The following is a 71842-nucleotide window of genomic DNA, read 5'->3' as shown; positions in this document are numbered from 1 at the left end:
GTCCCAGCTGCCACTCGCTGCCCCCCAGCAGCCATTTTCTTCAGCCTCAGCAACCATTCTGTGCCCCGGCAGTCATTTTCTTGAGTACTAGTGGTTATTCCTTGCCCTAGCAGCTATTTTCTTGAACCCGAACAGCTATTCCGTGCCCTGGCAGCCATTTTCTTCAGTCTTGGCCTGTACATGCTGGCTTAAAAGAAACAGAAATTTAAATAAAAAGGTGCCAGCAATGCACGATTAGGGTCCTGATCGACTGAGAACACACACTCACCTCGTAATTACCTTTGAAAAAGAGCGCAGGTTACAATTTCAGTGTTGGCAGCCGACAATGAAAGATAATTGCTTTACTGCATGGAATCTGCAGTGCTTTCTGGTTTGTATCGACATAACGATTTGTTCTCGTCCTGACCTGAATTATTTAATGTTAAAGAACTGAAAATACAAGAACCTTTTTCACTTTGCTCCCCCGCCCCCCCTCCCCCCCCCACCACACCAACCCCCATCAGATGCTGGCACATTGCAGCACTCATTACATTTAGTCTTAAGAAAAGCATGCTTGAAAGCAACTACTTGCGACATTCAAACCTGTATTGTGAAATGTAAAACATCTCCTTGGAAACAAAACATTCCCCAGGACGGATGTATAAACGATAATTGATTCTGAAACTGTTTTAACGCATAATGGTATTTTTAGTGCAACATCATAGAATCATGCAACACACAAGACCATTCAGCCCATCGTGCCTGTGCCAGCTCTTTGAAAGAGCTCCCCAATTAAACCCCACTCCCCCCTGCTCTTTCCCCATAGCCCTGCAATTTTTCCCCTTCAAGTATTTATCCAATTCCCTTTGGAAAGTTAATTAAATCTGATTCCACCAACCTTTCGAGCAGTGCATTCCAGATCACAACTCGCTCTGTAAAAAATTCTCCTCTTCTCCCCTCTGGTTCTTTTGCCAATCACCTTAAATCTGTCTTCTCTGGTTACCGACCCTCTGGCCAGTGGAAACAGCTTCTCCCTATCTACTCTATCAAAACCCCTCATAATCTTGAACACCTCTATTAAATCTCCCTTTAACTTTCATTGCTCTAAAGGAGAACAATCCCGGCTTCTCCAGTCTCTCCACATAACTGAAGTCCCTCATCCCTGGTACCATTCTGGTAAATCTCCTCTGCACTCTCTCCAAGGCCTTGACATCCTTCCTAAAGTGTGGTGCCCAGAATTGGACACAATACTCCAGCTGAGGCCTAACCAGTGTTTTATAAAGGTTCAGTGTAACGTTCTTGCTTTTGCACTCTATTCATCTATTTCTAAAGTCAAATGTTCCGTATGTATCTTTAACAGCCTTATCTACTTGTCCTGCCACCTTTAAAGACCCGTGTTTTTGGTAAACAGGCAATAAGTGCAGGTGTCTATAATGGCCCATTTACCAAAAGCTCTGCCGACCTTATCCTAACTCCCAAGTCCCGTTCATCCATCACTCCTGTGCTCGCTGACCTCCATTAGCTCCTGGTCTGGAAACACCTTAATCTTAAAATTTTCACCCTTGTTTTCAAATCCCTTCATGGCCTCACCTCCGCCTATCTCTGTAACCTCCTCCAGCTCTAAATCCCCCCCAAGAACTCTGCGTTCCTCCAATTCTGGCCTCTTGTGCATCCCCAACTTTCATCACTCCACCATTGGCGGCCGTGCCTTCAGCTGCCTGGACCCTAAGCTCTGGAATTCCCACCCTAAACCTCTCTGCCTCTTGACCTCTCTCTTTTCCTTTAAGATGCACCTTAAAACCTACCTCTTTGGCAAGCTTTTGCTCACCTCTCCTAATGTCTCCTTCTTTGGCTTGATGTCAGTTTTGTCTGATTGCGCTTCTGTGGTTCACCTTGTGACATTTTACTAGGTTAAAAGGCGCTATATAAATGCAAATTGTTGTTGTTGGAGTTTGGGGAGAGTTTTCCCAGAGAGTAGGGTTGAGACAGCTGAAGGCTTCGCCAATGATGGTGGAGTGAAGAGAAGATAGAATTCTCAGTGGGCCAAAGTCAGAGGATGAAAGGACTGAAATGTAGTTTAGGGGAGACTGCAGAAGTAGGGAGGGGCATGTCCAGGGAGAGATCTGTAAAGGAGCACAAGGATTTTAAATTCACTGGGAGACAGGAGTCGATGGTGGTCGGTGAGGACAAGGGTGATAGGTGAGTGGAATTTAGTGTGGAGCAGAATGATACAGGAGATCTGCTCAATAAATCCCTCATTGGCCACCTGTCCTAATATCGCTTTTTGGGGCTCGGTATTAAATTTTGTTTGATAGTGCTCCTGTGAAGCCTTCATAGCGAGAGGATTTGAGTACAGGAGCAAGGATGTCTTGCTGCAGTTGTACAGGGCCTTGGTGAGACCACATCTTGAGTATTGTGTGCAGTTTTGGTCGCCTTATCTGAGGAAGGATGTTCTTGCCATGGAAGGAGTTCAGCGAAGATTCACCAGACTGATACCTGGGATGGCAGGAATGATGTATGAAGAGAGATTGGATCGATTAGGCTTATATTCGCTAGAGTTTAGAAGAATGAGAGGGGATCTCATTGAAACTTATAAAATTCTAACAGGGCTAGACAGACTAGATGCAGGAAGGCTGTTCCCGATGGCGGGGGAGTCCAGAACCAGGGGTCACAGTCTATGGATAAGGGGTAAGCCATTTAGGACTGAGATGAGGAGGAATTTCTTCACCCAGAGAGTGGTGAACCTGTGGAATTCTCTACCACAGAAGGCAGTGGAGGCCAATTCATTAAATATATTCAAGAAGGAGTTAGATATATTTCTTACGGCTAAGGGGATCAAGGGATATGGGGAGAAAGCAGGGACAGGGTACTGAATTTGGATGATCAGCCATAATCGCATTGAATGGCGGAGCAGGCTCGAGGGGCCGAATGGCCTACTCCTGCTCCTATCTTCTATGTTTCTATGTTAGTACGTTAAAGGCACTATGTAAATGCAAGTTGTTGTTGTATCGGAAGCAGCCTTTCTGCGAGCAATCGCCATGAGTTTTTTGCGAGTAAGCTGGATTAAACCACAGACTCTTTCACATAACAACATTGCTTCTTTCTTGCTTTCAACCTCTCACCCCCCACCAACGCACACACACACAAAATGAAACACAGCGCAACCCTGGATTTGAATCCTGGGAAAAATTAAAAATTGATTTGAAATCAGAATAGCATCATTAACCTAACTCGGTGCCTCAGACTGCAAATTCAAACAATTCATCGTCATAATTTTAAAGAAGTAACAATATGCCAAACTGATGTTTCCACGTGATTTTTTAAATATATTAATTATTAAGATGTAGGCTTCAGGCAGGCAAATGTTCAGAAAGTACTAATTTGCTTGATTAGCATATAAAGTAGTTATTTCAAATGGGAATACTATATGAAACATTGACTGATCTTCTGGCTTCATTTTCTTTGCCAGAAGACAGAAACGAGCTGACAGCTCGAAGTAACAATTCTATTTTGTGTTCTTAGCTAAGGAAAACACCTGAACAGCCAAGGTGAATTTGATCTCTTTTAATATACTCCAAGCTGAGTTACTGACAAACCTTCTCCTTCAATGTTTTCCTCTCTCCTTCCCCTGATCTGACACTCTCACTGGAGTGTCTATAAAGAACAAAATTTTACTTAGCGCCTTGCACTGCCTCAGGACGTCCCAAAGCGTTTTACAGCTAATTGAGTAAGTTTGAAGAGCAGTCGCTGTTGTAATGTAGAGAATGTGGCAGCAAGTTCCCACAACCAGCAATGTGATAATGACCAAATTATCTACTGGTTGAGTAATAAATATCGGTCAAGACACCAGGGGGATCTCCCCTGCTCCTCTTCGAAATAGCACCATGTTAAGGTGTTGCTAGAAGTAGCAAGGGGAGGAATGCCCAATTTTAAAATTCTCATCTTTGTGTTCAAATCTCTCTGTGGCCTCAACCCTCCCTATCTCTGAAACCTCCTCCAGCCCTGCCACCCTCCGAGATCTCTGCGCTCCTTTGACTGGCCTCTTGTGCGTCCCACCACCCCCACCGGGGAAACTGGTAAATGTTTCTGTATAGTTTTTCAAACTCATTTTCAGTTATTTCAAATCGGGTTACTCACAGGTGGCAGACTGGACTCTCCTACTAAAAATGCTTAGTTTTGATGATAATGTGGCGGAGCCACCAGGGGGACTGATCTAATGTACATAATTATCTTTAACAAATTATTAACTACAGAATGAATCTGTATCTTTGTTCATATCATTGCATGTACATAGCGCGGTCCCTTTAAGAATGAGACCAAACGCGATGACGTCATCACGTTGATCACGTGATCCTCCAGTGGCGGGAAAACGTGATGACGTGATGACGTCAGGCTGGGGAGCCGCCCTAGCCAGTCCTCGTGGAGCCAGCGAAGAGTACAGACCTGTAATGTAGTTCTCCTGTGTTTTCGTTTTAAACTCTGTTTATTAGTATTAAACATCGTTTGTTTGATAGACTGACTCGACCTCAGTCCTTTAGTTAGGAATCTAGCCATTCCTACAGTGGTGACCCCGAATTTTCGTGAACAATTTTCGCGGAAGAAGCGAAGCGCGACGTAACATGGAAGCGAACTCAGTGACTTTGAAGCTCCCACAGTTTTGGGAACAACAGGCGGCCTCCTGGTTTGTCCAAGCAGAAGCACAATTTGATCTCCGAAACATAGTTGCGGATCAGACCCGTTATCTTTACGTGGTCTCCGCACTCGACAGCTCCACGGCCTCATGGATAATCAGCCTGCTCGAAAACCCCCCAGTTGACAGCAAGTATAATGCTCTTAAAGCGCGGTTAATACAGGTCTTCGGGCTCATGAAGGCGGAGCGTGCCCGCCGGCTACTCGCTTTGCCCAGGCTTGGCGATTCCAAGCCATCTGAGTTAATGAGCCAGATGCTCACTTTCCTTGGCTCAGAACCACAATGTTTCCTCTTTCGGGAGTTATTCCTGAGTCAACTACCCGAGCAGGTTTAGGCTGCCCTTGCCAGATCGGAAGCCACAGATTGCGCAGCACTTGCTGCAGAAGCAGATACGATTTATGCGGTCACGCAGCAATCCTGCGCCGCCACGAGGCACCCCTCCCCCACAAATGCCGCCCTGATGCCTCCATCCCCCGGCTTGTGTTTTTACCACGCCCGTTTCAGCGCGAAAGCCAGAGGCTGCCGCCCTCCCTGCAGTTTCGCGCCTAAAAAAAACCCGACATCAACACCAGCAGCAACTCCAGAAAAGGAGGACCGAGTCTGTGGGACGTTCCGCGGCCGCGATGGCGATTGGAAATTCCGGGAAGCTCCTCTACATTACAGATTCCCTCTCAGGCCGGCGCTTTTTATGCGACACCGGGGCGCAGTGTAGCATCCTTCCTGCCTCAGCACTCGATATTCAGTCTGGGATGCACGGCCTCTCCCTCGTGGCAGCTAATGGCGGGGCCATTCGTTCCTTTGGCAAACGGCGGGTCCAGGTGTGCTTCGGCGGGCAACGGTTTCAGTGGGAATTTATTACAGCCAAGGTTTCGCAAGCCATGCTCGGCGCGGATTTCTTATGCGCCAACAGCTTCTTGGTGGATGTAAGAAATTGTCGATTGGTCAACGTGGCCACCTTCCACTCCATCCCTTGCTTCCGCAGTTCCGCAACGTCGCACACTGTCTCCTGCGCGTTGTCCTCGCCGGACGAGTTCACTCGCCTATTAGGTGAATTCCCGGAGCTGACCAAGCCCACTTTCTCCTCCTCAGCCACTAAGCATGGTGTCAAACACCACATTACTATGACTGGCTCTCCGGTTTACGCGCGAGCTCGGCGCCTGGAACCCGGCAAGCTCGCGGCTGCGAAGGCAGAGTTTGCCACGATGGAACGGCTGAGGATTATTCGCCGGTCGAATAGTCCCTGGTCCTCGCCTCTCCACATCGTCCCGAAGCCCGGCGGTGGATGGCGGCCATGCGGGAACTACCGACGCCTTAATGAAGCCACTACTCCCGATTGGTACCCGATCCCGCATATACAGGATTTCTCTGCCCATTTGGCAGGAAACTCAATCTTCTCCAAGGTCGACCTCGTCCGTGGCTACCACCAAGTTCCCGTACACCCGCAGGACACCCAGAAAATGGCTGTTATCACTCCCTTTGGACTGTTCGAGTTTCTACGGATGCCATTTGGGCTCAAGAACGCCACACAGGCTTTTCAACGACTAATGGACTCGGCCCTGCGGGATCTTCCCTTTTTATTTGTCTACCTTGACGACATCCTGATAGCCAGCTCTACCAAAGAGGAACACGTCTGCCATCTCCGCACCCTCTTTCGGCGCCTCAGCCAACATGGCCTCATAATCAACCCGGCCAAGTGTCAGTTCGGCCTACAACAGATTGACTTCTTGGGCCACCGTATTACTTCAGAGGGTGCAATTCCGCTGCAGTTAAAGGTCGAAGCAATTACGGCATTCCCAAGGCCGCAGTCCACAAAGGCTCTTCAAGAATTCCTGGGCATGGTGAATTTCTACCACCGCTTTGTGCCCAAGGCAGCCCGACTCATGCAGCCCCTCTACGAGGCCCTCAAAGGCAAGGCCGGAAAGGATACAGTAGCCTGGACGGTCGAAATGGACAACGCTTTCGACAACACAAAAAACGATCTAGCCAATGCAACGATGTTGGCGCACCCTCTGCCAGGTGCCACCATCGCCCTTACCACCGATGCTTCCGACTATGCCATAGGTGCTGTGCAGGAACAGTGGGTCAATGGGACGTGGCAACCACTGGCATTTTTCAGCCGCCAACTCCAGCGTAACGAACGCAAATACAGCACTTTCGACCGGGAGTTGCTGGCGCTGTTCCTGGCTACCCGCCATTTCCGTTTTTTGTTAGAAGGACGTCCCTTCACTGCGTTTGTCGATCACAAACCACTGACCTTCGCCATGGCCAAGACCGCCGAACCGTGGTCGGCTCGACAGCAGCGACAGCTAACTTTAATTTCAGAATTCACGACAGACGTTCAACACGTAGCTGGCAAGGACAACTTGGTAGCTGATTGCCTTTCTCGTGCGACCGTACGGGCAGTCCAGCTGGACATCAATTATGCCCTCATGGCTACCGATCAGGCATCCGACCCTGAAACACAGGCGTATCGCACCGACACCTCTACCCTCCAACCGACCGATGTGCAATTCCACGCTGCAGGCACCTCGTTACTCTGCGGTGTCTCCATGGGAGATCCCCGCCCGATCGTTCCAGTCACCTGGCGCCGCAAAGTTTTCGACGCCATACATGGGCTTTCGCATCCTGGCGTGAAGGCATCTCAAAAATTAATGTCGGCTAAGTTCGTCTGGAGAGGAATGCGTAAGGATATCCGCGACTGGGCTAACACCTGCGTCGTCTGTCAAACGTCTAAGGTGCAACGTCACGTTAAGGCCCCATTGGCCACGTTCGCAGTACCAGAACGTCGATTCGACCATGTCAATGTGGACCTCGTCGGGCCGCTTCCACCATCGCAGGGGTTCACACACATTCTCACCATGGTCGATCGTACTACTAGATGGCCAGAGGCAGTTCCTCTGGCGTCTACTACGTCCGCTGATGTCGCCACAGCATTCCGCTCCTCGTGGGTCGCACGTTTCGGCGTTCCGGCGGACATTTCTTCAGACCGCGGTCCACAGTTCTCTTCCGAGCTCTGGAACGCTGTGGCCCAGGGTCTCGGCACCAAGCTTCACCGCACCACGGCCTATCACCCGCAAGCAAACGGTTTGTGCGAACGTTTCCACAGATCGTTAAAGGCATCGCTGAGGGCCAGCCCCCAAGGTGCCGGATGGGTGGGTAAGCTTCCGTGGGTCATGTTGGGTCTCCGCACGGCACCCAAAGAGGACCTGCAATTGTCCGCCGCAGAGCTCGTGTACGGCCAGCCACTCCGCGTACCGGGAGATTTCCTGCCGCTTCCAACTGAGCCGTGGTCCGCAGCCGAACAACTCAGCAGCCACCGGGAAACATTCAGGGCTTTTGCGCCTATCCCAACTTCGCATCACGGCCTTCCATCTTCACACGTACCAGCGGAGCTAAAGAATGCTGAATTTGTATTCATTCGTCATGATGCCCATAGGGATCCGCTCAAGGCCCCTTACACAGGCCCTTTTCGCGTACTGGAGACAGGTGACAAGAGTTTCTCTGTAGATATCGGTGGTAAACCCGACCACATATCCATTGACCGTCTCAAACCGGCACACCTGGACATCAACCAGCCAGTAGAGACTGCACAGCCACCACGATGTGGTCGACCTCCCACTGCATCCACGCCAGACCGAAGGCTTCCATCCGCCAGCCCACCCGCTGTTCAACAACGTCCACTCCAAGAATACAGAAGTCGCTCTGACAGGCTTGTCAGACCTCCTAGTCGATTGACTTTTACTGTTAAAGACAATTCTGGGGGGGCGCATGTGGCGGAGCCACCAGGGGGACTTTGATCTAATGTACATAATTATCTTTAACAAATTATTAGCTACAGAATGAATCTGTACCTTTGTTCATATCATTGCATGTACATAGCGCGGTCCCTTTAAGAATGAGACCAAATGCGATGACGTCATCACGTTGATCACGTGATCCTCCAGCGGCGGGAAAACGTGATGACGTCATGGCGTCAGGCTGGGGAGCCGCCCTAGCCAGTCCTCGTGGAGCCAGCGAAGAGTACAGACCTGTAATGTAGTTCTCCTGTGTTTTCGTTTTAAACTCTGTTTATTAGTATTAAACATCATTTGTTTGATTGACTGACTCGACCTCAGTCCTTTAGTTAGGAATCTAGCCATTCCTACAATAAACCCATTTTCAGCTGTGTTAGTAAAACTGCACCAGTTAAATGTATCAAGAAATATTTTTTGATGTGAGGGGGAAAAAAATCAACAATTACGTTCCAAACGCTGCCTAATTGCACTGGCTGATGGACGATTTTACATTTGCGATTATGCAAATGAGTTCGAACAGAAACTTGAACCATCACTTCACTTCGGAAAGCTAACGCAATTTGTGCCTTGGATTGCCGATTGCGCCCAAAGCGGAAGCTCTACCACATTTATAACATAGTGAATACATAAAAAGTTCTGAAAAATGGCTAAGCTTACCCATAATGCCAACCCATTGTATGCTTTAAATGTCTCCAATACGAGTCCCCCACACAGGCCTGGCCCTCTCTTTAGGCCCTGAGTTCCGTTGTATTCTGTAGTTTGCAGTGTGTGTCTGGGCCTCGTTTGACTCAAGTGAATCAATCAGGTCATGTTCTCCCACGATGCCCCAGTGGCGTTATGCATGCTGCTCTCTGGTGGACTCCAGCTCCCAGAGTGCAACTTAAGGCTGTCAGCTTCTCCAAAGTCAAATATTAGTCAGAGAGGGCGGGGCTTACAAACAGGGAGTCAACAACAACTTGTATTTATATAGCGCCTTGAACATAGTAAAACATCCCAAGGCCTTTCGCAGGAGTTTTATAAGACAAAAAATGTTCCGAGGATGCTAGTCTTCCTGTCAATTTTGATACTTTCATAGAATCTTACAGCACAGGTGGAGGCCATTCGGCCCATCGTGCCTGTGCTACTCTTTGAAAGAGCGATCCAATTAGTCCCACTCTTTCCCCATAGCCCTGCAAATTTTTCCTTTTCAAGTATTTATCCAATTTCCTTTTGAAGGTTACTATTGAATCTGCTCCCACCACCCTTTCAGGCAGTGCATTCCAGATCACAACAACTTGCTGCGTAAAAAAAAATTCTCTTCATCGCCTCCTCTGGTTATTTTGCCAATTACCTTAAAAGAGATCCCATTTTTCTGACAGACAAACAAATAATCTTTCTTACAGAAACATTTATGATCGGATATCAGATGTAGGAAATAACCACTCAGAATAGTTGCAGTTTTCTGTCTCGACAGTACTGTGGAATAGATAAACCCTACTCCACCCAAAGATCAACACTTTCAATTTAAAAATGCTGCTCTCAGTTCCCCTGCCTCTTTGGTGCTCAACCCTGATTAACAATGCTCTCCTCCTAAGGGTACAAGATCCGGATGAGGGAGGCCACTCATCCTATCTTAGTTCATCCATCCACAAGGATCCTATTTTTTATCATTATTCATTCTCAGGATGTGGGCATCACTGGCAAGGCCGGCACTTATTGCCCTTCCCCTAGTTACCCTCAGAAGGTGGTGGTGAGCCTTCTTCTTGAACCACTGCAGCAGCAGCTTGCTCCAACTGGGCATGTTGGACAACTTTAGAGTGCAGTTAAGAGTCTGTTGGTGTGAGACTTGAGTCACATATGGGTCCAGGCTGGGTTAGGATGGCAGGTTTTCTCCAAATAACATTCGTGAACCAGTTGGGTTTTTATGGCAATCCAACAGCTCCATGGTCACTTTTTTTAAAACTAAGTCCAGCCTTTGATTACCAGATTTTTTTTAAACTGAATTCGAAATTTTCAAATTGTCATGGTGGGATTGGAATTCAGGTTCTGTAGATTATTAGTCCAGAACATAACCTCCCCCTCGCTGTGTCTCACTCTCACTCCCCCTCGCTGTGTCTCACTCTCTCACTCCCCCTCGCTGTGTCTCACTCCCTCACTCTCCCTCGCTGTGTTTCACTCTCTCACTCTCCCTCGCTGTGTCTCACTCTCACTCTCCCTCGCTGTGTCTCACTCTCACTCCCCCTCGCTGTGTCTCACTCTCTCACCCCACCTCTCTGTGTCTCACTCTCTCACTCCCCTCGCTGTGTCTCACTCTCTCACTCTCCCTCGCTGTGTCTCACTCTCTCCCTCTCCCTCGCTGTGTCTCACTCTCTCACTCCCCCTCGCTGTGTCTCACTCTCTCACTCTCCCTCGCTGTGTCTCATTCTCTCACTCCCCCTCGCTGTGTCTCACTCTCTCACTCCCCCTCGCTGTGTCTCACTCTCTCACTCTCCCTCGCTGTGTCTCACTCTCTCACTCCCCCTCGCTGTGTCTCACTCCCTCACTCTCCCTCGCTGTGTCTCATTCTCTCACTCCCCCTCGCTGTGTCTCACTCTCTCACTCTCCCTCGCTGTGTCTCACTCTCTCACTCTCCCTCGCTGTGTCTCACTCTCTCACTCTCCCTCGATGTGTCTCATTCTCTCACTCCCCCTCGCTGTGTCTCACTCTCTCACTCCCCCTCGCTGTGTCTCACTCTCTCACTCTCCCTCGCTGTGTCTCAATCTCTCACTCTCCCTCGCTGTGTCTCACTCTCTCACGCCCCCTCGCTGTGTCTCACTCTCTCACTCCACCTCGCTGTGTCTCACTCTCACTCCCCCTCGCTGTGTTTCACTCTCTCACTCCCCCTCGCTGTGTCTCACTCTCTCACTCCCCCTCGCTGTGTCTCACTCTCTCACTCCCTCGCTGTGTCTCACTCTCTCACTCTCCCTCGCTGTGTCTCACTCACTCACTCTCCCTCGCTGTGTCTCACTCTCTCTCTCTCCCTCGCTGTGTCTCACTCTCTCACCCCCCCTCGCTGTGTCTCACTCTCTCACTCCCCCTCGCTGTGTCTCACTCTCTCACTCCTCCTCGCTGTGTCTCACACTCTCACTCTCCCTCGCTGTGTCTCACTCTCTCACTCTCCCTCGCTGTGTCTCACTCTCTCACTCTCCCTCGCTGTGTCTCACTCCCTCACTCCCCCTCGCTGTGTCTCACTCTCTCACTCTCCCTCGCTGTGTCTCACTCTCTCACTCCACCTCGCTGTGTCTCACTCTCTCAGTCCCCCTCGCTGTGTCTCACTCTCTCACTCTCCCTCGCTGTGTCTCATTCTCTCACTCCCCCTCGCTGTGTCTCACTCTCTCACTCCCCCTCGCTGTGTGTCACTCTCTCACTCTCCCTCGCTGTGTCTCACTCTCTCACTCCCCCTTGCTGTGTCTCACTCTCTCACTCTCCCTCACTGTGTCTCACTATCACTCCCCCTCGCTGTGTCTCACTCTCTCACTCCCCCTCGCTGTGTGTCACTCGTTCACTCTCCCTCGCTGTGTCTCACTCTCTCACTCCCCCTCGCTGTGTCTCACTCTCTCACTCCCCCTCACTGTGTCTCACTCTCTCACTCCCCCTCGCTGTGTCTCACTCTCTCACTCTCCCTCACTGTGTCTCACTCTCTCACTCTCCCTCGCTGTGTCTCACTCTCTCGCACTCCCTCGCTGTGTCTCACTCTCACTCCCCCTCGCTGTGTCTCACTCTCTCACTCTCCCCCGCTGTGTCTCACTCTCTCACTCTCCCTCGCTGTGTCTCACTCTCTCACTCTCCCTCGCTGTGTCTCACTCTCACTCCCCCTCGCTGTGTCTCACTCTCTCACTCCCCCTCGCTGTGTCTCACTCTCTCACTCCACTCGCTGTGTCTCACTCTCTCACTCCCCTCGCTGTGTCTCACTCTTTCACTCCCCCTCGCTGTGTCTCACCCTCTCACTCCCCCTCGCTGTGTCTCACTCTCTCACTCCCTCGCTGTGTCTCACTCTCTCAGTCTCCCTCGCTGTGTCTCACTCTCTCACTCTGCCTCGCTGTGTCTCACTCTCTCACTCCCCCTCGCTGTGTCTCACTCCCTCACTCCCGCTCACTGTGTCTCACTCCCTCACTCCCTCGCTGTGTCTCACTCTCTCACTCCCCCTCGCTGTGTCTCACTCCCTCACTCCCCCTCGCTGTGTCTCACTCTCTCACTCCCTCGCTGTGTCTCACTCTCTCACTCCCCCTCGCTGTGTCTCACTCTCTCACTCTCCCTCGCTGTGTCTCACTCTCTCACTCTCCCTCGCTGTGTCTCACTCTCTCACTCTCCCTCGCTGTGTCTCATTCTCTCATTCCCCCTCGCTGTGTCTCACTCTCTCACTCCCCCTCGCTGTGTCTCACTCTCTCACTCTCCCTCGCTGTGTCTCACTCTCTCACTCTCCCTCGCTGTGTCTCACTCTCTCACGCCCCCTCGCTGTGTCTCACTCTCTCACTCCACCTCGCTGTGTCTCACTCTCACTCCCCCTCGCTGTGTCTCACTCTCTCACTCCCCCTCGCTGTGTCTCACTCTCTCACTCCCCCTCGCTGTGTCTCACTCTCTCACTCCCTCGCTGTGTCTCACTCTCTCACTCTCCCTCGCTGTGTCTCACTCACTCACTCTCCCTCGCTGTGTCTCACTCTCTCTCTCTCCCTCGCTGTGTCTCACTCTCACACCCCCCCTCGCTGTGTCTCACTCTCTCACTCCCCCTCGCTGTGTCTCACTCTCTCACTCCTCCTCGCTGTGTCTCACACTCTCACTCTCCCTCGCTGTGTCTCACTCTTTCACTCTCCCTCGCTGTGTCTCACTCTCTCACTCTCCCTCGCTGTGTCTCACTCCCTCACTCCCCCTCGCTGTGTCTCACTCTCTCACTCTCCCTCGCTGTGTCTCACTCTCTCACTCCACCTCGCTGTGTCTCACCCTCTCAGTCCCCCTCGCTGTGTCTCACTCTCTCACTCTCCATCGCTGTGTCTCATTCTCTCACTCTCCCTCGCTGTGTCTCACTCTCTCACTCCCCCTCGCTGTGTGTCACTCTCTCACTCTCCCTCGCTGTGTCTCACTCTCTCACTCCCCCTTGCTGTGTCTCACTCTCTCACTCTCCCTCACTGTGTCTCACTATCACTCCCCCTCGCTGTGTCTCACTCTCTCACTCCCCCTCGCTGTGTCTCACTCTCTCACTCTCCCTCGCTGTGTCTCACTCTCTCACTCCCCCTCGCTGTGTCTCACTCTCTCACTCCCCCTCACTGTGTCTCACTCTCTCACTCCCCCTCGCTGTGTCTCACTCTCTCACTCTCCCTCACTGTGTCTCACTCTCTCACTCTCCCTCGCTGTGTCTCACTCTCTCGCACTCCCTCGCTGTGTCTCACTCTCACTCCCCCTCGCTGTGTCTCACTCTCTCACTCTCCCCCGCTGTGTCTCACTCTCTCACTCTCCCTCGCTGTGTCTCACTCTCTCACTCCCCCTCGCTGTGTCTCACTCTCTCACTCCCCCTCGCTGTGTCTCACTCTCTCACTCCCCTCGCTGTGTCTCACTCTCTCACTCCCCTCGCTGTGTCTCACTCTCTCACTCCCCCTCGCTGTGTCTCACCCTCTCACTCCCCCTCGCTGTGTCTCACTCTCTCACTCCCTCGCTGTGTCTCACTCTCTCAGTCTCCCTCGCTGTGTTTCACTCTCTCACTCCCCCTCGCTGTGTCTCACTCTCTCACTCCCCCTCGCTGTGTCTCACTCTCTCACTCCCCCTCGCTGTGCCTCACTCTCTCACTCCCCCTCGCTGTGTCTCACTCTCTCACTCTCCCTCGCTGTGTCTCACTCTCTCACTCCCCCTCGCTGTGTGTCACTCCCTCACTCCCCCTCGCTGTGTCTCACTCTCTCACTCTCCCTCGCTGTGTCTCACTCTCTCACTCCCCCTCGCTGTGTCCCACTCTCTCACTCCCTCGCTGTGTCTCACTCTCTCACTCTCCCTCGCTGTGTCTCACTCTCTCACTCCCCCTCGCTGTGTCTCACTCTCTCACTCTCCCTCGCTGTGTCTCACTCTCTCACTCCCCCTCGCTGTGTCTCACTCCCTCACTCCCCCTCGCTGTGTCTCACTCCCTCACTCCCTCGCTGTGTCTCACTCTCTCACTCCCCCTCGCTGTGTCTCACTCCCTCACTCCCCCTCGCTGTGTCTCACTCTCTCACTCCCTCGCTGTGTCTCACTCTCTCACTCCCCCTCGCTGTGTCTCACTCTCTCACTCCCCCTCGCTGTGTCTCACTCTCTCACTCGCCCTCGCTGTGTCTCATTCTCTCACTCCCTCGCTGTGTCTCACTCTCTCACTCCCCCTCGCTGTGTCCCACTCTCTCACTCCCCCTCGCTGTGTCTCACTCTCTCACTCCCCCTCGCTGTGTCTCACTCTCTCACTACTCCTCGCTGTGTCTCACTCTCTCACTCCCCCTCGCTGAGTCTCACTCTCACTCCCCCTCGCTGTGTCTCACTCTCTCACTCACCCTCGCTGTGTCTCACTCTCTCACTCCCCCTCGCTGTGTCTCACTCTCTCACTCTCCCTCGCTGTGTCTCACTCTCTCACTCCCCCTCGCTGTGTCTCACTCTCTCACTCTCCCTCGCTGTGTCTCACTCTCACACTCCCCCTCGCTCTGTCTCACTCCCTCACTCTCCCTCGCTGTGTCTCACTCTCTCAATCCCCCTCGCTGTGTCTCACTCTCTCACTCCCCCTCGCTGTGTCTCACTCTCTCACTCTCCCTCGCTGTGTCTCATTCTCTCACTCCCCCTCGCTGTGTCTCACTCTCTCACTCCCCCTCGCTGTGTCTCACTCTCTCACTCTCCCTCGCTGTGTCTCACTCTCTCACTCCCCCTCGCTGTGTCTCACTCCCTCACTCTCCCTCGCTGTGTCTCATTCTCTCACTCCCCCTCGCTGTGTCTCACTCTCTCACTCTCCCTCGCTGTGTCTCACTCTCTCACTCCCCCTCGCTGTGTCTCACTCTCTCACACCCCCTCGCTGTGTCTCACTCTCTCACTCTCCCTCGCTGTGTCTCACTCTCTCACTCTCCCTCGCTGTGTCTCACTCTCTCACTCTCCCTCGCTGTGTCTCACTTTCTCACTCTCCCTCGCTGTGTCTCACTCTCTCACTCCCCCTCGCTGTGTCTCACTCTCTCACTCTCCCTCGCTGTGTCTCACTCTCTCACTCCCCCTCGCTGTGTCTCACTCTCTCACTCCCCCTCGCTGTGTCTCACTCTCTCACTCCCCCTCGCTGTGTCTCACTCTCTCACTCCCCCTCGCTGTGTCTCACTCTCTCACTCCCCCTCGCTGTGTCTCACTCTCTCACTCCCCCTCGCTGTGTCTCACTCTTTCACTCCCCCTCGCTGTGTCTCATTCTCTCACTCTCCCTCGCTGTGTCTCACTCTCTCACTCCCTCGCTGTGTCTCACTCTCTCAATCCCCCTCGCTGTGTCCCACTCTCTCACTCCCCCTCGCTGTGTCTCACTCTCTCACTCCCCCTCGCTGTGTCTCACTCTCTCACTCTCCCTCGCTGTGTCTCACTCTCTCACTCTCCCTCGCTGTGTCTCCCTCTCTCGCTCTCCCTCTCTGTGTCTCACTCTCACTCCCCCTCACTGTGTCTCACTCTCTCACTCTCCCTCGCTGTGTCTCACTCTCTCACTCTCTCTCGCTGTGTCTCACTCTCTCACTCCCCCTCGCTGTGTCTCACTCCCTCACTCCCCCTCGCTGTGTCTCACTCTCTCACTCCCTCGCTGTGTCTCACTCACTCCCCCTCGCTGTGTCTCACTCTCTCACTCCCCCTCGCTGTGTCTCACTCTCTCACTCCCCCTCGCTGTGTCTCACTCTCTCACTCCCCCTCGCTGTGTCTCACTCTCTCACTCCCCCTCGCTGTGTCTCACTCTCTCACTCCCCCTCGCTGTGTCTCACTCTCACTCTCACTCACTGTGTCTCACTCTCACTCCCCCTCGCTGTGTCTCACTCTCTCACTCCCCCTCGCTGTGTCTCACACTCTCACTCCCCCTCGCTGTGTCTCATTCTCACTACCCCTCGCTGTGTCTCACTCTCTCACTCCCCCTCGCTGTGTCTCACTCTCTCACTCCCCCTCGCTGTGTCTCACTCTCTCACTCCCCCTCGCTGTGTCTCACTCTCTCACTCCCCCTCGCTGTGTCTCACTCTCTCACTCCCCCTCGCTGTGTCTCACTCTCTCACTCCCCCTCGCTGTGTCTCACTCTCTCACTCTCCCTCGCTGTGTCTCACTCTCTCACACCCCCTCGCTGTGTCTCACTCTCTCACTCCCCCTCGCTGTGTCTCACCCTCTCACTCCCCCTCGCTGTGTCTCACTCTCTCACTCTCCCTCGCTGTGTCTCACTCTCTCACTCCCCCTCGCTGTGTCTCACTCCCTCACTCTCCCTCGCTGTGTCTCATTCTCTCACTCCCCCTCGCTGTGTCTCACTCTCTCACTCTCCCTCGCTGTGTCTCACTCTCTCACTCCCCCTCGCTGTGTCTCACTCTCTCACTCCCCCTCGCTGTGTCTCACTCTCTCACTCTCCCTCGCTGTGTCTCACTCTCTCACTCCCCCTCGCTGTGTGTCACTCCCTCACTCCCCCTCGCTGTGTCTCACTCTCTCACTCTCCCTCGCTGTGTCTCACTCTCTCACTCCCCCTCGCTGTGTCCCACTCTCTCACTCCCTCGCTGTGTCTCACTCTCTCACTCTCCCTCGCTGTGTCTCACTCTCTCACTCCCCCTCGCTGTGTCTCACTCTCTCACTCTCCCTCGCTGTGTCTCACTCTCTCACTCCCCCTCGCTGTGTCTCACTCCCTCACTCCCCCTCGCTGTGTCTCACTCCCTCACTCCCTCGCTGTGTCTCACTCTCTCACTCCCCCTCGCTGTGTCTCACTCTCTCACTCTCCCTCGCTGTGTCTCATTCTCTCACTCTCCCTCGCTGTGTCTCACTCTCTCACTCCCCCTTGCTGTGTGTCACTCTCTCACTCTCCCTCGCTGTGTCTCACTCTCTCACTCCCCCTTGCTGTGTCTCACTCTCTCACTCTCCCTCACTGTGTCTCACTATCACTCCCCCTCGCTGTGTCTCACTCTCTCACTCCCCCTCGCTGTGTCTCCCTCTCTCACTCACCCTCGCTGTGTCTCACTCTCTCACTCCCCCTCGCTGTGTCTCACTCTCTCACTCCCCCTCACTGTGTCTCACTCTCTCACTCCCCCTCGCTGTGTCTCACTCTCTCACTCTCCCTCACTGTGTCTCACTCTCTCACTCTCCCTCGCTGTGTCTCACTCTCTCGCACTCCCTCGCTGTGTCTCACTCTCACTCCCCCTCGCTGTGTCTCACTCTCTCACTCTCCCCCGCTGTGTCTCACTCTCTCACTCTCCCTCGCTGTGTCTCACTCTCTCACTCCCCCTCGCTGTGTCTCACTCTCTCACTCCCCCTCGCTGTGTCTCACTCTCTCACTCCCCTCGCTGTGTCTCACTCTCTCACTCCCCTCGCTGTGTCTCACTCTCTCACTCCCCCTCGCTGTGTCTCACCCTCTCACTCGCCCTCGCTGTGTCTCACTCTCTCACTCCCTCGCTGTGTCTCACTCTCTCAGTCTCCCTCGCTGTGTCTCACTCTCTCACTCCCCCTCGCTGTGTCTCACTCTCTCACTCCCCCTCGCTGTGTCTCACTCTCTCACTCCCCCTCGCTGTGCCTCACTCTCTCACTCCCCCTCGCTGTGTCTCACTCTCTCACTCCCCCTCGCTGTGTCTCACTCTCTCACTCCCCCTCGCTGTGTGTCACTCCCTCACTCCCCCTCGCTGTGTCTCACTCTCTCACTCTCCCTCGCTGTGTCTCACTCTCTCACTCCCCCTCGCTGTGTCCCACTCTCTCACTCCCTCGCTGTGTCTCACTCTCTCACTCTCCCTCGCTGTGTCTCACTCTCTCACTCCCCCTCGCTGTGTCTCACTCTCTCACTCTCCCTCGCTGTGTCTCACTCTCTCACTCCCCCTCGCTGTGTCTCACTCCCTCACTCCCCCTCGCTGTGTCTCACTCCCTCACTCCCTCGCTGTGTCTCACTCTCTCACTCCCCCTCGCTGTGTCTCACTCCCTCACTCCCCCTCGCTGTGTCTCACTCTCTCACTCCCTCGCTGTGTCTCACTCTCTCACTCCCCCTCGCTGTGTCTCACTCTCTCACTCCCCCTCGCTGTGTCTCACTCTCTCACTCGCCCTCGCTGTGTCTCATTCTCTCACTCCCTCGCTGTGTCTCACTCTCTCACTCCCCCTCGCTGTGTCCCACTCTCTCACTCCCCCTCGCTGTGTCTCACTCTCTCACTCCCCCTCGCTGTGTCTCACTCTCTCACTACTCCTCGCTGTGTCTCACTCTCTCACTCCCCCTCGCTGAGTCTCACTCTCACTCCCCCTCGCTGTGTCTCACTCTCTCACTCACCCTCGCTGTGTCTCACTCTCTCACTCCCCCTCGCTGTGTCTCACTCTCTCACTCTCCCTCGCTGTGTCTCACTCTCTCACTCCCCCTCGCTGTGTCTCACTCTCTCACTCTCCCTCGCTGTGTCTCACTCTCACACTCCCCCTCGCTCTGTCTCACTCCCTCACTCTCCCTCGCTGTGTCTCACTCTCTCAATCCCCCTCGCTGTGTCTCACTCTCTCACTCCCCCTCGCTGTGTCTCACTCTCTCACTCTCCCTCGCTGTGTCTCATTCTCTCACTCCCCCTCGCTGTGTCTCACTCTCTCACTCCCCCTCGCTGTGTCTCACTCTCTCACTCTCCCTCGCTGTGTCTCACTCTCTCACTCCCCCTCGCTGTGTCTCACTCCCTCACTCTCCCTCGCTGTGTCTCATTCTCTCACTCCCCCTCGCTGTGTCTCACTCTCTCACTCTCCCTCGCTGTGTCTCACTCTCTCACTCCCCCTCGCTGTGTCTCACTCTCTCACACCCCCTCGCTGTGTCTCACTCTCTCACTCTCCCTCGCTGTGTCTCACTCTCTCACTCTCCCTCGCTGTGTCTCACTCTCTCACTCTCCCTCGCTGTGTCTCACTCTCTCACTCTCCCTCGCTGTGTCTCACTCTCTCACTCCCCCTCGCTGTGTCTCACTCTCTCACTCTCCCTCGCTGTGTCTCACTCTCTCACTCCCCCTCGCTGTGTCTCACTCTCTCACTCCCCCTCGCTGTGTCTCACTCTCTCACTCCCCCTCGCTGTGTCTCACTCTCTCACTCCCCCTCGCTGTGTCTCACTCTCTCACTCCCCCTCGCTGTGTCTCACTCTCTCACTCCCCCTCGCTGTGTCTCACTCTTTCACTCCCCCTCGCTGTGTCTCATTCTCTCATTCTCCCTCGCTGTGTCTCACTCTCTCACTCCCTCGCTGTGTCTCACTCTCTCAATCCCCCTCGCTGTGTCCCACTCTCTCACTCCCCCTCGCTGTGTCTCACTCTCTCACTCCCCCTCGCTGTGTCTCACTCTCTCACTCTCCCTCGCTGTGTCTCACTCTCTCACTCTCCCTCGCTGTGTCTCCCTCTCTCGCTCTCCCTCTCTGTGTCTCACTCTCACTCCCCCTCACTGTGTCTCACTCTCTCACTCTCCCTCGCTGTGTCTCACTCTCTCACTCTCTCTCGCTGTGTCTCACTCTCTCACTCCCCCTCGCTGTGTCTCACTCCCTCACTCCCCCTCGCTGTGTCTCACTCTCTCACTCCCTCGCTGTGTCTCACTCACTCCCCCTCGCTGTGTCTCACTCTCTCACTCCCCCTCGCTGTGTCTCACTCTCTCACTCCCCCTCGCTGTGTCTCACTCTCTCACTCCCCCTCGCTGTGTCTCACTCTCTCACTCCCCCTCGCTGTGTCTCACTCTCTCACTCCCCCTCGCTGTGTCTCACTCTCACTCTCACTCACTGTGTCTCACTCTCACTCCCCCTCGCTGTGTCTCACTCTCTCACTCCCCCTCGCTGTGTCTCACTCTCTCACTCCCCCTCGCTGTGTCTCACTCTCACTACCCCTCGCTGTGTCTCACTCTCTCACTCCCCTCGCTGTGTCTCACTCTCTCACTCCCCCTCGCTGTGTCTCACTCTCTCACTCCCCCTCGCTGTGTCTCACTCTCTCACTCCCCCTCGCTGTGTCTCACTCTCTCACTCCCCCTCGCTGTGTCTCACTCTCTCACTCCCCCTCGCTGTGTCTCACTCTCTCACTCTCCCTCGCTGTGTCTCACTCTCTCACACCCCCTCGCTGTGTCTCACTCTCTCACTCCCCCTCGCTGTGTCTCACCCTCTCACTCCCCCTCGCTGTGTCTCACTCTCTCACTCTCCCTCGCTGTGTCTCACTCTCTCACTCCCCCTCGCTGTGTCTCACTCCCTCACTCTCCCTCGCTGTGTCTCATTCTCTCACTCCCCCTCGCTGTGTCTCACTCTCTCACTCTCCCTCGCTGTGTCTCACTCTCTCACTCCCCCTCGCTGTGTCTCACTCTCTCACTCCCCCTCACTGTGTCTCACTCTCTCACTCTCCCTCGCTGTGTCTCACTCTCTCACTCCCCCTCGCTGTGTGTCACTCCCTCACTCCCCCTCGCTGTGTCTCACTCTCTCACTCTCCCTCGCTGTGTCTCACTCTCTCACTCCCCCTCGCTGTGTCCCACTCTCTCACTCCCTCGCTGTGTCTCACTCTCTCACTCTCCCTCGCTGTGTCTCACTCTCTCACTCCCCCTCGCTGTGTCTCACTCTCTCACTCTCCCTCGCTGTGTCTCACTCTCTCACTCCCCCTCGCTGTGTCTCACTCCCTCACTCCCCCTCGCTGTGTCTCACTCCCTCACTCCCTCGCTGTGTCTCACTCTCTCACTCCCCCTCGCTGTGTCTCACTCCCTCACTCCCCCTCGCTGTGTCTCACTCTCTCACTCCCTCGCTGTGTCTCACTCTCTCACTCCCCCTCGCTGTGTCTCACTCTCTCACTCCCCCTCGCTGTGTCTCACTCTCTCACTCGCCCTCGCTGTGTCTCATTCTCTCACTCCCTCGCTGTGTCTCACTCTCTCACTCCCCCTCGCTGTGTCCCACTCTCTCACTCCCCCTCGCTGTGTCTCACTCTCTCACTCCCCCTCGCTGTGTCCTCACTCTCTCACTACTCCTCGCTGTGTCTCACTCTCTCACTCCCCCTCGCTGAGTCTCACTCTCACTCCCCTCGCTGTGTCTCACTCTCTCACTCACCCTCGCTGTGTCTCACTCTCTCACTCCCCCTCGCTGTGTCTCACTCTCTCACTCTCCCTCGCTGTGTCTCACTCTCTCACTCCCCCTCGCTGTGTCTCACTCTCTCACTCTCCCTCGCTGTGTCTCACTCTCACACTCCCCTCGCTCTGTCTCACTCCTCACTCTCCCTCGCTGTGTCTCACTCTCTCAATCCCCCTCGCTGTGTCTCACTCTCTCACTCCCCCTCGCTGTGTCTCACTCTCTCACTCTCCCTCGCTGTGTCTCATCTCTCACTCCCCCTCGCTGTGTCTCACTCTCTCACTCCCCCTCGCTGTGTCTCACTCCCTCACTCTCCCTCGCTGTGTCTCACTCTCTCACTCCCCCTCGCTGTGTCTCACTCTCTCACTCTCCCTCGCTGTGTCTCACTCTCTCACTCCCCCTCGCTGTGTCTCACTCCCTCACTCTCCCTCGCTGTGTCTCATTCTCTCACTCCCCTCGCTGTGTCTCACTCTCTCACTCTCCCTCGCTGTGTCTCACTCTCTCACTCCCCCTCGCTGTGTCTCACTCTCTCACTCCCCCTCACTGTGTCTCACTCTCTCACTCTCCCTCGCTGTGTCTCACTCTCTCACTCCCCCTCGCTGTGTGTCACTCCCTCACTCCCCCTCGCTGTGTCTCACTCTCTCACTCTCCCTCGCTGTGTCTCACTCTCTCACTCCCCCTCGCTGTGTCCCACTCTCTCACTCCCTCGCTGTGTCTCACTCTCTCACTCTCCCTCGCTGTGTCTCACTCTCTCACTCCCCCTCGCTGTGTCTCACTCTCTCACTCTCCCTCGCTGTGTCTCACTCTCTCACTCCCCCTCGCTGTGTCTCACTCCTCACTCCCCCTCGCTGTGTCTCACTCCCTCACTCCCCTCGCTGTGTCTCACTCTCTCACTCCCCCTCGCTGTGTCTCACTCCCTCACTCCCCCTCGCTGTGTCTCACTCTCTCACTCCCCTCGCTGTGTCTCACTCTCTCACTCCCCCTCGCTGTGTCTCACTCTCTCACTCCCCCTCGCTGTGTCTCACTCTCTCACTCGCCCTCGCTGTGTCTCATTCTCTCACTCCCCTCGCTGTGTCTCACTCTCTCACTCCCCCTCGCTGTGTCCCACTCTCTCACTCCCCCTCGCTGTGTCTCACTCTCTCACTCCCCCTCGCTGTGTCTCACTCTCTCACTACTCCTCGCTGTGTCTCACTCTCTCACTCCCCCTCGCTGAGTCTCACTCTCACTCCCCCTCGCTGTGTCTCACTCTCTCACTCACCCTCGCTGTGTCTCACTCTCTCACTCCCCCTCGCTGTGTCTCACTCTCTCACTCTCCCTCGCTGTGTCTCACTCTCTCACTCCCCCTCGCTGTGTCTCACTCTCTCACTCTCCCTCGCTGTGTCTCACTCTCACACTCCCCCTCGCTCTGTCTCACTCCCTCACTCTCCCTCGCTGTGTCTCACTCTCTCAATCCCCCTCGCTGTGTCTCACTCTCTCACTCCCCCTCGCTGTGTCTCACTCTCTCACTCTCCCTCGCTGTGTCTCATTCTCTCACTCCCCTCGCTGTGTCTCACTCTCTCACTCCCCCTCGCTGTGTCTCACTCTCTCACTCTCCCTCGCTGTGTCTCACTCTCTCACTCCCCCTCGCTGTGTCTCACTCCCTCACTCTCCCTCGCTGTGTCTCATTCTCTCACTCCCCCTCGCTGTGTCTCACTCTCTCACTCTCCCTCGCTGTGTCTCACTCTCTCACTCCCCCTCGCTGTGTCTCACTCTCTCACACCCCCTCGCTGTGTCTCACTCTCTCACTCTCCCTCGCTGTGTCTCACTCTCTCACTCTCCCTCGCTGTGTCTCACTCTCTCACTCTCCCTCGCTGTGTCTCACTCTCTCACTCTCCCTCGCTGTGTCTCACTCTCTCACTCCCCCTCGCTGTGTCTCACTCTCTCACTCTCCCTCGCTGTGTCTCACTCTCTCACTCCCCCTCGCTGTGTCTCACTCTCTCACTCCCCCTCGCTGTGTCTCACTCTCTCACTCCCCCTCGCTGTGTCTCACTCTCTCACTCCCCCTCGCTGTGTCTCACTCTCTCACTCCCCCTCGCTGTGTCTCACTCTCTCACTCCCCCTCGCTGTGTCTCACTCTTTCACTCCCCCTCGCTGTGTCTCATTCTCTCACTCTCCCTCGCTGTGTCTCACTCTCTCACTCCCTCGCTGTGTCTCACTCTCTCAATCCCCCTCGCTGTGTCCCACTCTCTCACTCCCCCTCGCTGTGTCTCACTCTCTCACTCCCCCTCGCTGTGTCTCACTCTCTCACTCTCCCTCGCTGTGTCTCACTCTCTCACTCTCCCTCGCTGTGTCTCACTCTCTCGCTCTCCCTCTCTGTGTCTCACTCTCACTCCCCCTCACTGTGTCTCACTCTCTCACTCTCCCTCGCTGTGTCTCACTCTCTCACTCTCTCTCGCTGTGTCTCACTCTCTCACTCCCCCTCGCTGTGTCTCACTCCCTCACTCCCCCTCGCTGTGTCTCACTCTCTCACTCCCTCGCTGTGTCTCACTCACTCCCCCTCGCTGTGTCTCACTCTCTCACTCCCCCTCGCTGTGTCTCACTCTCTCACTCCCCCTCGCTGTGTCTCACTCTCTCACTCCCCCTCGCTGTGTCTCACTCTCTCACTCCCCCTCGCTGTGTCTCACTCTCTCACTCCCCCTCGCTGTGTCTCACTCTCACTCTCACTCACTATGTCTCACTCTCACTCCCCCTCGCTGTGTCTCACTCTCTCACTCCCCCTCGCTGTGTCTCACTCTCTCACTCCCCCTCGCTGTGTCTCACTCTCACTACCCCTCGCTGTGTCTCACTCTCTCACTCCCCCTCGCTGTGTCTCACTCTCTCACTCCCCCTCGCTGTGTCTCACTCTCTCACTCCCCCTCGCTGTGTCTCACTCTCTCACTCCCCCTCGCTGTGTCTCACTCTCTCACTCCCCCTCGCTGTGTCTCACTCTCTCACTCCCCCTCGCTGTGTCTCACTCTCTCACTCCCCCTCGCTGTGTCTCACTCTCTCACTCTCCCTCGCTGTGTCTCTCTCTCTCACTCCCCCTCGCTGTGTCTCACTCTCTCACTCCCCCTCGCTGTGTCTCACTCTCTCACTCCCCCTCGCTGTGTCTCACTCTCTCACTCTCCCTCGCTGTGTCTCACTCTCTCACACCCCCTCGCTGTGTCTCACTCTCTCACTCCCCCTCGCTGTGTCTCACTCTCTCACTCCCCCTCGCTGTGTCCCACTCTCTCACTCCCCCTCGCTGTGTCTCACTCTCTCACTCCCCCTCGCTGTGTCTCACTCTCACTCTCCCTCGCTGTGTCTCACTCCCTCACTCTCCCTCGCTGTGTCTCACTCTCTCACTCTCCCTCTCTGTGTCTCACTCTCTCACTCTCCCTTTCTGTGTCTCACTCTCTCACTCTCCCTCACTGTGTCTCACTCTCACTCCCCCTCGCTGTGTCTCACTCTCTCACTCTCCCTCGCTGTGTCTCACTCTCTCACTCTCCCTCGCTGTGTCTCACTCTCTCACTCTCCCTCGCTGTGTCTCACTCTCTCACTCTCCTTCGCTGTGTCTCACTCTCTCACTCTCCCTCGCTGTGTCTCACTCTCTCACTCCCCCTCGCTGTGTCTCACTCTCTCACTCCCCCTCGCTGTGTCTCACTCTCTCACTCCCCCTCGCTGTGTCTAACTCTCTCACTCCCCCTCGCTATGTCTCACTCTCTCACTCCCTCGCTGTGTCTCACTCTCTCACTCCCTCGCTGTGTCTCACTCTCTCACTCCCCCTCGCTGTGTCTCACTCCCTCACTCCCCCTCGCTGTGTCTCACTCCCTCACTCCCTCGCTGTGTCTCACTCTCTCACTCACCCTCGCTGTGTCTCACTCTCTCACGCCCCCTCGCTGTGTCTCACTCTCTCACTCTCCCTCGCTGTGTCTCACCCTCTCACTCTCCCTCGCTGTGTCTCACTCTCTCACTCCCCCCCGCTGTGTCTCACTCCCTCACTCTCCCTCGCTGTGTCTCACTCTCTCACTCTCCCTCGCTGTGTCTCACTCTCTCACTCCCCCTCGCTGTGTCTCACCCTCTCACTCTCCCTCGCTGTGTCTCACTCTCTCACTCCCCCCCGCTGTGTCTCACTCCCTCACTCTCCCTCGCTGTGTCTCACTCTCTCACTCTCCCTCGCTGTGTCTCACTCTCTCACTCCCCCTCGCTGTGTCTCACTCTCTCACTCCCCTCGCTGTGTCTCACTCTCTCACTCCCCCTCGCTGTGTCTCACTCTCTCACTCCCCCTCGCTGTGTCTCACTCTCTCACTCTCCCTCGCTGTGTCTCACTCTCTCACTCTCCCTCGCTGTGTCTCACTCCCTCACTCCCCCTCGCTGTGTCTCACTCCCTCACTCCCCCTCGCTGTGTCTCACCCTCTCACTCTCCCTCGCTGTGTCTCACTCTCTCACTCCCCCCCGCTGTGTCTCACTCCCTCACTCTCCCTCGCTGTGTCTCACTCTCTCACTCTCCCTCGCTGTGTCTCACTCTCTCACTCCCCCTCGCTGTGTCTCACCCTCTCCCTCTCCCTCGCTGTGTCTCACTCTCTCACTCCCCCCCGCTGTGTCTCACTCCCTCACTCTCCCTCGCTGTGTCTCACTCTCTCACTCTCCCTCGCTGTGTCTCACTCTCTCACTCCCCCTCGCTGTGTCTCACTCTCTCACTCCCCTCGCTGTGTCTCACTCTCTCACTCCCCCTCGCTGTGTCTCACTCTCTCACTCCCCCTCGCTGTGTCTCACTCTCTCACTCTCCCTCGCTGTGTCTCACTCTCTCACTCTCCCTCGCTGTGTCTCACTCCCTCACTCCCCCTCGCTGTGTCTCACTCCCTCACTCCCCCTCGCTGTGTCTCACTCTCTCACTCCCCTCGCTGTGTCTCATTCTCTCACTCCCCCTCGCTGTGTCTCACTCTCTCACTCCCCCTCGCTGTGTCTCACTCTCTCACTCTCCCTCGCTGTGTCTCACTCTCTCACTCCCCCTCGCTGTGTCTCACTCTCACTCCCCCTCGCTGTGTCTCACTCTCTCACTCCCCCTCGCTGTGTCTCACTCTGTCACTCCCCCTCGCTGTGTCTCACTCTCTCACTCCCCCTCGCTGTGTCTCACTCTCTCACTCCCCCTCGCTGTGTCCCACTCTCTCACTCTCCCTCGCTGTGTCTCACTCTCACTCCCCCTCTTTATGTCCCACTCTCTCACTCCCCACACACACGCACATTTACATGCACTCATACCACACAGACAGAACGCAAACACATAGACACACACTCACATGCACACACACACACATGCGTAACACACTTGAATAGTCTGCTGAAACCCACCGACTGAGCTCCATGGTAAATAATGATTGTTTGAGCAGGATACTTGTGGTGTCCGTGGACAAATCAAGACCTTCAGGAGAGGAGGCCAGGGGCCAAAGCTGGTGGAAAAGAGGAAAAATAGCTGAATGTTGGTTATGCTACATGCAGTGCTGTAATTGCGGTAGAGTGGTAGCGTGCAGCACTGAGTGTTACACGTTGACTATTGATGAGTTGAAGATGCTGGAATGTATTATGACAACGTTAATGATATTTTCCATATAAATCACTGGGTGAGGAGCACTAAGGGTCAGCCTTGGCTCAGTGAGCAGCACTCTCGCATCTGAGTCAGAAGGTCATGGGTTCAACCACCACTCCAGAGACTCGAGCCCATTGTCCAGGCTGACGCTCCCAGTGCGGTGCTGAGGGAGGGCTGCACTGCCGGAGGAGCCATCTTTCAGATGAGACGTTAAACCGAGGCCCCGTCTGCCCTCTCAGGTGAATGTAAAAGATCCCACGGCACTATTTGGAAAAAGAGCCGCGGAGATCTCCCTGGTGTCCTGGCCAAAAAAATTCCCTCAACCAACATCACTAAAAACACAGATTATCTGGTCATTATCTTCGTGCTGTTTGTGGGAACTTGCTGTGCGTAAATTGGCTGCCACGTTTCCGACATTACAACAGTGACTACACTTCAAAAGTACCTCAGTGGCTACAAAGTGCTTTGGAAGGTCCTTAGGTCGTGAAAGGCGCTATAGAAATGCAAGTCTTTCTTTCTCATGGTGAAGCATGTTTTCATTAACTAATATTCGGGGTCAGAGACAGATCTCTGGTAATGTTGGATCAAGAGGTGCGCTGCTGCAGGCACAGTTTAGCTATATTACTTGCTGGTCACCCTCACTGCAAAATTAGATCTAATTGTCCTCACGCCCCAGAACATTAATTTATGAACTTCAACAGTCTGGGGTCAGGATTGCAAGCACTGCCTGCGACAATCCACTGTGGCACCTGTCAATATTAAAGGCAGTTTGTGGAACGCTATCACTTGTAATGAAGCCGTTCTTCCTTTCTATTTGACCTGTCCTGAAAGTGAGGACAGTTCAGGTCTCTAAAGCATTCAAGATGGTTTTGATTCAACACCACGCGTCGGGCCTCATGAATTGAGTGTTACAGACAAGCAGGGGCTTGTTAGTATTATATACCACGCAGCTGTGTCCCTGGTGGCCAATTGTGTTTCATGTTTATGGAAGGCCATCTCTGTTCAGCTGGAGATTGGGGCTAGATTTTCGGGGAGCCGTCAGGCGGGGTTTCAGGCGTGTGGGGGGGGGAAATCCCGACTTTGGGGGTCCCGACACCATCCCGCCCAAAACCCCGCCCCACGTAGGTTTCGGGGCGGCGGGTACCTGCCCCGCACTGGGACCCGCTGAAACCAGGCGGGAAGGGATTAGTGCCAATTAACTGCCTGTTAACAGGTAGTTAACAGGCAGTTTTTAGCCTAATCCCCATTTTGAGGGGTTTCGTGTGGGTTTCCCGACGGATCCAAACCACGCCAGGTTAGAGCAGCGGGCCGTCGGGTTGAATGAGTTGGAGGGGTCGCGATGTCGGCGCTCAGGTGAGTGATGGGTGCATGAGTGCAAAGGTAAGTGTGTTTGGTGTGTCTAAAGTGTGTAAAGAACTTTTACTTACCTTTACTTACCTTAACAGCCTTTCTTTCTGTAGCCGTCGGGAGCGCAGCACTCAGCCGGAACTGAAAGCTGAACGGCTGAAATCTGTCAAAAGTGACAGCCTTCAGCTTTTAGTGCTGCTGAGATTTCTAAATGAGTCTGCGCAGAAGGACTCAGCTTAGAAATCAGTCTGTCAGTGTTTCACAGCTTCAAACAGCTGTGAGACACTGATATTTCATCTGTCAGAAATCTTGACAGATGAAATTTTAGTCTGTGACGTCACCTGTTGCCGGGTGGCCCTTAATTGGCCTGCTGAGCCCGCTGGGCGGGCTCAACTAGGTCAATCAAGGGAAAATCGCGCGGATTGGCCGGGCGTCGAAGTAGGCGGGTCAGAAACCAGAAACGACTCGGTGGATGACTGTGGCTGTACTGGACCGGCAGTCGATGGTGGACGACCACGATGAGGCGGCTGAGCGGTGACGACTGGTTCGTCCAGATCCAGATGCGCCGGTTTCAACCGGTCGATGGAGATGTGGTCAGGCTTACCGCCGACGTCGACCGTGAAGGACTTGTCACCTGACAAGATGACGCGGAACGGACCTGTGTAAGGCGGTTTGAGCGGGTTTTTGCGAGCATCCTGCTGAATGAACACGTATTCTGCGCTCTTAAGATCCACCGGGACATGGGAGCGCTGCAGGTCATGATGCGACGTAGGCACTGGGATGAAATTCCTAGCCGCTTCCTGGTGGCTGTTGAGCTGCTGAGCTGGGGACCAGGGTTCCGTGTGAGGAGGAAGAAAATCGCCAGGCACTCTGAGTGGTTGGCCGTAAACCAGCTCTGCTGAAGAAGAATGCAGGTCATCCTTAGGCGCCGTGCGAAGACCTAGCAGCACCCAAGGGAGCCTGTCCACCCAACTAGGCCCGCAGAGACTAGCACGCAGTGCGGCTTTAAGGGACCTGTGGAATCTTCAACACAGACCGTTCGCCTGTGGATGGTAGGCGGTGGTGCGATGAAGCTTGGTGCCCAAACCTTGAGCTACGGCGTTCCAAAGCTCAGAGGTAAATTGAGGCCCCCGGTCGGAGGAGATGTCAGCTGGTACCCCGAACCGAGCTACCCACGACGAGATGATGGCTCTGGAGACGTCTGCCGCTGTGGTGGCAACCAAAGGAATTGCCTCTGGCCACCTGGTGGTGCGGTCTACCACGGTGAGGAGGTGAGTGTACCCGCGAGAGGAAGGGAGAGGACCAACCAGGTCCACGTGCACATGGTCGAATCGACGCTCCGGAACCAGAAAAGTGGCGACTGGGGCCTTAACATGGCGTTGTATCTTGGACTTCTGGCAACTCATGCAGGTATTGGTCCAGTCACGGACGTCGAGATGCATGCCCTTCCAGACGAGTTTCTTTGCCATGAGTCGTTGTGACGCTCTCATGCCAGGGTGTGACAACCCGTGGATAGTGTCGAAAATTCTCCTGCACCATTCGACTGGAACGATTGGACGTGGGACGCCCATCGAGATGTCACACAGGAGTGTGGTCCCTGCGGCCTGGACACTGACATCAGCCACTTGTAAGCTGGAAGGTGCGGTCCGGTATGCCTGCACTTCAGGGTCTGCCTTCTGTTCTTTTGCCAAACCAACATAGTTGACTCCCAGGTGTACTGCGTGGAGCTGGGCGCGGGAGAGACAATCCGCCACCAGGTTGTCTTTGCCCGAGACATGTTGTATGTCGGTTGTAAATTCAGATATGTACGTAAGATGACGTTGTTGCCGTGCCGACCATGGTTCCGCTGTCTTGGCCATCGCAAAAGTAAGTGGCTTGTGGTCTACAAAAGCCGTGAATGGGCGTCCTTCCAGTAGGAAGCAAAAATGGCGGATGGCCAGAAACAATGCCAACAACTCCCTATCAAAAGTACTATACTTGCGTTCATTCTTCCGCAATTGGCGGCTGAAGAAAGCCAGTGGTTGCCATGTGCCATCGACCCACTGCTCCTGTACTGCCCTGATGGCATAATCAGATGCGTTGGTGGTAAGGGCAATGGTTGCGCCCGGAAGGGGATGTGCCAACATGGTCGCAGCAGCCAAAGCGTTCTTAGTGTCGAGGAAAGCCTGGTCCATCTGGGGTGTCCAATCGATCGGGTCTTTGCCCAATTTACCTCTGAGGGCCTCGTACAAAGGTTGCATCAACAATGCCGCCTTGGGGACGAACCGATGATAAAAATGGACCATTCCTAGAAATTCCTGGAGGACCCTGACAGTCTGAGGAAGAGGGAACGAGGTGACTGCTTCCACCTTCGTGGCCAGTGGGACGGCGCCTTCTGAGGTGATTCTGTGTCCCAGGAAATCAATGCTGTGCAACCCAAACTGGCACTTGGCCGGGTTGATAATAAGGCCATGTTGGCCGAGACGAGAAAAAAGGGTACGCAAGTGCGTAATGTGTTCTTTCATGCTGTTACTGGCAATAAGGATGTCGTCTAGGTAGACGAAGATGAACGGCAGATCGCGCAACACGGAATCCATGAGACGTTGGAAGGCTTGTGCTGCATTCTTCAGCCCAAACGGCATACGAAGGAACTCAAAGAGCCCGAAAGGTGTGATGACGACAGTTTTGGGGACGTCCTGAGGATGCACGGGCACTTGATGATGGCCTCGGACGAGGTCTACTTTGGAAAAGATGGAATTCCCTGCCAGATGGGCCAAAAAATCCTGAATGTGAGGAATTGGGTACCGATCGGTGTGGTAGCCTCATTCAGGCGTCTGTAGTCGCCGCATGGTCGCTATCCGCCGCCCGGCTTAGGAACAATGTGTAATGGCGAGGACCAAGGACTATTCGAACATCGAATAATACCCAGGCGTTCCATTGTATGGAACTCCGCCTTGGCGGCCGCGAGTTTACCGGGTTCCAGCCTTCGAGCTCTCGCATAAACGGGGGATCCTGTTGTGGTAATGTGGTGCGCCACACCGTGCCTCGCGACTGAAGAAGAAAATGTGGGCCTGGTGAGCTCAGGGAATTCACTGAGAAGACGAGATAACTCATTTGGAGATGGGACTGCACAGGCAACTGACCAAGGCATCACGGTGCTTCGGTGGCAGGGGACCGAGTGAAAAGTGGAGGCACTGATTAGCCAGCAGTGTCGGACGTCGACGAGAAACCCGTTTGCGCAGAAGAAATCTGCCCCCAGGATGGCCTGTGAGACTTTTGCCGTGATGAACTCCCAAACAAAACGTTGGCCGCCAAAACTCAACTGGACCCTATGCTTTCCGAACGTGCGAATGACCGCACCATTGGCTGCCTCGAGGGGGGGACCTTGATCGGTGGATTGAAGATCTAGCTTCGACGCTGGTAGGATACTGCACTGGGAGCCAGTATCACAGAGAAAACGTCGCCCTGACAGGGAGTCTGTAATGTATAGGAGTTTCCCTGCAGACCCGACGGCCATCGCAACTCCGGCGCGTCCCTTAGGCCTTATTGATCTTCTCAGAAACCGCTGGTTTGAGGTAGGTTTTTTTTTTGGTGAGAAACTGCAGGGCGGACGACAATTTCTGGCTTTCGCGCCGAAACGAGCGTGGTATGCACACCAGCCTGCAGGAGGAGGAGTCGGATTCGCTCTTGTGGGGGATGGGCGCCTCGTGGCTGCACAACATGGCTGTGTGCAGGAGCATATTTTATCCGCCTCTGCGGCGAGTTCAGCATAGTTTTGGCACCTCGTGGCTGCAGAAGATTGTTGTGAGACGGTGAATATTTTATCCGCTTCCGCGGCGAGTTCAGCAAAATCCGTGATCGCGGAATTGGCCAAGGCCGTCTGTACTGGCTCTGGTAGTTGACAGAAAAACAGCTCGCGGAACAGAAAACATTGCGATTCCGAGCCCAAAAGCGTGAGCATTTGGCTCATGAGCTCTGAGGGTTTTGAGTCCCCAAGGCCGGGCATGGAGATAAGTCTGCGAGCGCGTTCCGACTTGGACAGACCGAAAATCTGCAGTTAACGTGCTTTTAAAGCTTCGTACTTGCCATCGTTCGGTGGACTCTCGAGGAGGCTGATGACCCGCGAGGCCGTGGCGCTGTCGAGGGCGGAGACCACGTAATAATAACGGGTCGAATCCGCTGCTACTCCCCGGATTGCAAATTGGGCTTCCGCCTGGAAAAACCACGCGGCCGGTTGTTGCTCCCAAAATTGCGGCAGTTTGAGGGTGACGGCGTTCGTGTCCATGATGTAACTTCAACGAAAATTGTTCGAAGAAATCGGGGTCACCAATGTAGGAACTGGGGTTCCTAGCCAAAGAATTGAGATCGACTCAGAAAATCAAAAACAATAACATTTAATGAACAAACGAAGCTGTACAGGAAACTGTAGGATACAATGCAAATAGGTTTGGTCTGCTTGATAGCCTCTCTGGAACTGCTAGAAGGTTCCGAGCTCAACTGCCAGCAGGTTCCGAGCTCTACTGCTAGAAGGTTCCGAGCTCTGACGTCATGACGTCATCGTGTTCTTCCCGCCGTTGAGAGATCACGTGACGGACGGCATGACGTCATCACGCGGAGTACAGGAAAGAAGCCCAATACCGTTAACAGATACATTAAAGGTGCAGCCCCCAGCTGTACTACATTGCTGTAAAAGGAATTATATACAATTGTCCGTAATCCTCTGGTGGTTCCACCACACTGGTGTGCTGGAACAGACCATTGAACAAGTGCTCCTGTAAATTAGATTTAAATATGTTCGATCTACTGAAAATGGAACTTAATCAGCACAGATTCCCAACTTCAGTGACTGTTTATTACAAAATAACAGGTGATGTTTTTAACTTGTATTCCCTTGTACACAATAATAGCGCCTTTCACAACTTCAGGACGTCCCAAAGCGCTTTACAGCCAATGAAGCACTTTTGAAGTGTAGTCACTGTTGTAATGTAGGAAACGCGGCAGCCAATTTGCGCACAGCAAGGTCCCACAAACAGCAATGAGATAATGACCAAATAATCTGATTTTTAGGTTGAGGGATAAATTTTGGCATATTGCCTTCAGGAAATAAAATATATCGACAAATCCGCCAATGCCGTGCTCTCAGCAGGGAGCCACACGCAAGGGAAGATCAGGTCAGAGACAGAAATACGACACTGTAGCTTTTGATAAGGTTCCACATGGCAGACTGGTCATGAAGTTAAAAGCCCATGGGATCCAGGGCAAAGTGTCAAGTTGGATTCAAATTGGCTTGGAGACAGGAAGCAGAGGGTAATGGTTGATGGGTGTTTTTGTGACTGGAAGGCTGTTTCCAGTGGGGTCCCACAGGGCTCAGTACTAGGTCCCTTGCTTTTTGTGGTATATATCAATGATCTAGACTTGAATATAGGGGGTATGATTAAGAAGTTTGCAGATGATACTAAAATCGGCTGTGTGGTTGATACTGAAGAAGGAAGCTGTAGACTGCAGGAAGATATCAATAAATTGGTCAGGTGGGCAGAACAGTGGCAAATGGAATTCAATCTTAGAAGTGTGAGGTAATGCATTTGGGGAGGGCTAACAAGGAAAGGGAATACACATTAAATGGTAGGACACTGAGTAGTGTAGAGGAACAAAGGGAGCTTGGAGTGCATGTCCACAGATCCCTGAAGGTAGCAGGCCAGGTAGATAAGGTGGTTAAGAAGGCATATGGAATGCTTGCCTTTATTAGCCGTGGCATAGAATACAAGAACAGAGGGGTTATGCTTCAACTGTATAAAACACTAGTTAGGCCTCAGCTAGAGTACTGTGTGCAGTTCTGGTCACCACATTACAGGAAAGATGTGATTGCACTAGAGAGGGTACAGAGGAGATTTACAAGGATGTTGCCGGGAGTAGAGAATCTTAGCTCTGAGGAAAGACTGGATAGGCTGGGTCTGTTTTCCTTGGAACAGAGGAGGCTGAGGGAAGACCTTATGGAGGTGTATAAAATTATGAGGGGCATAGATAAAGTGGATAGAAAGGACCTATTTCCCTTAGCAGAGGGGTCAAAAACCAGGGGGGCACAGATTTAAAGTAATTGGGGGAAGGTTTAGAGGGGATTTGAGGGAAATTTCTTCACCCAGAGGGTTGTGGGGCCTGGAACTCATTGCCTGAAAGGGTGGTAGAGGCAGGAACCCTGACCACATTTAAAACTACTTGGATGTGCACTTGGGATGCTGTAACCTGCAGGGCTACGGACCAAGAGCTGGGAAGTGGGATTAGGCTGGATAGCGCTTTGTTGGCCGGCGCAGACACGATGGGCCGAAATAGCCTCCTTTCGTGCTGTAACTTTCTGTGATTCTATGATTCTATATTTCGGCTCCCACTACCTTTATGTAGATCTTCCAGATGAGAGCTTGAGACAGGTGAATTTATCTTATATTTCCAGCCAACTTCCACATAAGCCGGAAATCTTGACTTCTGATAAAGGCTCCTACCCAAAATGTTAACTATCTTCCCCCTTCAGATGCTGACACTTTTTGCTTTTATTTCAGATGTTCAAGCATTTCACATTTTACTTTTTACCTCTGAAGGTCAATAGAGTTCTCGATGAATGTGCTAAGTGTACAATCCCCTGTAGTAACGAGTCAGCTAATGCCACAGGGTATTAGACAGCCAAAGATAAAAGCCAATTTAAAATTGCATTACACGGCTTGCACGCAACACAAAATGGTCAGAGCATCCTGGCTTAACCATCAACTGACTATAAAGGTTGGTCCCTTTTACTCTTCCAAAGTTTGGAAGATTTGCTTGGAGCCTTTCTCATAGAAACATAGAAACATAGAAGATAGGAGCAGGAGTAGGCCATTCGGCCCCTCGAGCCTGCTCCACCATTCAATGAGATCATGGCTGATCAACCAAATTCAGTACCCTGTTCCTGCCTTCTCCCCATATCCCTTGATCCCTTTAGTCTTAAGAAATATATCCAACTCCTTCTTGAATATATTTAATGAATTGGCCTCCACTGCCTTCTGTGGTAGAGAATTCCACAGGTTCACCACTCTCTGGGTGAAGAAATTCCTCCTCATCTCAGTCCTAAATGGCTTACCCCTTATCCTTAGACTGTGACCCCTGGTTCTGGACTCCCTGGCCATCGGGAACATCCTTCCTGCATCCAGTCTGTCCAGTCCTGTTAGAATTTTATACGTTTCAATGAGATCCCCTCTCATTCTTCTAAACTCCAGAACTGAAGCAGCTCAGATTGGGACCCGTTCACCCATTACCCCTGAGCTCACTGACCTACATTGGCCCCTGGTCCAGCAACGCCTCCATTTTATAATTCTCATCCTCGAGTTCAAATCCCTCCATGGCCTCGCCCCTCCCTATCTCTGTAACCTCCTCCAGCCCTGCGAGATCTCTGCGCTCTACCAATTCTGGCCTCTTGTGCATGCCCAATTTTCATCGCTCCACCATTGGCAGCCGTGCCTTCAGCTGCCTGAGTCCTAAGCTCTGAAATTCCATCCCTAAACCTCACTGCCACTCTGCCTCTCTTTGCTCCTTTAAAACCTACCTCTTTGACCAAGCTTTTGGCCACCTACCTTATGTAGTTTGGTATCTGATAACACTCCTGTGAAGCACCATGGGACATTTTTGCTATGTTAAAGGCGCTATATAACTGCAAGTTTTTGTTGTCCTGGTGCTGCAGTTGTAATGTATTATCACATGGTTTATCACATGGTTTAGTATGAGCATGTTCAGTTCGCCCTGGCCTAGTAAAGCAAGCACATTGACTAGCAACTCATCCTGTCTCTGTCCTTCATTTGTTCTACCCACATATATTACATTTTTGGCGATGAGGATGGGATCCCAAAGACATTTTTAGGGATCGTGGAAGGTGTTCAACCTTTGAGTGGAAAAGTTTAAAGTGAATTTGTGACACCTAAACTGAATTTTTTGTGACGTTTTACTGTTAATGCTGATGCAGAATCGTCTGTGCTTCGCCTTCGCGTGTATGTATACACAGCAACAGTGGCGTTGATTCTCACAGGTACATGGGTAGTGTGCTGAGTCACTGTTCGACGGAAACGGGACAATCATGGCTGTGCCTACGGGATTCATCAGAGGCCTCAGCATGTATGGCCGAGCTCGCGAACCACTCAGTTCTTACATTGAGTGGATGGAGATGTTTTTTAAGGTCAATAACATTGAGACCGAAGGTGCAGATGAGAATGTTCAAGCTCAAAATAATGTAATTCATAAACGTAAAAAGCAATTTTTCTAACAGAGATCGGAATGTTGACGAACCTACTCGCGCCAGGGAAAGCGAAGGATGCATTGTTTGAAGACATTGTCGAGAAACTCGAAAACCATTCCAACCCAAAGCCGTTAGAAATAGCAGAGAGCTATAAGTTTGGTACCAGAAACCAAAAACAAAGTGAAACCATCAGTGAGTACTTGTAGCTCTTAAAAACCTGTCTTTGCATTGTTACTTCAGCACATGTTTGGATCGTGTGTTACGAGATAAGTTTGTGTGTGGACTGGTGGATGAGCGCACACAGTCCAAGTTACTGAACACTCCGAACCTAACATTTGTCATAGCATGCAAAATTGCCCTATCTATGGAGATGGCATCTAAGAATGCTAGGGAGCTCTGTTCAACTTAAGTGACTAGTGCAGCTGAGGACTACAGTCACAAAGCCACTGCTGAACCTAAAGCTCTGAGACCAAGTCAAAAGCATGTCGGTGAGAGCAGTTCAGTGAATTGTTATCACTGCAATGGAAATCACTCACCACAGTCCTGCCAATACAGAAATGCAAAGTGTTTTCACTGCCAGAGCAAGGCCATATTTCAACAGCTTGCAGAGCTAGATCGAAAGCAGGAAGTAAGAACCACTCTAGTGGCAATGCAAAGCAGCAACAACAAAAGGGAGGAATTCACAATATTGAAGTGAACATACCTGATGTTGAAGAACTCGGCATCTACAGTGTCTACGCCACTAGCGGCAAGGCTAGCAGTCGTGAGAAAGACTTTTGTACAAAACTTTTGATCAATGACCAATATATTGATATGTGTATTGACACAGCGGCAGACACATATGAGAGTAAGTTTAACCAAATACCACTTACAAAGAGTACTGTAGAGTTAAAAACCTACTCCAGAGAAATCTTAGAGACATGTGGACAAATGGAATGTACAGTTCAGCACAATGACCAGTCAGTAAAGCTGCCTATTATTGCAGCGAGCGACACCAACAGGCCAATCCATATGGTCAAAGACTGGTTGAGCAAGTTAAAATTAGATTGGAAAAACATCTTCAGTGTAGATGCTTCAAAGAAGCGACTTGACACAAAGCTGAACAAGTATAAAAGCATGTTCACAGACAATTATGGGGGCATCACTGGATATGACGCGCATGTCCGCATCAAGTCCAGTGTGAAGCCTGTCTATTGTAAGGCAAGGCTGCTTGTCTATGCATTGAAAAGTCAGGTGGAGGAAGAGCTAGAGAAACTGAGAGAGAACGGAATGCTAGTAAAAACTGACAAAAGTGAATGGGTCACCTCGATTGTGGTAGTGCCCAAAGCAGACAAAACTGTACACTTATGCGGTGACTAGAAAGTTACTATCAACCAAGCAGTTGACAATAAGCAATACCCATTACCTGCATCGATTTGTATGTAGCTCTCTCTAAGCTTGACCTGTCGCAAACTTACGCTCAGCTGAATGTTGACAAAGAGAGTCAACAGTATCTCACCATCAACACACACAAGGGACTGTAATTGTAATGTATATACCTTTAAGGGGGGAACTACTTTTTACAGCTCATGTATACTGTAGTACCGGCAGTGACCACACCTGTATATAGCACTGAGTAGTAATCTGTACAGTTCAGTTCCAGAGTGAGCCACGTTGAGTAAACACCTGTTGTACCGTTCTCCTGTAGTCTTGTGTCTTACTACTGATGGACACAACATTGGCGACGAGGCAAATTCGATCCTACCTGCAACTCTGCATCACCTCCCAGGGATTCGTTCCTGGAGACCAGTAGATTGGAGGTCAAGGCCAGAGACACGGGCGTCGACCACGGGCAACCGCCCAGTCATCCAGCGGAGACTCGAGAATTGCGGGGGAGGCTGTTGAGAGCCAGGCTTGGCTTTCCAGTCGTGGTGGTCCAGCGAAACGGGCTGGCAACAGGTAGTGCGCAGACCCTTCCTGGACAGCGGCGGGCTAGAGCCCGACCGAGCGGCACAGCAAAGGGCCGAGCAGCGTCGACGGGAGAGACAGAGAGAGGGCAGAGCGCACGGGGCACAGCCGGTGTTCAGGGGCCGAGCAGCGTCGAGGAGAGGGAGAGAGACGCGCAGAAACCTGCGAGGCGCCGCCATTGCCACGAGGACCGCCGAGAGCGGCGTTGGCAGCAGCGCAGGAGAAGCGCGCGAAACCTACAGTGCGCCGCCATTGCCACGAGGACCGCCGAGAGCGGCGTTGGCAGCAGCGGGGGAGGAAGGAAAGTGCGGGAGATGCCATTTTAAGCCATTTTAAACCACACCCAAAATGCCGAAGAGCTGCAGTATCACCGCATTTGACAATGAAGTCGAAGATTGGACTACATATGTCGAACGAATAGAGGTATACTGCAAGGCAAATGAGGTGTCAGATGACAAGAAAGCACCGGTATTGTTAAATTTAATGGGTGCAAAGATGTATGGCTTATTATGAAATCTAGTAACCCCAGCGAAGCCAATGGAAAAGAGTTTTGGAGACATAGTGACGATACTACAGGAACATTTAAACCCCACACCGCTGCTGATAGCAGAAAGATTCAAGTTTCACAAACGGAACCAACATAAGGATGAAAGCAATGCTGAATATTTAACAGAACTGCGCAAACTATCGAAACACTGCCAGTTTGGAACGGAACTGGCAGATACCTTAAGGGACAAGTTTGTGTGTGGGCTTCAAAGTGAAGGAACCCAGAAACGGCTTTTATCTGGAAAGGACCTTACGCTGGACAAGGCTTTCAGCATTGCGGTATCATATGAAGCAGCAGCACGGGGCGCTGCAGAGATACAACAGAGACCGCAAGAATATGGCACAAACGAAATGTCATACAGAACAGAGAAGTGCTATCGCTGCGGCAGAACAACACACGACCACAATGATTGCTGGTTCAAAGACAAAGTGTGCAGAGAGTGTGGAAAAGTAGGACACATAGCACGAGTCTGCAGGTCGGGAAAGAAAACCAGCAATAAGAAATCTCCAAAAGAAAAGTACAAGAAGGTACATAAGGTGACGGAGAATAGTTCAGACGAACAAAAGAGTGATACCGACTCTAAAAGCAGGGAGCTGAGTTGTCTGAAACTACATAATGTGATCAAAACGGAGGATCAGCGAACCACTTGGGTCACTCTCAAGATAGCAGGAGTCCACGTAAAAATGGAATTGGACACAGGATCAGCCCTAACAGTCATAAACCGACGGGACTATGAACGGCTATTCTCACACATACCCTTGAGAGACAGAAAAATTATTTTGAAGACGTACACGGGGCAAAAAGTCTACCCCAAAGGAAAAATAAGGGTGACCGTTATATATAACGGGAAGGAAACACCAAAACTAGACTGTAGTGATGAGGAGAGGGAGGACCACCATTACTGGGATGTGAATGGATCCGGAAAATACAGCTGGATTGGCATTCCATACAAGCACTGACTGTGGCTGCCAAAAAGGATGACGACGTCACACCTGGGCGACTGTCAAAGATCCTAACCAACGCGCAAGAAGTGTTCCAGCAAGGACTCGGAACATTAAAAGGCATGACAGCAACAATTAAAATCGAAGAAAACGCAAGCCCAAAATTTTTTAAGGCCAGACCGGTATCTTATGCGATCCGCCCAGCCGTCGAAGCAGAGCTGGAGAGTTTGGAACGTTCAGGAGTACTGTCCAAGGTAGACTGGAGTGAGTGGGCTACACCCATCGTCCCTGTGATGAAAAAGTCGTTGAGCAGCACGCCTGGGGAACCAAGGAAGGTTCGCATCTGTGGGGACTTTAAGGTAACAGTAAACCCAGTCCTTCACACCATGCAATATCCACTTCCGCGGATTGAAGATATTTTCGCCTCGCTATCTGGAGGGAAACGCTTCACTAAGATTGATCTGGCCCAGGCGTATCTGCAAATGGAGGTAGAAGAAGCATCAAAAAAATACCTCACAATCAACACCCATAAAGGTCTCTACCAATACAATCGGCTGGTATTCGGGGTAGCATCAGCTCCGGCTATTTGGCAAAGGGCAATGGAACAAGTCCTGCAAGGGATCCCAGGGACCCAGTGTTATTTGGACGATATCCTGGTCACGGGCAAAAATGACAGTGATCACCTCGCCAACCTGGAGCAGGTGCTCACTAGATTGAAGGAATATGGGCTCCGAGCTAACCGCCCCAAATGCGAGTTTTTTAAAAATCAGATCTCGTATTGTGGCCACGTTATCGATAAAGAGGGGTTACATAAGGCCCCAGAAAAGATTGAGGCAGTAGTCAAGGCTCCAGCACCGGAAAATGTGTCACAACTGAGGTCGTTCCTCGGGCTGGTAAACTACTACCATAAGCTCTTGCCAAATTTGTCTACAATACTACACCCACTGAACACCCTACTGCAAACTGGAGTGCCGTGGAAGTGGAGTGACGAATGTAAACGAGCTTTCCAGAAGAGCAAAACACTAATCACATCGAAAGAGGTATTGGCCCATTTCAACCCAGCACTACCAATTCGGTTGGCGTGTGATGCGTCACCCTACGGCATTGGAGTGGTGCTGTCGCACAAATTCTCGGACGGCTCAGAGAGGCCAATAGCCTTTGCGTCACGATCACTAACCTCAGCCGAGCGTAACTATGCCCAGATTGACAGGGAAGCCTTCAGCCTAGCGTGGGGAGTGAAAAAGTTCAATCACTGTCTACACGGGCAGAAATTCACCTTGCTGACTGACAACCAGCCTCTTGTCTCCATTTTTAATCCGAAGAAGGGCGTTCCGGTGATGACTGCGCAACGACTGCAAAGATGGTCTCTCTTTCTAGGGGCGCACCACTATGAGATTGAATATAAGGGCACGAAACAGCATGGAAATGCTGATGGGCTATCACGCCTGCCACTGCCTACTGCGGAGGAAGCACCAGCAGTGGATCCTGTCGAAATATTTCATTCGACTATAGTTGAATACCTACCGGTAACTAACGCTAGTATAGAAAAGGAGACCCGAAATGACCCGACACTGTCTCGGGTATATGATTTGACAGTGAAGGGATGGCCAGCACATGGCGACTCACTGGTGCCAGCATTCTCGACAAGAAGAGAACAGCTGTCAGTGTGCCGGGGGACCTTGATGTGTGGATCCCGAATGGTAATTCCACCCAAGTTAAGGGATAGAGTGCTCAATGAGCTTCATGAGGGTCATCTGGGAGCGGTAAAAATGAAAAGCCTTGCCAGGGCTTATGTGTGGTGGCCAGGAATCGATAAACAAATCGAGGACCTGACCAAGAGCTGCTCAGGATGCCAGAAAGTCCAAAATGCACCACCACATGCCACTCTACACCCATGGGAGTGGCCCTCATCTCCATGGCAATGGGTGCATATTGATTTTGCTGGTCCATTCATGGACTCAATGTTTTTAATAGCCGTGGATGCGCACTCAAAATGGCCTGAGGTCATCAAAATGTCCTCCACCACCACGGAGAAAACTATTGCAGTCCTACGGACCATTTTTGCCAGGAACGGCTTGCCAGAACAGATTTGCTCCGATAACGGACCACAGTTTGTGTCCGAAGAGTTCCGGAGGTTTATGAAGAAGGATGGGGTAAGGCATTATACATCCGCCCCGTATCATCCAGCCACAAATGGATTGGCTGAGAGGTTCGTACAAACCTTTAAGAAGGCAATAAAGGCTATGTACAATGACAACATTCCGTTGCAGCATAAGGTGGACAATTTCCTGTTCGCCTACCGGAATGCGACACATGCAGTCACCAACCAGGCCCCGGCCATGATGTTCTTTAACCGAAGGTTAAGATCTCGCCTGGATTTGCTCAGACCAAACGTACGAAGAGATGTTGAGAGTAAGCAATTCCAGCACATCCATGAGAAGCCAACAAGGAGCTTCAATGTAGGGCAACCAGTCTTGGCCCGCGACTACCGAACAGAAAAATGGCAGCCAGGAACGATATGCACACGGCAGGGCCCACTAATGTACACAGTGGACGTTGGGGAGAACATCGTGAGACGCCATGCTGACCAGATCCTAGAGTCACAGGAACAAGTCAACCCCATGCCTCGCCCATACGTACCTGGTGAGGAACCCGACGTACAGGTCGCATCTACCCCAGAAACAGTAGCATCAGAAGCTGATGACCCAACCGACGACAGGGTGCCAGAATCGCCTCCGCACCAAGAGCGAGACACTCGGGAAAGGCGCTATCCAGAAAGGATCAGGAAGCCTCCCCAAAGACTGAATATATAAATGGACTATTTTCAGCTAATGTTGTATGTTAAAAGTGTTAATTGTAATTAGTTTGATATTTAATTGTTAAATGAGTGTTATGGTACTGTTAATCTAAAAGGGGAGGAATTGTAATGTATATACCTTTAAGGGGGGAACTACTTTTTACAGCTCATGTATACTGTAGTACCGGCAGTGACCACACCTGTATATAGCACTGAGTAGTAATCTGTACAGTTCAGTTCCAGAATGAGCTACGTTGAGTAAACACCTGTTGTACCGTTCTCCTGCAGTCTGTGTCTTACTACTGACGGACACAACAGTACTCATACACCAAGCTGCCATATAATGTAAAGTCCTCCCCCAAAATCTTCCAGGTTACGATGGATAAGACTTTGCAAGGAGATCCAAATTGCTTATGCAATCAAGACAATGTGCTGATCGTAACAAGCAGCAAGGAAGAAAATCTAGAAATGTTAGATTTCATGCTTCAGAGGTTGAATTTCCACAATGTTCAATTGAATAGGAGCCATTGTGCTTTTATGCAGCCTGAGGTTGTGTACCTTGGTCTGAAGGTTGATGCAAATGGCTTGCAACCAGTTAAGGAAAAGTTTGATGCTGTCATCAATGTTCCAAAGCTACAGAATGTGTCTGAGTTAAGACCGTTCCTTGGAATGGTCCAGTACTACGCACGTTTCTTACCTAAGTTAGCGACCTTGTTAGCTCCATTGCACGAGCTCCTCAAGAAGGATGTCCAGTGGAAGTGGACAAAAGCACAACAGGAAGTTTATGATGCTTGTAAGAGAAGTCTCTCTAGCGATGCTCTACTTGTGCACTACGACACAGAGCGTGAGCTTAAGTTAGCGTGTGATGCTTCCAGCTACGGTGTGGGAGCTGTCATAAGCCACGTTATGGATGACGGCTAAGAGAAACCAATCAGGTTCGCATCGCAAACCCTCACAAAGAGTGAAAGAAACTGCACGCAAATTGAAAAGGAAGCACTCGCCATAGTATTTGGAATCAAGAAATTCCAACAGTTCCTGATTGGCAGAAAGTTTACCCTGATAACCGATGACAAACCGCTCCTAGCAATATTGGGGCCCAAATCTGCCAACCCTGCAATGGCTGCATCAAGAATACAGTGCAGACCTGAGCAGGAGCGGCAGCAGCGGAGGCGGCGGCTTAAAGGGAGCTGAGCAACGACTTAAAAAAAAAGGAGAGACATCACAGGACAGCAGGAGGCAGAATATAAATCGAGCGGGAGGCCCAGAGAGTGCGCAGATTGGAACAGCGAGGAGGCGGAGGACCTCCAGTGGAAACTAAAGCAACAACTGAAACAGCTAAAGTGACGTCACAACCAGGAGCTGATTGGTGAGTAGCTGTAAGTATTTCTAGTTAATAGTCTATTAAGTAAAGGCATGGCAGGGCAACACAGTCCCGTGGAATGCACATCCTGTGCCATGTGGGGACTTCAGGATGCTTCCCGTGTCCTGAACAACCACATGTGCAGGAAGTGTCGTCAGCTGGAGGAGCTCGAGCTCCGGGTTTTGCAGCTTGAGCAGCAGCTGGCGTCACTGCGGTGCATCCGTGAGGCTGAGAGCTTCGTGGATAGCACGTTTCAGGAGGTGGTCACCCCGCAGATAAAGAGTGTGCAGACAGAAGAGGAGGATCAGGCAGGTAGTGCAGGAGTCCCCTGAGTGCATCTCGCTCTCCAACCAGTATTTGGTTCTGAGTACTGGTAAGGGCGATGGTTTCTCTAGGGAGTATAGCCAGAGCCAAGTCTGCGGCACCACGGGTGGCTCAGCTGCACAGGGGGGAGGTGGGGGGTGGGAGGAAGAAGAGTGGGAAAGCAATAGTGGTAGGGGATTCGATAGATAGGGGAGCAGACAGGCGTTTCTGCGGCTGCAGACGTGACTCCAGGATGGTATGTTGCCTCCCTGGTGCCAGGGTCAAGGATATCACCGAGCGGCTGCAGAACATTCTGAAGCGGGAGGGTGAACAGCCAGGGGTCATGGTCCATATCGGTACCAACGACATAGGTAGAAAGAGGGATGAGGTCCTGCCGACAGATTTCAGGGAGTTAGGAAAGAGATTAAAAAGCAGGGCCTAGAAATTCAGTTGCGTTCGCCAGCCGTTAACGCCATAAGAGGGGTAGATTTCCAGCGCTAGGCACTTAGCGCCCGGGCGCAGGCCGATCTGCGCCTACGCCCAACTTCAGTTGACATTTAGCGCCGGCGCAAAGTGTTTGCGCCCGCTCAGCTGCGCGCGCAGCTTATGACGTCATTTCGTCGTGCAACGCTGTTTGTGCGCCCCAAACCGGAAATTCAGCGGCGCCCGCCCAATGTGGGCGTGGCGCTGTTAAGAACTATGAAGTGGAACGCAGCAGAGGCCCTGCGGGCCTCGGGGAGCGCTAATTAAAGGGCACTTACACTGAACTATAAAGGCCAGCCATTTTGCTGCAATGACTTCAGTGCTTTGGATTTCTGTACAGAGACCAAGGAACAGACCTTCCTGATTTGGGACAACATAGGAGAGGTATTTTTGGCTTCTGGCCAGAGCTTGGAAATTTGACTCTTGTGATTTCACTGTTTGCAAGTTTATTATGGGGGCTGCATGGGGTTCCAACCCTCAGTTCCAGCATTATGTGTGAAGGGCTCGCAGACGCTGTGTGAGAGGGGCAGCCATGCCTAGACGCAGAGGGGCTATCAGGCGTCGGCAACGTAGGCCTTACCCACTCAGGGAATACCGGCAGCAGGTGTCCTATCTCACCATGACTGCCGCGCATTGTGTTAAGAGGCTGCGCTTCAGAAGGGAGGTGGTTGCAGAGATCTGCCAGCTGCTTCACAGAGATCTGCGTCCACAGCTGATGTGCAGGACCTCTCTGTCGGTGGAAGTGAAGGTCACGGTGGCTCTGAACTTTTATGCAAGCGGCTCCTTCCAAGCCGCTGCTGGGGACATAGCGAACATCTCCCAGTTCGCCGTGCATCGCTGCATCCGGCAGGTCACCGATGCCCTTTTCGCAAGGAGACACCAATTCATCTCCTTCCCCATGACCCTAGAGAGGCAGGAGCAGTGTGCAGTCGGATTTGCCAGGATCGCTGACTTCCCCATGGTGCAGGGTGCCATTGACTGCACGCATGTGGCTATGCAGGCACCTATCGACAATGCCGAGGATTACCGCAACCAGAAGGGCTACCATTCCCTCAATGTACAGCTGGTGTGTGACCACAGGCAGCGCATCCTAGCTGTCAATGCCCGCTTTCCAGGAAGCAGCCACGATGCATTTATCCTGCGCCAGACTACTGTGGCTGACATGTTCGAGGCACAGCCTCCACCAAGGGGATGGCTTATTGGGGACAAGGGCTACCCTTTGTGTACATGGCTCATGACCCCGCTCCGCGTGCCCAGGACCCCTGCGGAGGAGGCATACAACGAAAGCCATCAAGCCACAAGGAACATCATAGAGCAAACGATTGGCATCCTCAAGCAACGGTTCCGCTGCCTGGATCGTTCCGGCGGATCTCTACAGTATTCGCCGGATAGAGTCTCCCAGTTCATCGTCGTTTGCTGCATGCTGCACAACCTGGCTATCCGCAGGACTCAGGCACTGCCACCTCACGTTGGACCACCACCTCAGGAGGACGAGCAGGAGGACCATGAGGAGGAGGAGGAGGAGGAGGAGTACCAGCCCAGGAGGGAGCCACAAGGTCCAAGGGCCGTCCGCCGGCGGCTTATTGAACGGCACTTCTAGGCCCCCTGTCAGGGAATGGCTTGTGGCAATGAACGCACTTGAATGCAGCCGCTCCGCAAGCCCTCAGCCGGTTAACGCAACAACCACTTGAAACATGACACATGGACAAGCTGAATAAATAAAAAGCTTTATTTAACAAACTCAGGGCCCTTCCCACATGAAACAGAGAAACAGACAAGACCCCCAAAAAACAGTCAAAAACATCTCTCACTCCCACAACCTGGGGAGGAATAACAAAACTTGTCAATAACATTTGCCTTCATCCTCGGCCTTCCCAAAATAAGCCCCCCCCACTCCAGAACACAACCACCCCCATATAAAAAAACATTTGCCTTCATCTTCGGCCTTCCCAAAATAAGCCCCCCCCCACCAGAACACAAACACCCCCATATAAAAAAAACAGTTGGCAACACACTCTACTTGGTGTGCCGAGAGGGCGAGTCCTTGTGCAGGCTTCTCCGGCCCCTGCCCGACCTGTTGCTCTGCCTCAACCTGGGCCCTGTGGGTGTGGCAAGGCTGGGGGAAGGCTCCTGAGAGGCACACTGCGTGACGGCAGATGCCCTTGGGGGTCGGCCTAGACGAGGTCCGGCCCTGGAGGGGCCGGCTGCTGACTGCTGCAGCTGTGGCTGGGCAGCATCAGTCTCTCCAGCAGCTCATCGCAGCTTTGCTGGGGGAGTGGCAGTGGCGGCTGCAGCAATGGGGGCAAGCTGGCTGATGCCAGGCGCTCGCTGGTCGCCAGAGACACTGGCACTCGGCCGGGCTGGCACTGCAGCAAGCGCAGCAACCTGGTGGAGGCCAGACCGCTGTGCTGCAGCAGGGCGGCGGGTGCCCTGGCGATGCTTCCGTGACACCGCAAGTGTGGCAGAAGTGAGTGCCCGAACTGCCCTGGTCTGTGCCCGCATCAGATCAGCCAGTGTCTGGACGGCACCACTCATGAACTCGCGACTCGCGTCCTGTGCTGCCGCGAGTTGGTTGACACCCCTGGCCTGTGCTGCCGCGAGTTGGTCGACACCCCTGGCCTGTGAGTCCCCGAAAGCGGCCACACTATGAGCCAGGGACTCAATGGCCTGAGGCATCTGTCCCACAACCCCCATGAACTCGTTGTGGCGCCGCTCCGAGGCCGCGGACATTTCATCAAGGAGGCGCACCTCCTGGGCGAGGACCGTCTCCGGACTGGAGGGCGGACTCTCCCTCTGGGGAGAAGGCCGCCGAGCTGCCCGACCCTTCCCGCGTGCCTGGACGCCACTGGGCCCAGCAACTGCCCTCCCCTGCAACACTTCCCCCCTCTGGGGAGAAGGCAGCCGTGCTGCCCGACCCTTCCCGCGTGCCTGGACGCCACTGGGCCCAGGAGCTACACCCCCCTGCAACACTTCCCCCTGGCTCTCCTCCAGGCAAGACGTCTCCCCTCCATTGCCATCCCCTGGCGCGGATGAGGGTTCCCCCGATGTGCCGCCTTCCTCTTGGTCCTCGTCGTCCTCCTCTTCCGAGGGACTGGCACTCTCAGCTTCATGGACCTCCTCCTCACCAGCTGAAAGCAGGAAGGCACAAGAGTAGCTTTAGAGTGAGGACAGGGCGTCAGCGAGGGAGGCATGAGTGGTGGCATTATGCGCATTGGTCGGACAGTGGCAAAGGATGTAGATCTGAAGCGCAAGGGGAACGAGAGAGATCCAAACGGTCATGTCCTTACCATTGGGGCCCAGCACAGGGTCCGCATCACCAATAGCAACGGGGCCAACCACCCGGCCACGCATGAGTCGAGCCACGCGCTCCTCCAGCTCACTGAGCTCCTGGAACTGGGCACGGCCTCCCCCGGTGACATTCCGGCTCTTCATATTCTGGGCCAGCTTGGCCTGCAAGAGAAAGGATGGCCTCTAAGTACAGTGTGGTGCCCTGTTGTTGTGTGCACTGCCTCCCATGGTGGAATAGCTTGGCCAGTGTGGTGCCCTGTTGTTGTGTGCACTGCCTCCCATGGTCGAATAGCTTGGCCAGTGTGTAAAGTGCAGAAAGTGCTATTGATGATCATGCCAGTGCCCTAGCTGCGGGAGGAGGGATGGCCATTAGGCCTTTGAGGTCCCTTTGCCCATAATGTGAGGTGCACATGCAAGGATGAGGAGGACACTGGAAAGGCTACTCACCTTGACCAACCGAGTGAGGTCGTTGTACTTCTTGCGGCATTGGTCACCAGTCCTGGGGACATCGCTGGTGGCTGACACCCTGTGGGCGATTTCCCTCCAGGCTCTCCTGAACTGCCTCCTGGGAGCCTTCTTGCCACTGTCCGGGCACAAGATCTCTCTTCTCTTTTCCAAACCCTTAAGCAGCACCCACAAAGCAGGCTCTGCGAAGCGCTGTGCTCGTTCACGGGCCTTCTGCATGGCTTCAGGCGCTATTTGGGTCCACCAGCAGTGTTGAGGCCTAGCTGCAGGGCCCCACTATCCAGGGCGTGGCAGCAGACAAAGTCGACCCTTCCCCCTTTAAGAGCTGGCCGGCGTCAGGGTGTCTGCTGTCAATCAAAACATGACCGCACCTGCGCTGCGCCCGGCCTCGGCGTTATCAGTCCGCACCGCCGGCTTAGCGCCTAAAGATAGGAGTGCAACGCCAGTTTCAGCACTCGCCCAAACTCCTTGGCCAAATCTACTGAATTTCGGCGAAGTGGCCTACACTTTCCGGCGGGCGCTAACTTTAGCGACCGCCCGACTTTAGCGCCCCAAAAGTGGCGCGACTGAATTTCTAGGCCCAGGACCTCAAAGGTAGTAATCTCCGGATTACTCCCGGTGCCACGTGCTAGAAATAGAAATAGGAGGATAGCACAGATGAATGCGTGGCCGGAGAGATGGTGCAAGAGGGAGGGCTTTAGATCCCTGGGGCATTGGGACCAGTTCTGGGGGAGGTGGGACCTGTACAGGCCGGATGTGTTGCACCTCAACTGGGCCGGGACCAATATCCTCACAGTGCGGGGGCGGGGGGGGGGGGAAGTTTGCTAGTGCTGTTGGGGAGGGTTTAAACTAGTTTGGTAGGGGGATGGGCACCAGGATGTAACATTAGAAAGGGAAATAAAGTGCTCAAAGGATTAGGAGAGGCAGAGAGCACTACAGTAAGAAATAGTAAGGTATTTGGTGTATTAGGTCAAACTAAGAGATAATACAGGATGGTCTAAGGTGGGTTTACAGTGTATGTATGTGGCAATAACTGAGACCTGGCTCAAAAAAGGACAGGATTGGGTATTAAATATTCCTGGTTATAAAGTGTTCAGGAAGGATAGGGAAGGAAAGATAGGAGGTGGTGTGGTAGTATTGGTCAAGGAGAATGTTACAGTGCTGAAGAGGGAGGATGTCTTGGAGGGGTCAAGGAAGAATCTATGGCCTAGAAATTCAGTTGGGCGCGCCAGCCGTTAGCGCCTTAGGAGGCGTAGATCTCGAGCGCTAGGCGCTTAGCGCCCGGGCGCAGCGCGATCTGTGCCTCGCCCCAACTTCAGTACACATTTAGCGCCGGCGCAAAGTCTTAGCGCGCGCCCTGCTGCGCGCGCAGATCATGACGTCATTTCCTAGTGCAACGCCCTTTGTGCGCCCCGAACCGGAACTTCACTCGCGCCGGCCCATTGTGCGCCGGGCGGCCCTAACGACTGTGAAGTGGAACGGTACACAGCCGAGGCGGGCCGCGGGGAGCGCTAATTAAAGGGCACTTACCCTGCACTATAAAGGGCAGCCATTTTGCAGCATTCACTCTTGTGCAACGGTTTTTTGGAGAGAGACCAAGGAGGAGAGCTTACTGGTTTGGACCAACACTAGGACAGGTATTTTTGGCTCAGGCCAGAGCTTAGCAATTATCTTTGCCTTCATTGAGAGCTCAGTGTTTGCCAGCATATAATGGGGGCTGCATTGGGTGCCAACGCTGACTTTCAGCCTTCTGCCGGAAGGGCTTACAGACGCCGTGAGAGAGTGGCAGCCCTGGCTAGACGCAGAGGGGGCAACAGGCGTCGCCAACTGAGGCCTTACCCACCCAGGGTATACCGCCAGCAGTCCTCCTATCTGATCGTGTCTGCCGTGAAGTGTGTTAGGAGGCTGCGATTCAGAAGGGAGGTGGTTGCAGACATCTGCCAGCTGCTTCACAGAGATCTGCAGCCACAGCTGATGCACAGGACGTCTCTGTCGGTGGCAGTGAAGGTGACGGTGGCTCTCAACTTCTATGCCACCGGCTCCTTCCAATCCGCTGCTGGGGACATCGCTAACATCTCCCAGTTTGCCGTGCATTGCTGCATCCGCCAGGTGACCGATGCCCTTTTCAGAAGGAGACATCAATTCATCTCCTTCCCCATGACCCTGGACAAGCAGCAGCAGCGTGCAGTGGGATTTGCAAGAATAGCGGGCTTCCCCATGGTGCAGGGCGCCATTGACTGCACGCATGTGGCTTTGCGGGCACCTCTTGAGCATGCCGAGGATTACCGCAACCGGAAGGGCTACCATTCCCTCAACGTACAGCTGGTGTGTGACCACAGACAGCGCATCCTAGCTGTCAATGCCCGCTTTCCAGGCAGCAGCCACGATGCCTTTATCCTGCGACAGACAACTGTGGCTGACATGTTCCAGGCACAGCCTCACCCAAGAGGATGGCTTATCGGAGACAAAGGCTATCCTTTGTGTACCTGGCTCATGACCCCGCTCCGCGCGCCCACGACCCCTGCTGAAGAGGCATACAACGAGAGCCATCAAGCGACTAGGAACATCATAGAACAAACAATCGGCGTCCTCAAGCAACGGTTCCGCTGTCTCGATCGCTCCGGGGGAGCCCTCCAGTATTCGCAGGAGCGAGTCTCCCAATTCGTCGTCGTTTGCTGCATGCTGCACAACCTGGCTATCCGCAGGACTCAGGCACTGCCACCTCACGTTGGACCACCACCTCAGGAGGAGGAGCAGGAGGAGCATGAGGAGGAGGAGGATGAGGAGTACCAGCCCAGGAGGGAGGCAGAAGGTCCAAGGGCCGCCCGTCGGCGGCTTATTGAACGTCACTTCTAGGCCCCCTGTCAGGGAATGGCTTGTGCCAATGAAAGAACATGATTGCAGCCGCTCCGCAAGCCCTCAGCCGGTTAAGGCAACAAACACTTCAAAGATCAAACATGGACAATGTTAATAAATAAAATGCTTTATTGTACAAACTCAGGGCCCTTCCCACATGAAAAACAAAAACAGACGAAACCCCCAAAAAACACTCAAACACATTACTCGCTCCCACAACCTGGAGAGGATTAACAAAACAGTGCAACTAAAATGGCCGTCATCCTCGGCCTTCGTAAAAAACAATCATCACATCCTCGGCCTTCAAAAAACAAACATCCAATTCTCGGCCTTCAAAAAACAAACATCCAATTCTCGGCCTCAAAAAACAAACACAACTGGCCACACATTCGACTTTTTGGCCTGCTAGGGCGATGCCTTGGCCATCTTTGTGTGGCCTCTGCCCGCCCTGCTGCTCCTCCTCAAAGTAAGGCCATTGGCTGCTGCAAGGCTGGGGGCAGGCTCCTGAGGGGCACATGTCGTGATGGCAGATGCCCTTGGGGGTCGGCCTAGTCGAGGTCTGGCCGTCGAGCGGGCGGCTGTTGAATGCTGCAGCTGTGGCTGGCCAGCATCAGTCGCTGCAGCAGCTCCTGGCAGCTCCACTGGGGGAGTGGCAGTGGCGGCTGGAGGAATGGGGGCAAGCTGGCGGATGGCAGGCGCTCGCTGGTCGCCTGAGACACTGGCACTCGCCCGGGCCAGCACTGCAGCATGCGCACCAATCTGCCGAGGGACAGACCGCTGTGCTGCTGCAGCGCGCCGGGTGCCCTGGCGATGCCTGGCTGACACAGGGAGTGTGGCAGCAGTGAGTGCCCGTGTTGCCCTGTTCAGTGACCTCATCAGAGCACCCAGTGACTGCATGGCACCACTGATCAGCTGCCCACTCGCTGCCTGAGCTGCCCCGAATGCCACCCGACTCGCTGCCTGATCTGCCCCGAATGCCGCCCGACTCGCTGCCTGCTCTGCCCCGAATTCCGCCAAACTGATGGCCTGTGAGGCCCCGACGTCGGTCACACTCCGAGAGAGGGACTCGATGGCCTCAGGCAACCGTGCCACTACCCCCATGAGCTCCGTGTGCCGGCGCTCCGAGTCCGCGGACAAGTCCTCGAGGCGTTCCATCTCCTCGGCGAAGACCATCTCCGGACTGGAGGCCGGACTCTCCCTCTGGGGAGAAGGCCGCCGAGCTGGCCGACCCTTCCTGCGTTGCTGGACGCCGCTGGGCCCAGCAATTGGACTCCCCTCCGACCCTTCCCCCCTCTGGGGAGAAGGCCGCCGAGCTGGCCGACCCTTCCTGCGTTGCTAGACGCCGCTGGGCACAGCAATTGGACTCCCCTCCGACCCTTCCCCCCTCTGGGGAGAAGGCCGCTGAGCTTCCACCCCCCTCCCGCGTTTCTGCAGGCCGCAGGTCCCATGAGCACCCCTCCCCTCCGACACTTCCGCCACGCTCCCCTCCAGGGAAGACGTGTCCCCTACATTCGCATGGGTTGCCGCGGCTGAGGGTTCCCCTGATGGGCCGCCTTCCTCTTGCTCCTCCTCCTCCTCCTCTTCTGAGGGGCTGTCACTGGCAAGTTCAGGGACCTCCTCCTCACCATCTGAAAGCAGGAAGGCACAAGAGTAGCTTTAGAGTGAGGAGAGGGCGTCAGCGAGGGATGCATGAGTGGTGGCATTCAGCGCATTGGTCGGACAGTGGCAAAGGATGTAGATCTGATGCGCAAGTGGGACGAGAGAGGTCCAAAAGGTGATGTCCTTACTATTGGTGCCCAGAACAGGGTCGGCATCTCCACATGCAACGGGGCCAATCACCCGGCCACCCATGATGCGCTCCACGCGATGTTGCAGCTCGGTGAGCGGCTGGATCTGGGGTCGGCCTCCCCCGGTTGCAGTCCGGCTCTTCTTATTATTGGCCAGCTTGGCCTGCAAGAGAAAGGACGGCCTCTAAGTACAGTGTGTAGCCCTGATCTTGTGTGCACTGTCTCCCATGGTGGAATAGCCTGGCCAGTGTGTTAAGTGCAGAATGTGCAATTGATGTTCATGCCTGTCCCATAGCTGCTGCATGAGGGCTGGCCATTAGGGCTTTCAGGTCCCTTTGCCCATAATGTGAGGTGCACATGCAAGGATGAGGAGGACACTGGAAAGGGTACTCACCCTGACAATCCGAGTGAGGTCATTAAACTTTTTGCGGCATTGGACACCGCTCCTGGGGACCTCGCTGTTGGCTGACACCTTGCTGGAGACATGCCTCCAGGCTCTCCGGTAGACGTGGCCTGGCGCCTTCCTGCCATTGTCCGGGTACAAAATATGGCGCCTCTTCTCCACAGCACCAACCAGCACACTCAGATCAAGCTCTGAGAAGCGCTGCGCTCGTTCACAGGCCTTCTGCATGGCTTCAGGCGCTATTTGGGTCCAGCAGCAGTGTTCAGGCCTAGCTGGAGGGCTCCACTATCCAGGGCGTGGCAGCAGACCAAGTCGACCCTTCCCCCTTAAGAGCTGGACGGCGCCAGGGTGTCTGCTGTCAATCACGAAATGGCCGCACCTGCGCTGCGCCCGGCCTCGGCGCTCTCGCTCAGCACCTCTGGCTTAGCGCCTAAAGAGAGGCATGCAGCGCCAGTTTTAGCGCTCGAGCAAACTCTTAGGGCGAAGCTAATGAATATCGGAGAAGTGGCCTCGATTTTGCGCCGGGCGCAAACTTTAGCGGCCGCCCGACTTTACCGCCCCAAAAGTGGCTACAATGAATTTCTAGGCCTATATGTCTACAGTTAAGAAATAATAGAGGTTCCATTACACTACTTGGTATATTCTATAGGCCACCTACTAGTGGGAAGGATATAGAGGAGAAAATTTGCAGGGAAATTACAGTGAAATACAAGGGGCTAGATTTTCAGTTGCTTGCGCCAGCAGTTAGCGCCTTAAGAGAAGTGATTTCCGGGCGCTATGCGTGTAGCGCCCGGGCGCAGCGCAGTTTGCGCCCCGCCCCAAATTAAGTTGCCCGTTAGCGCCGGCGCAAAGTTTAGCGGCCGCCCGGATGCGCGCGCAGAAAATGACGTCACATCCTCGTGCAACGCCCTTTGGCCGCCCCGATTGCAAACTTCAGTCGGACCGCCCCATTGTGCGGCGGGCGGCCGGAGCGTTTGGAAAAAGGAACGCAACACAACCAGCGCGGGCCCCGGGGGGCGCTAATTAAAGGGAACGTCCTCTCCAGTATAAAGGCCATCCATTATTTCAGAAAACAGTCTTGTGCAACGCATTTCTGGAGACACAACAAGGAGGATAGCTAACTGGTTTCAAGCAGCAAGAGCCAGGTATTTTTGGACTCAGGCAACAGCGCTGCAAGTGGCCATTTGGAAATTAGAGTGTTTGCCAGGATTTGATGGGGGTTGCATGGGGTGCCAACGCGGAGCTGCAGCTCCATGTCCGTAGGGCTCGCAGACGTATTGTGAGAGGGGCAGCCCTGGCTAGAGGCAGAGGGGGCTACAGGCGTCGGCCACATAGGCCTTACCCAGTCAGGCTATACCGCCAGCAGCGCTCCTACCTAAACATGAGTGCCGCGCGATGTGTTAAAAGGCTCCGATTCCGGAAGGGGGTGATTGCAGAGATCTGCCACCTGCTTCGCCGAGATCTGCGGCCAAAGCTCAGGTGCAGGACGTCTCTGTCGGTGGAAGTGAAGGTGACAGTGGCATTGAACTTCTATGCCACCGGCTCCTTCCAATACGCTGCTGGGGACATAGCAAACATCTCCCAGTACGGCGCGCATCGCTGCATCCGCCAGGTGACCGAAGCACTGTTCAGAAGGAGAAGCCAATTCATCTCCTTCCCCATGGCCCTGGAGAGCCAGCATCAGCGCGCATTGGGATTTTCCAGACTCGGGGAATTCCCCTTGGTGCAGGGCGCCATTGACTGTACGCATGTGGCTTTGCGGGCCCCTCTGGAGCATGGCGAGCAGTATCGCAACAGGAAGGGCTACCATTCTCTGAATGTGCAGCTGGTCTGTGACCACAAGCAGCGCATCATGGCAGTCAATGCCAGCTTCCCAGGCAGCAGCCACGATGCCTTTATCCTGCGGCAGAGTACTGTGCATGACATGTTCCAGGCACAGCCTCCCCCAAGAGGATGGCTACTCGGGGACAAAGGCTATCCTTTGTGCACCTGGCTCATGACCCCGCTCCGCGCGCCCAGGACCGCTGCTGAAGAGGCCTACAACGAGAGCCATCAAACCACCCGCAACATCATCGAGCTAACTATTGGGGTCCTCAAGCAGCGGTTCCGCTGCCTTGATCGCTCCGGAGGAGCTCTCCAGTATTCGCCGGACCGGGTCTCCCAATTTGTGGTGGTTTGCTGCATGCTACACAACCTGGCTATCCGCAGGACTCAGGCACTGCCACCTGACGTTGGACCAGCACCTCAGGAGGAGGAGCAGGAGGAGCATGAGGAGGAGGAGGAGGAGGAGGAGGAGGAGCAGGAGTACGTTCCCAGGAGGGAGCGACCAGGGCCAAGGGCCGCACGACGCCACCTTATTACACGGTACTTCTAAGCCCCCTGTCAGGGAATGGCCAGGGGCCATGAGGGAAGATGAATGCAGCCGCTCCGCAAGCCCTCAGCCGGCGAAGCCAACAAACACTAAGAAGAACAACCATGGAGACTGCATGAATAAAGATAATTTTTTATTACACAAAAATGAAAAGCCCTTCCCACATGAATCCCCAAAAACAATAAACGGGCCCCACAAAAAGCCCAACAAACGACTCACTCCCACAAACTGGGGAGGAGCCACTCCACCTTTATTGAAACCGGGCCTCAACGTCGGCCTAACGCAAAAAAAAAGCCCTCCAAAAGCACAACCATGGGCAAAATAAAGATGGCCACCGCCATATTAAAGGAAAGCTGGCCACACCCTCTACTGAGTGGCCCGCGAGGGCGAGACCTTGGCCAGCATTTTGCCTCCCCTGCCCTGCCTGCTGCTCCTTCGCAAGCTCTGCCCAGTGGCTGCTGCGAGGCTGGGGGAAGGCGCCTGAGGCTCAGATGCCCTTCCGCCAGATGCCGCTGGGGGGCGGCCTACACGGCGTTTGGGCCTCGAGGGGCCGTCTCCTGAGTGGCGCGCCTGAGCCTGGCCACCATCAGCTGCAGCCGCTTGCCCTTGACGCCCCAGAGGGGGAATGGCGGCGACGGATGGTGCAATGTGGGCCAGCTGGCGTCTGGGATGCGCTGGCTGGTGCTGTGGCGCGGTGGCACTCGGCCGGGCCCGCACTGCAGGATCCGCAGCAATCAGCCGACGGCCGGCTTGCTGGGATGGTCCAGCGCGGCGCCTGCCCTGGCGATGCCTGCCTGAGACAGCGCGTGTGGCAGCAGTGAGTGGCCCTGTGGTCCTGGTGTGCGCGTGCATCACATCCGCCAGGGTCTTGACGGCATCAGTTAGCATGCGGCCAGTCGCGGCAGTTGCTGCCCCGAACTCGCGCACACTGGTCGCCAGCGACTCGATGGCCTCAGGCATGCGCCCCACCACGCTCATGAGCTCCGTGTGGCGCCGGTCCGAGTCGTCGGCCATCTGATCGAGCTTCCGCACCTCCTCCGAAGTGAAGGTGTCCGGACTGGAGTCGCGACTCTCCCGCTGGGGAAGAGGGGGCCGAACTAGGGGACCCTTGCCGCGTTGGTGACGGCGAGTGTGCCGAGCAGCAGCACTCCCCTCTGATCCTTCCCCCCTTTGGGGGGAAGGCCGCGGGCCACGCGCACGGCTGCTGGGTGGCTGGACGCCACTGGTCCCAGAAGCTGCATTGCCCTGCGACAGTTCCTCCAGGCACTCGTCCAGTGAGGAGGTGTCGAGCATTTCCTCCTCTCCTGCGGGACGTGACTGTTCCCCCGAAGGTCCGGCTTGCTCCTCCTCCTCCTCCTGGTTGGAGGTGCTGTCACTGGCAGCCTCAGGGTCCTGGTCGTCACCAGCTGAAAGCAGGAATGCACAAGAGTAGCTTCAGAGTGAGGAGACGGCGTCAGCGAGGGAGTTAGGACTGGTGGGATTCAGCGCATTGGTGGGACAGTGGCAAAGGAGGTAGCTCGGATGGGCCAGTGCGACGCGAGAGGGCCAAAAGGCGAGGTCCTTACCATTGCCGGGCAGTGGAGGGTCGGATACACCGCACGCTGTGGGGACAATCACACGTGCTCCCATGAGCACACACACGCGCTCCTCCAGCCGAGTGAGCTTCTGCAGCTTGGCGCGGCCACCCCTGGCACGGGCCTGGCGATTAAACGCTACTTTAGCCTGCAAGAGAAAGGACGGGCTGTAAGTGCGCAGTGAAGCCCTGATGTAGTGTGCACTGCCTCCCATGGTGGAATAGCTTGGACAGAGTGAAGCCCTGATGTAGTGAGCACTGCCTCCCATGGTGGAATAGCTTGGACACAGTGAAGCCCTGATGTAGTGTGCACTGCCTCCCATGGTGGAATAGCTTGGACAGAGTGAAGCCCTGATGTAGTGTGCACTGCCTCCCATGGTGGAATAGCTTGGACACAGTGAAGCCCTGATGTAGTGTGCACTGCCTCCCATGGTGGAATAGCTTGGCCAAAGTGTAGAGTGCCGAATGGCCATTTGATGCTCATGACTGTCCCAATGCTGCTGGCTGAGGGCTGGCCAAAAGGACTTTCAGGTCCCTTTGCCCATCATGTCAGGTGTACATGCAAGAATGAGGAGGAGACTGGAAAGGCTACTCACCCTCACAATCCTGGTCAGATCGTTGTACTTCTTACGGCATTGTGTGTGGGTCCTGGGGGCCTCGCCGGTGAACGTCACCCTCTGGGCGATCTGCTTCCAGGCTTTGGTGTAGTCGTGGTGGGTTGGATTCCTCCCACTGTCTGGAAACAAGATCTTGCGCCTCACCTCCAGAGCTGTGAGCATGATGTCCAGATCACCCTCTGAGAAGCGCAGGGCACGCTGACGGGCCTTCTCTGGCGTTGCCATGACTCCCTGGGGCTGAGCAGTAGTGTTGAGGCCTCTTTGCAAGGCTGCAGTGTGCAGGGCGTGGCAGCAGACCAATTCGTCCCTTCCCCCTTTAAGAGCTGGTCGGCACCACGGGGTCTGCTGTCAGTGCAAAAATGACCGCACCCGTGCTGCGCCCCGCCTGGGCGCTATCCCTCTGGACCGCCGGCTTAGCGCCTAAAGAGAGTAGTGGAACGCCTCTTTTAGCGCTCCACCAACCTCTTAGGGCGAAGCCACTGAATTCCCGGCAACGGGGCGCTACTTTGGGGCGGGCGCTAACTTCGGGCGGGCGCTAAGGTTAGCGCCCCAAAACTGCCTATACTGAAAATCTAGCCCAAGGACTATAGAGTAGTGATAATGGGGGACTTCAACTATCCTAATACTGTATAGACTGGGATAGTAATAGTGTTAAGGGCAGGGAGGGGGAAGAATTTCTGAAGTGTGTTCAGGAGAACTTTCTTGATCAGTACATTTCCGACCCAACAAGGAAGGAGGCATTGCTGGATCTGGTTCTAAGGAATAAGGTGGGTCAACTGGAGCAAGTTTCAGTAGGTGAACATTTAGGGAACAGTGATCATAGTATTATAAAGATTAGACTAGCTATGGAAAAGGACAGGGGCAATCTAGAGTAAAAATGTTTAACTGGGGGAAGACTAATTTCAGTGGGATGAGAACAGATCTGGCCCTGGTAAACTGGAATCAAAGATTGGCAGGCAAAGCTGTAATGGAACAATGGGCTGCCTTTACAGAGGAAATAGATCAGGTACAGTCGAGGTACATTCTCACTAAAGGGAAAGGCAGGGCAACTAAAGTCAGGGCTCCCTGGATGACCAAAGAGATAGAGAATATGATGAAGCAGAAAAAGAGTGCATATGTCAGATATCAGGTTGCAAATACATCTGACAATCAGGCTATATATAGAAAGGTCAGAGGAGAAGTGAAAAAGAAAATAAGAGGGGCAAAGAGAGGGTATAAGAATAGAATGGCGGCCAACATAAAAAGTAATCCAAAAGTCTTCTATAGGCATATAAATAGTAAAAGGGTAGTAAGAGGAGGGGTGGGGCCGATTAGGGACCAAACAGGAGACCTATGCATGGAGGCAGAGGGCATGGCTGAGGTACTAAATGAGTACTTTGCATCTGTCTTCACCAAGGAAGCAGATGCTGTCATAGACATAGTGAAGGAGGAGATACATGATGGGATAAAAATTGATAAAGAGGAGGTATTAGAAAGGCTGGCTGTACTTATAGTAGATAAATCACCAAGAGTGGATGGGATGCATTCTAGGATGCTGAGGGAATTGAGGTAGGAGATCGCGGAGGTACTGGCCATAGTATTCCAATCCTCCTTAGATACAGTGGTGGTGCCAGAGGATTGGAGAATTGCAAATGTTACACCATTGTTCAAAAAAAGTGTGTAAAGATAAACCAAAAAACTACAAGCCAGGAAGTTTGACCTCGGTCGTGGGGAAGAAACATAGAAACATAGAAGATAGAAGCAGGAGTAGGCCATTCGGCCCCTCGAGCCTGCTCTGCCATTTAATGAGATCAAGGCTGATCATCCAAATTCAGTACCCTGTCCCTGCTTTCTCCCCATATCCCTTGATCCCTTTAGCCTTAAGAAATATATCTAACTCCTTCTTGAATATATTTAATGAATTGGCCTCAACTGCCTTCTGTGGTAGAGAATTCCACAGGTTCACCACTCCCTGGGTGAAGAAATTCCTCCTCATCTCAGTCCTAAATGGCTTACCCCTTATCCTTAGACTGTGACCCCTGGTTCTGGACTCCCCACCATTGGGAACATCCTTCCTGCATCTAGTCTGTCTAGTCCTGTTAGAATTTTATAAGTTTCAATGAGATCCCCTCTCATTCTTCTAAACTCTAGCGAATATAAGCCTAATCGACCCAATCTCTCTTCATACGTCATTCCTGCCATCCCAGGTATCAGTCTGGTGAATCCTCGCTGCACTCCCTCCATGGCAAGAACATCCTTCCTCACAGCACACACACCCATCCAGCTTTGTGTCGTCTGCAAACTTGGAGATATTACATCTAGTTCCCTCGTCTAGATCATTAACATATATTGTGAATAGCTGGGGTCCTAGCACCGATCCCTGCGGTACCCAACTAGTCACTGCCTGCCACTCGGAAAAAGACCCGTTTATTCCAACTCTTTGCTTCCTGTTTGCCAAGTCAGTACCTTACCCCCAATCCCATGTGTTTTCACTTTGCACGCTAATCTCTTATGCGGGACCTTATTGAAAGCCTCCTGAAAGTCCAAATACACCACATCCACTTATCTATTCTACCAGTCACATCCTCAAAAAATTCCAGTAGATTAGTCAAGCATGATTTACCTTTTGTAAATCCATGTTGACTTTGTCCGATACTGTCACTATTTTCCAAGTGCTCTGCTATTACATCTTTTATAATGGACTCTAGCATTTTCCCCACTACCGATGTCAGGCTTACCAGTCTATAATTCCCTGTTTTCACTCTACCACATTTTTTAAATAGTGGGGTTACATTAGCTACCCTCCAATCCATGGGTACTGTTCCAGAGTCTATAGAATTTTGGAAGATGACCAGCAATGCATCTACTATTTCTAGGGCCATTTCCTTAAGTACCCTAGGATGTAGATTATCAGGCCCTGGGGATTTATCGGCCTTCAATCCTGTCAATTTCCCTAACACCATTTCCCTACAAATACTGATTTCATTCAGTTCCTCCCTCTCATTAGACCCTATGTTCCCCGACATCTCACACAGAATCACAGAAACCCCACAGTGCAGATAGAGGCCATTTCAGCCCATCGAGCCTGCACCGACACATATCCCACCCGATCCCCATAACCCCTACACCAACACATATCCCACCCTATCCCCATAACCCCACGTATTTAATCCCCCTAACACTAAGGGTCAATTTATCATAGCCAATCAACCTAACCCGCACATCTTTGGGCTGTGGGAGGAAACCGGAGCACCCGGAGGAAACCCACGCAAACACGGGGAGAATGTGCAAACTCCACACAGACAGTCACCCGAGGCCGGATTCGAACCCGGGTCCCTGGCGCTGTGAGGCAACAGTGCTAACCACTATGCCACCGTGCTCTCTGGGAGGTTATTTGTGTCCTCCTTTGTGAAGACAGAACCAAAGTATGTATTTAATTGGTCTGCCATTTCTTTGTTCCCCATTATAAATTCCCCTGATTCTGACTGCAAGGGACCTACGCTTGACTTCACCAATCTTTTTCTCTTCACATATCTATAGAAGCTTTTACAGTCAGTTTTTATGTTCCCTGCAAGCTTACTCTCATGCTCTATTTTCCCCTCTTAATTAATCCCTTTGTCCTCCTTTGCTGAATCCTAAACTGCTCCCAATCCTCAGGTTTGCTGCTTTATCTAGCCAATTTATATGTTCTCTCCTTGGATCTTATGCTATCCCTAATTTCCCTTGTTAGCCACGGTTGCGCCACCTTTTTTGTTTTATTTTTATGCCAGACCGGGATGAACAAATTCTGTAGTTCATCCATGTGATCTTTAAATGTTTGCCATTGCCTATCCACCATCAACCCTTTAAGTAACGTTCCCCAATCCATCCTAGCCAACTCGCGCCTCATACCATCGTAGTTTCCTTTATTTAAATTCAGGACCCTAGTCTCTGAGTCACTACTTCACTCTACAGCTTAATGAAGAATTCTATCATATTATGATCCCTCCTCTCCAAGGGGCCTCGCACAACAAGATTGCGAATTAATCCTTTCTCATTACATAATACCCAGTCTAAGATGGCCTGATCGCTAGTTGGTTCCTTGACATATTGGTCCAGGAAACCATCCCGTATACACTCTAGGAATTCCTCCTCCACAGTATTATTACTAATTTGGTTAGCCCAATCTATATGTAGATTAAAGTCACCCATGATAACTGCTGTGCCCTTATTGCATGCGTCTCTAATTTTAGAAACAGTAATCAGGGACAAAGTTAACAGTCACTTGGGCAAGTGTGGATTAATTAAGGAAAGCCAGCATGGATTTGTTAAAGACAAATTGTGTTTAACTAACTTGATTGATTTCTTTGATGAGGTAACAGAGAGGGTTGATGAGGGCAATACAGTTGACGTAGTGTACATGGATTTCTAAAAGGTGTTCGACAAGTGCCACATAATAGGCTTGCCAGCAAAGTTGAAGCACATGGAATAAAAAGGACAGTGGCAGCATGGATACAGAATTGGTTAAGGTATAGGAAACAGAGAGTAGTGGTGAACGGTTGTTTTTCGGACTGGAGGAGGGTATACAGTGGTGTTCCCCAGGGGTTGGTTCTAAGACCACTGCTTTTCTTGATATATATTAATGACTTGGACATGGATATACAGGGCACAATTTCAAAATTTGCAGATGACACAAAACCTGGAAGTATAGTGAACAGTGTGGAGGATAGGGATAGACTTCAGGAAGACAAAGACAGGCTGGTGGAATGAGCGGACACATGGTAATTTAACGCAGAAAAGCGTGAAGTGATGCATTTTGGTAGAAAGAATGAGGAGAGGACATATAAACTAAATGGTACAATCCTGAAGGGGGTGCACGCACAGAGAGACCTGGCGGTTTGTGTGCACAAATCGTTGAAGGTGGCAGGGCAGGTTGAGAAAGCGGTTAAAAAGGCTACGGGATCCTGGGCTTCATAAATAGAGGCATAGAGTTCAAAAATGTGGAAGTTATGATGAACCTGAATAAAACACTGGTTCGGCCCCAACTGGAGTACTGTGTCCAATTCTGGGCACCACACTTTAGGAAGGATGTGAAGACCTTAGAGGGTGCAGGAAAGATTTATGAGAATGATTCCAGTAATGAGGGACTTCAGTCACGTTGATAGATTGGAGAAGCTGGGGTTGTTCTCCTTGGAGCAGAGAAGATTGAGAGGAGATTTGATAGAGGTGTTCAAAATCATGAGGTGTTTGGACAGAGTAGAGAGAGAGAAACTGTTCCCATTGGCAGAAGGGTCGAGAACCAGTGGACACAGATATAAGGTGATTGGCAAAAGAACCAAAGGCGACATAAGAAAAAAAAATTTACGCAGCGAGTGGGTAAGATCTGGAATGCACTGCCTGAAAGGGTGGTGGGGGCAGATTCGATCATGGTTTTCAAAAGGGAGTTGGATAAGTATCTGAAGGAAAGAAATTTGCATGGCTACAGGGAAAGGGCGGGGAGTGGGACTAGCTGAAGTGCTCTTGTAGAGAGCCGGCACAGGCTCGACAGGCCGAATGGCCTTCTTCCGTGCTGTAACCATTCTATGATTCTCATGTTAGGCAGTGTTGTCACAATATGACTACACGATTGAATATCACACTTCAAAGCAAAACGCAACCGCAGATGCTTTGTCCAGGTTGCTACATGAAGACTCATGCGTTGGGATTGAAGGTGAGATTTTCACGCGAGGTGCAGTTGACAAAGATTTTCCCGTGAATGCAACTGAGATGGCAGATGAGGCTCAAAAGGACTCAGTATTGAAAAGAGTGCATGAAAACACCTTGAATGGATGGACTGATCAGTGTATGGACACAGAATTGAAACCATTCCATAACCGTCATACTGAATTGTCCTGTGAGCAAGGTTGTATCAGTGGGGAAACAGAGTGGTGGTACCTACTTCTTCGAGAGATAGAATTCTGGCCGAACGTCATACTGAATTTTCAGGGATTGTCAATATGAAATCAATTGCAAGAAGCTTTGTTTAGTAGCCTGGATTGGACAATAATCTTGAATCACTTGTCAGTAAATGGATTGAAGTGAAACACATGGGTTCAAATACTACAACTGAATGTACCATAGATGAGTTGAGGTCTATCTTCGCATGTCATGGCTTACCTGAAGAGCTTGTTTCTGACAATGGCCCTCAGTTCCGTTCTGCTCTCTTCCAAGAGTTCATGAAATGGAATGGTATCAAACACACTCTTGTTCCACCATATCATCCAGCTTCAAACGGAGCAGCCGAAAGGTCAGTCAGAATAGTAAAAGAAGCTCTCAAAAAGCAAGTGTCGCAGGGTTGTTCGGGACTCAGCATGAAGCAACGTTTGGCAAATTTCTTGCTGAAGTACAGAACTACTCCGTACACTACAACTGGATATACCCCAGCAGAACTCTTGATGAAGAGGAGATTGAGAACACGATTGAGTCTTGTTCAAACAAATTTGGCCTCAAGAGTTGAATAGAAACAGTTGAGTCAGAAACTTTATTATGACAGCAATCAGAAAGAATGCAGTTTCAAACAAAATGAGTGTGTTCGTGTTCTCAGTCCCCCTGGCAAGTCGAGTTCATACAAGTGGGATAAAGAAACCATAGAAGAGGTTGGTGGATCCAAGAGATATTTAGTTGAGATTGGTGACAACATCCGAAGTGTTCATGTAGATCAAATGATCTCTGCCAGAGATGAACCAAGACGTGATCTTGAACCACATAAGAGCATAAGAAATAGGAGCAGGAATTGACCACTTGGCCCCTCGAGCCTGCTCCGCCATTCAATAAGATCATGGCTGATCTAGGGCTCAAAGCCACTTCCCCGCCTGCTCCTCATAACCCTTCACTCCCTTATCTTGCAAAAATCTGTCTATCTCCACCTTAAATGTATTTAATGGCCCAGCCTCCACAGCTCTCTGGGGCAGAGAATGCCACAGATTTACGACCCTCTGAAAGAAGAAATTCCTCCTAATCTCAGTTCTAAAAGGGCGACCTTTTATTCTAAAATTGTGCCCCCTGAGTTCTAGATTTCCCCACGAGGGGAACATCCTCTCTGCATCTACCTTGTCGAGCCCCCTCAGTATCTTATATGCTTCAATAAGATCACCTCTCATTCTTCTAAATTCCAAAGAGTATACGCACAGCCTGCTCGACCTTGCCTCATAAGTCAACCCCCTCATCTCTGGAATTAACCTAGTGAATCGTCTCTGAACTGCCTCCAATGCAAGTATATCCTTCCTTAAATAAGGAGACCAAAACTGTACGCAGTACTCAAGGTGTTGTCTCACCAATACCCTGTACTGTTTTTATACTCCAAACCCCTTGAAATAAAAGCCAACATTCCATTTGCCTTTTTGATTACCTGGAAGTAAGGTGTAGAGGTGAGTGATGGGTGCAAGTGTGGAGTGGTAAGTATGCAAGGTGAATGATAAGTTTAAAAAAGTGTTCACTTACCTTTTTTTACTTCTGTAGCCTTTAGCAGTGCTGGATCGGGAGAGTGGACATCCACCTTGTCAATTTCAGGTAATGGCTGATGGACCCTCCGATCCATCAGATATCTGAAATTTACTTTTTTACAACGTTTTTTCAGTCCTCACCACAAAAACGAATCAAACTCAAGAGAATGTCAGTGTTTGACAGCTTCACAGAGCTGTCAAACGCTGTCATTTCTTCTTTCAAGAAGTCTTGACAGATAGCATGTCTGACGTTGACGTGATCTGTCAGTGACTTCTTCCCTAATTGGCTTGCTGAGCCCGCCAGGCGGGCTTGACAAGCTCAATCAGAGGAAAATCCCTCTGAATTGTCAGGCGAGGATGGAGGCGGGACATTGACATGACAAGCAGCAGTCCCGCCTCCAAGTCACATCCATTGACAAAATCCAGCCCTTTGTGTTTCATGGACAAGGACCTCCAGATTCCTCTGAACTGTAGCATTTTGTAATCTCTCTCCATTTAAATAATTATAGTAATCGGGGATGTAATGTTTAAGTTATCCACCAGATGGAGCCAAATATTAAGGGTTCACATTCACCAGTTTTTAAGGTAATGGGTCATGTCTTCAATGTCCTGGTACACCAGTTTATATGGTAATGTGGCATTGCATTATGGGTATGACTCAGAGGTGAATCCTCCATCTTGCCATCATGCAGTAAGAATTGGGTGCTTTGCTTGCAGCCTGTAAGAGATGTTTCTCTGCTACACCAGGTAAATAAACAGTTGGGTTTTGTTCCTAATATCTCGCTTCTCTCAGTTTCTGGCCTTACCACTCAGATATCACATATTGGCGACGAGGATAAACAGATCACATCTTGAAGAAGAAACAAAAAGAGCACTGAATAGAGGATCATGGCTGCTACGGTAGGAAAGGTCTCTGCTTTTGATGTTCAGGCGCAGACCTGGGATGAGTACTGCGAGTTGCTGATGCATTTCTTTGAAGCAAATGATATAATTGATGTCGGAAAAAGGAGAGCTATTTTGCTCACTTCCATGGGAAGTCAGACGTATCGTTTAATGAGAAACTTATGCAGTCCTGAAAAGCCTGGAGACAGATCATTTGCTAACTTAGTGGCCTTGCTGAAGGACCATTTCAATCCCAGACCGAGTGAGATTGTACAGCGTTTCAAATTTAATTCACGGAACAGAAAACTGGGAGAGACTATTGGATTATGTAGCGGTGTTGAGGAAATTGGCACATGATTGCAATTACGGGAACAACCTGAAAGACATGCTGAGAGATAGGCTAGTTTGCAGGGTAATGGATGATCGAATGCAGAGGAGATTATTGTCCGAGACTGGGCTTACGTATGAAAAAGCGTTGGAACTTGCTCAAGCCATAGAGACAGCGAACCGAGATGTAAAAGGAATACAAGGTTCCGACTGGGCTACTACAAAGCAAGTTGCAGGTCAGGTTGTTGTGCACAAGTTAAATATGCGTCACAAACCACAACGTGAGCATGTGAAGGCATGTTATAGATGCAATGGCGATCACCTGGCGAGGGAATGCAGGTTTCTGGAGGAAAAGTGCCACAAGTGTGGGAAAAAAGGACATATAAAACGTGCATGCAGGGCAAAAGCAATCGTGGAGGAATACAAACCAAAAGGGGGAGGAAAGCAAAACCTAGGACGAGAAGTGAAAAAACAGGGAGCACATCATATTAGCGGAGAAGCTGAGAAAGAAGACGACATGTTCATAATGCATAGTATGGTAGAGAACATTCCAAAAGTGGATCCTATCACTTTGCAACGGACAATAAATGACTCTAAGGTCAACTTTGAAGTGGATACAGGATGCGGCGTAACCATAATGAACAGGGAGGAGTACTCAAAATTGTGGAACCGTGCAAAAGTTCCAGAGTTAAAGTCTTGCTCTATGCAGCTTAAAACATATACCGGTGAACGAGTGGTGACATTGGGTACAGCTACTGTAACTGTGCAACACAGGGACACCGTGGAACAGCTACCTGTAGTGTAGTATTGGGTTCCGGACCAAACTTGTTAGGTCGGGGCTGGATACAAGAACTTAAATTAGATTGGGGAGCAATAAATCAAATAGAGGGAGGCAAACAGTTGTCTTTGCAAGAAGTGTTGATTGAACATGAGAACGTGTTCAAGGAAGAACTTGGCACATTTAATGGCCCCCCAGCTAAGATTTATGTAGACAAGGAGGCACTGCCAAGGTTTTTTAAACAACGACCTGTGCCGTATGCCATGAAACCGAAGGTAGAGGCTGAGCTTGACCGTCTTTTGAGAGAGAACATTCTGGAACCCCTGAAATGTTCAGAATGGGCAGCTCCCATTGTACCTGTTTTAAAACCGGACAATTCGGTAAGACTCTGTGGAGATTATAAATTGACATTAAATAGGGTGTCTAAACTAGAACAGTGTTGAGGCTGCCACGGAACACGAATGGAGGCCGAACCGATCTGAGGAACACATGGCTTTTTATTACATTCTCTTGAGAGATGGCTGCCCCAGCTCTTCTCTCTGCTAAACCCGAAAACAGAATGAGGGCGACGCCCGCGCTTTTGTGTACACACTGAGGGCGACGCCCGCTCCTTTGTCATGCCTTAAAGGCAGCATGCTTCTTAAAGGCAAGGTGCCCGATTTATTGTCCACAGACGGAAAAGTGGATTGCGCCCGTTTAGGTGGCGATCCGCCACACAGCTCCCCCCAGAATCCGCTTAGGAGGTGTGGACGAGACGGTGCGGCTGTCTGATGGGCCGGCCGGAGCGGCTCTTGTAGAATGCGCGTGGACATGGAATGGCCAGGTGTGGAGCAGCCGGGTGTACTGGCTTGAGGGCAGGTCGGCCGCGTGGCGGTGGACGAGCTACTGGGACCTGCTCACCGGGCTCCGAGTGTGCTGGCTTGAGTCGGTCAACCGACACTTTTTCAGTCCTGTCACCCACTTGTAGGGCAAAAAATTTGTCCCCAGCCTGTAGCACTTTGTAGGGCCCGTCGTACGGGGGTTGAAGGGGTCCGCGGTGGGCGTCGTGCTGGACGAAAACGAACCGTGCCTGGTGCAGGCTTAGTGGGATGTGTGAGGTGGATTCGCCGTGCCGGGCAATGGGCACCGGGGCGAACTGTAGCGCCGGTGAGGCAAAGTCATGGCGTTGCTGGTCGGCTGACCAGGGTGTCGTGGCGGTGGGCAGGAACTCGCCGGGTACGCGCAGCAGCTGGCCGTACACGAGCTCTGCTGCCGATGCGTGGAGGTCTTCTTTAACCGCGGAGCGCAGGCCGAGGAGGACCCACGGGAGTCGGTCGGTCCAGGCGCTGTCCTGGAGGCTGGCTCGAAGAGATGCCTTCAAGGATCTGTGGAACCGCTCACACAGTCCGTTGGCTTGGGGGTGGTATGCTGTGGTGCGGTGAATGGTCACCCCGAGATTGCGTGCGATGGCGGTCCAGAGTTCAGAGGTAAATTGCGGACCTCTGTCCGACGTCATGTCGGAGGGGACGCTGAACCGTGTGACCCAGGTGCTGACGAAGGCTCTGGCGATGTCGGCGGTGGTGGTAGAGGTCAGTGGAATTGCCTCGGGCCAGCGCGTGGTGCGGTCGACGATCGTCAGCAAGTGCGTGTGGCCTTGCGACGGCGGCAGGGGCCCGATGATGTCCATGTGGATGTGGTCGAATCTACGTGAAGGGACAGTGAACTCCTCGATGGGTGCTTTCATGTGTTGCTGCACCTTGGCCCGTTGGCAGGCTAGGCAGGAGTTGGCCCAAGTACGCACATCCTTGCGAAGGCCGCGCCAGACAAAGCGGTTGGCTACCAATTTGATGGATGCGCGGGCGCCGGGGTGTGAGAGGTTGTTGAGAATCTCGAATACCCGGCGGCGCCAGGACGCTGGGACGACAGGCCGAGGTTCAGATAGGGATATGTCGCACTTGACCATGACTGCGGTCGGGCCACAGGCGATGTCGGCCAGGCGTAGCCCTGGTAGGTTGGTAGGTGTGGAGAGCAGATCAGGGTCCGTGAGCTGGTCTGCTGCGAGTTGAGCATAGTCGACTGCCAGGTGTGCGGCGTGGATGGCGGGGCGGGAGAGGCAGTCGGCTACCACGTTGTCTCGGCCAGAGACGTGTTGGATGTCCGTGGTGAACTCGGACACTGCCGCGAGCTGGCGCTGCTGCCTGGCGGACCAGGGGTCGGTTGTCTTTGCATTGCGAATGTCAGGGGTTTGTGGTCGACAAATGCAGTGAAGGGGTGGCCCTCCAGCAAAAACCGAAAATGGCGGACCGCCAGGTACAGCGCGAGGAGCTCGCAGTCGAAGGTGCTGTACTTGACCTTCGGGGGGCGTAGTTGGCGGCTGAAGAAGGCAAGTGGTTGCCAGGCGCCGTCGACCCACTGCTCGTACACGGCGCCGACCGTGTGGTCGGAGGCATCCGTGGTGAGCGCTACTCTGGCATTGGGCCGTGGGTGCGCGAGCAGGGTGGCGTCGGCGAGCGCGGTCTTGGTGGAGTTGAAGGCGGCTGATACGTCTGCCGTCCATTCGACCGCCATCTTGCCGCTCCTGCCCCGGAGGGCTTCATACAGGGGCCTCATGAGGGACGCCGCTTTGGGGATGAAGCGGTTGTAGAAATTCACCATCCCGAGGAACTCCTGGAGTCCTTTGATGGTGGTGGGGCGGGGAAATTGCTGGACGGCCTGCACCTTGGTGGGCAGGGGAATGGCCCCAGCATGGGTGATGTGGTGGCTGAGGAAGTCGATCTTGTCCAGGCCGAACTGGCACTTGGCTGGGCTGAGGATGAGCCCGTGGTCGCTGAGGCGCCCGAACAGGATGCGAAGGTGTTCGAGGTGTTCCTGCTTGGAGGAACTGGCTACCAGGATGTCGTCCAGGTAGACAAACAGGAATTTCAGGTCCCGAAGGACCGAGTCCATGAGCCGTTGGAATGCCTGGGCCGCGTTTTTGAGGCCGAAGGGCATCCGCAGGAACTCGAAAAGCCCGAAGGGGGTGATTACGGCCGTCTTGGGGACGTCCGCGGGGTGGACGGGGACTTGGTGGTAGCCGCGCACCAGGTCGACTTTGGAAAAGACTGAGTGGCCGGCCAGTCTAGCCGAGAAGTCCTGAATGTGCGGCACGGGGTACCGATCAGGGGTGGTGGCGTCGTTGAGGTGGCGGTAATCCCCGCAGGGGCGCCAACCCCCGCCTGGTTTGGGGGCGATGTGGAGTGGGGAGGCCCAGGGACTGTTGGAGCGGCGGATGATGCCGAGCTGTTCCATAGTGGCAAACTTGGTCCGCGCGATCTCCAGTTTGGCCGGGTCCAGCCTGCGGGCGTGGGCATACACTGGGGGGCCTGTGGTGGGGATGAAGTATTCCACCCCGTGTTTGGCGACCTCCGCGGAGAAGGTCAGGTTGGTGAGGGCCGGGAATTCGGCCAGGAGTGCCGAGTAGTCATCCGTGGCCCGGGCGTGGCACTGTGATGCCATGTCGGTGGGTTGACGGGGGGCCATGGCGCCCAGGATGGGGGACATGGTGTTCATGTCCATGAGGCGGTGCCGAGGGATGTCTACCAGTAGGCTGTGGGCGCACAGGAAATCTGCGCCGATGAGAGGGGAGAGTACCTTGGCAGTGATGAACTCCCATCGGTAGCGGCGACCAGCGAGGTCAAGGGTGACTGTGCGGGTGCCGTACGTCCGGATGTCCGAGCCGTTAGCAGCAGCCAGCGCCTGTCCTTGTTCGCCCTTTTGGATGTCGAGGGCGGAGGCCGGGATGATGCTGTGCTGAGCTCCAGTGTCGCACAGGGACCGGCGGCCGGTTTTGTCATCCGTGACGTACAGCAGGGAGCCC

This window comes from Somniosus microcephalus, chromosome 20, assembly GCF_052327205.1.
Source record: "Somniosus microcephalus isolate GS21.2 chromosome 20, FLI_Smic_1.0, whole genome shotgun sequence".
Classification (NCBI taxonomy): Eukaryota; Metazoa; Chordata; class Chondrichthyes; order Squaliformes; family Somniosidae; genus Somniosus; species Somniosus microcephalus.
The sequence above is the reverse complement of the archived record's forward strand: the minus strand, read 5'-3'. Positions refer to the sequence as shown.